The sequence below is a fragment of the Tachyglossus aculeatus genome, chromosome X2 (genome assembly GCF_015852505.1).
Source record: "Tachyglossus aculeatus isolate mTacAcu1 chromosome X2, mTacAcu1.pri, whole genome shotgun sequence".
Taxonomy (NCBI): Eukaryota; Metazoa; Chordata; class Mammalia; order Monotremata; family Tachyglossidae; genus Tachyglossus; species Tachyglossus aculeatus.
Window position 1 is genome coordinate 1,128,636 of NC_052100.1, and position 63,342 is coordinate 1,191,977.

A 63,342-nucleotide genomic window follows, 5' to 3' on the forward strand; every position below is an offset into this window, starting at 1 on the left:
ATCAGTAGTAGTCCCAGCCAGTCTGGCCCTCACTGGGATGTTGTGTGGTAGAATAATCATAATAATGCTAAAAGTGGTTTTTGTTAAGCACTTACTATGTGCCAAACACTGTATTAGTCACTGGGGTGGATACAAAATAATCAAGTATCTCTTGATTATTATCAAGTATTATCAAGTATTACAAATACTAATAGTGGTTTTTGTTAAGCACTTACTATGTGCCAAACACTGTACTAAGCACTGGGGTGGATACAAAATAATCAAGTATCTCTTGATACTTGATTATCACAGTCTAAGTAGGAGGAAGGAAAGGTACTGAAACCCCGTTTTTGTAGATGAGGGAACTGAGGCTCAGAGAAGTAACTTCTCCTCGTTAGTATAGTGGTAAGTATCCCCGCCTGTCACCCGGGAGACCGGGGTTCGATTCCCCGACGGGGAGCACCAATCATTTTCAAGCGCTTAGTACAGTGCTCTGCACACAGTAAGCGCTCAATAAATACGATTGAATGAAAGTAACTTGCCCAAGTTCCCAGAGCAGACAAGTGGCAGAGCTGGCATTAGAACCCAGGTCCGTGCTCTTTCCACTAGGCCACACTTGTCTTGTTTTATGCTGTTGCATCATCTCTGACCCATAGCGACACAATGGGCACATCTCTCCCGGAATGCCCCATCTCCATCTGCAATCATTCCGGTACTGTATGCATAGAGTTTTCTTGGTAAAAATATGGAAATGGTTTACCATTGCCTCCTTCTGTGCAGTAAACTTGAGTCTCCACTCTCGACTGTCTCTCATGCCGTGGCTGCCCAGCACAGGTGAGGCCACTTTGCTTCTCATGTGGCACCATTTCTAGAAAGTTAAAGCACAATTACTGATTCAGTCACTGCGGTCCTGTGCCCTTTGCCATGCTCTGCCCTCGCACGCCGGCCCACCAACTGCACACCAGGTCTCCAAGGGAGCACAGGGGACAGGGACAGGAAAGCATGAGTGTGACCAAGCCCACCACTGGCTCTAGAGTCAACTCCTGCGCACGGACTCCACGCCAAGAAACCTCAGAGTCCCGGGCAGGCGTCTCCATCGTGATAACCTTAGAGAGCGGTTTCCTAAGTGCAGGAGCTGGGGAAGGGGTGGGGTGGGAACTGTAGGCAGTGGTCTGTAAACAAAAGAAATCCCTTTCCAACCCTTGGGGTCCCGGCCAGGTCAAGGTGGAGGGAGGTTGTGAGGTGAGGTAGAGGAGCTAGGGAAAAGGGCAGGTGGGGGTCAGCGGGCGGGGGGGCAAGTGTGGCTTCAGGGTTAGGACCCCAGTGAGCAATATCTCCTCCTCCTTATCCTCCTCATCCCAATGTCCCCTGAGCCTCAAAGACTCCAGCCTCCCCTCTCTGCCCATTCAGCTGGACACTGGTCACCCTGGGTGACATCAGACAAGCCTCTGCCCTCTTATAACCCGGCCTTAAGTGGCTGAAACTGGATCTTGGGTCAGTGTGGCCTGGAACTAAAATCCAGGAGCCAGTGGTTTTGGCCCCTGGCGGACTGGTGACCTTGGGCAAGTCACATACCCTCTCTGGGCTTCCACTTCATTTCCTCATCTGTCCAATGTGGATGAGATTCTCTAGACTGTAAACTCCTCGTGGGCAGGGAAAGCTGATATAGTGTAATCAATCAGTGGTATTTACTGAGCACTTAATACGTGCAGAGCACTCACTAAGCACCTGGGAAAGTACAATATAACAGAATTAGCCGACATATTCCCTAAAAATTCCCTATAAATTACAGTATATAATTTAAAGATATGTACATAAGGGCTGTAGGGTTAATTGTAATCTCCTAAGTGCTTACTAGGTATTCTGCAAAGAGTAAACATGCAATAAAAACCACTGACTGATCACATATACCAACTTTATGGTAGGGTACCCTCCCAAGCACTTAACAGCATGGCCTAGTGGATAGAGCTTGGGCCTGGAAGTCAAAAGGACCTGGGTTCTAATCCTAGCTCTGCCACTTATCTGCTATGTGACCCTGGGCAAGTCACTTAACTTCTCTGGGCCTCAGTTCCCTCATCTGTAAAATGGGGATTAAGACTGTGAGTCGCAGGTGGGACAGGGACTGTGTCCAACCTGATTAGCTGGTATCTACCCTAACAGATCAGTGCTTAACGCATAGTAAGCATTTAACATATACCATCATTATTACTTAACACAATGCTCTGCACAAAGTAAGGGCTCAATATATAGCATTGATTGGCTCTCCGTCCCTCTCAGACTGGAAGCCTCATGTGGGCCCAGGGACATCACCCAGTGTTTGGCACACAGTAACTGCTGAGAAAACACAATCATGAGGTCTACTCCTCCTTCCCCAACCCCTCCAAGGGGGGCTTGGGTCCCACGCAGCCGTGGGCAGGGGGCTTCAGTGGGGAGACCCTGGGAACTGCCTCTCCGGAGCTGAGATCCCTGAAAGCTTGAAATAGGGACATCAGGTCAAGTACACCAAGAGTGCAACGGGAGGGCGTGGGGTGTGTGAGTGGGTGGGCACCCACAAGCACACAGAGACACATACAGAAAGACACACGTGCACACACGCCGTGACAGGTTTAATATGTCATTTCCTGCCCCACCGTATTCCTCACCAGCCAAGGCGCTGGTTGACTTTTTCTCTTCTCCCGGGCGGCTTCGCTTATCTGGTTTCCCGTTATCTAATTCAGACGGGAGGGGAGGCGAGGTTGAGGCTGGGGGGATTGGGGGAAGAGTGGAGGGGACTGGGAGAGGAGTGGAGGGGACTGGGGAGTTGGGAGAGACCCCTCCCAATTCATACGCATTTATTGAGCGCTGTGTGTAGAGCACTGTTAATAAGCGCTTGGAAAGTACAATTCAGCAACAGAGACAACCCTTGCCCACAACGGGCTCACAGTCTAGAAGGGGGGAAGTCAGGCATCAAAACAAGTAAACAGGCATCAATAGCATCAATATAAATAAATAGAATTAGAGATATACACGTCATTAATATAAGTAGAATCATAAATATGTACATATATACACAAGTGCTGGGGGGAGGGGGAGAGCAAAGAGAGCGAGTCGGGGTGATGGGGAGGGAAGGGGGAGCAGAGGACAAGGGGGGCTTAGTCTGGGAAGGCCTTCTGGAGGAGGCGAGCCTTCATTATCATCATCATCATCAATCGTATTTATTGAGCGCTTACTGTGTGCAGAGCACTGTACTAAGCGCTTGGGAAGTACAAATTGGCAACATATAGAGACAGTCCCTACCCAACAGTGGGCTCACAGTCCAAAATTAGGGCTTTGAAGTGTGATTGTGAATCTTTAGGTCTCTCAATCTCCGTTTTCTCTGTCTCTCTGCCCATCTCTGCATCCTCCATTTCTTCCTCACCTCCGGTTCTTGCTTTCTTATTACTATAATGCGCTGCCTCTCGGCTAATCCGCTCCCCTCTTTCCCTTCCCGCCGGAGCCTGCTTGGTTTTGTTCCAAACCGTACAATACCGCTCAGGCGAGTTTTGACCAGGCCTCTTTCGGGCTAGAAGCCCCCCGGGCAGGGGGTGGGGTGGTAGTGTGCTGTCTGCTACTCGTTGCTTGCCAGGGAACGGGACCCCACAAAGCCCCCCCAGCCCATATAAGCACCCCCCGCCCGCTTAAAACTACCACCGGGTTAGGAGTCTTTGTACAAGGCAGAAGGAGGGGGTGGGGTGGTGAGAGGGGTACTCTCAGGTGGCCGGGGTCTCTGGGTCCTCTGAAGCCAGAGATCACGTTCCGCCACTTGCCTGCTGTGTGACCTTGGACAAGCCACTTAAATTCTCTGTGCCTCAGTTACCTCATCTGTAAAATGGTGATTAAGACTGTGAGTCCCATATGGGACAACCTGATTACCTTGTATCTATCCCAGCGCTTAGAACAGTCTTTAGCACATAGTAAGCAAATTGTACTTTTCAAGAGCTTAGAGTACTGCTCTGCACACAGTAAGCAGTAAATAAATACAACTGAATGAATGAACAAATACTATTATTATTAATAAATCCAGGTGTTCCCCCCCTCCCCACGTATTAACCCCCATACCACGGTCGGCGCCTAAGACCTCCTGCTTCTGCGTGCTCGTCCTTTCTCTTCTCCTTCCTCTCCCTCATCATAGTTAATTTCCAACACCAGAGTCCAATTAACCCGCCAGGAACCCGTAGTTTTTACACGTTCACTCCCATCCTCAGCCAATCAATCAGTCAAACAATCAATAGTATTTGCTTAGCCCCTATTGCGTGCAGAGCTTTGCAATGATCATTCATTCAATTGTATTTGTTGAGCCACGTACTCTGTGCAAAGCACTGTACTACTAAGCGCTTGGGAGAGTACAATTACAATAACAAACAGATACATTTCCTGCCCAGAAGGAGCTCACAGTCTGGAGGGGGAGAACAATCACATTTGCCCCCTTGGCCATGAGTGGGGGGTGGGGGCAGGGCAGGAGGAGGGCAGGGGTCCCTCTGCAATACCAGCCCTCTGCTCCTGCATCCCCAAGTGGGACATTCCAGTTATTATTATTAATAGTAATAATAATAATGGTATTTGTTAAGCACTTACCATGTGCCAAGCACTGTTCTAAGCACAGGGGTAGATACAAGGTAATCAGGTTGTCCCACGTGGAGTTCACAGTCTTAATCCCCATTTTACAGATGAGGGAACTGAGGCAGAGAGATGTTAAGTGGCTTGCCCCAAATCACACAGCAAACAAGTGGTGGAATGGGATTAGAACCCATACTTCTCACTTCCAAGCCTGTGATCTTGCCACTAAACCATGTGCCGACCACTATACTATGCGGGGAAGCAGCATGGCTGAGTGGAAAGAGCCCGGGCTTAGGAGTCAGAGGTCAGGGGTTTGAATCCCGGCTCTGCCACTTCTCAGCTGCGTGACTTTGGGCAAGTCACTTCACTTCTCTGTGTTTCAGTTCCCTCATCTATAAAATGGGGATTTAGACTGTGAGCCCCACATGGAACAACCTGATCACCTTGTAACCTCCCCAGCGCTTAGAACAGTGCTTGCACATAGTAAGTGCTTAATAAATGCCATTATTATTATTATTACTAAGTGCTGGGATAGATACAAGATAATCAGGTCAGACAGGGTCCCCTCCTCCTGTCTTCCTTTCTCTATCTCTTTCTCTCTCCCCACACAATCCTGTCTCTGTTTCGGTGACTCTCTTCTCCTACCTCTCTCTTTCCCTCAGCCTCTCCCTCTCTCTCCCTCTGTCTGTCTCGGTTTCTCTCCCCTTTTTGTCTCTCTGTCTCCCATTCCCTCCCCCTCGCTCGCTTAGTACTTGGCCCCAAGTGACACGGTAATTATAAATGCTCGGAACTATCCCAGCGTCCCACAGTCACCTTGGAATTTCCTCGCGGCCTTGAGTGTTTCAGGAAGGTTAAAGACTTGCTTCAGTTCCAGAAACTTTCTCTCTGCTCCAAGTGCAGGAGCAGGGAGGTGGGGGTGGGAGGAGGTGGGGGTGGGAGGACGAGGGTCTCTTCGGCGGCCTGTCCAGCTGCAGAGAGCCGTACCGTCCAGCCCCCATGCCTGGAGGAGGGTTAGAGCCCATGAGGCCTGAAGGCTCAAGGCCAGCCTGCCCTTCTTCCCAGTCCGCTCTCTTCTCCCACCTGATCTCAGCTCGCACCCGGCCACTGGGGCGAGGATTGCCCTGACCAGAGGCCGCCTTTAGGTCCATCTGCAAAGGCTCTGGCTGAAATACAGTGTTTACAATGCGTGGGTATTCATGGCTCCTTCTGCCCTCTCAAATAGCCCAGGCCATAGTCAGGATTTGTGCCAAACGGGGGCCGGTAGACACGACCCTCTGGACTCTGGGGCCTGCTGGTGGTAGCCACAGTGGGGGGCTTCCAACGCCCCTCAAAAAACTAGGGTGGAAATGGTAGCCCGTCAGACGATGCAACAACCCAGGGACAAGAAACGTTCCAGGCAGTTCTGACACTGTCGTCCGTGAGCCTGGAGCAGAGGGTTATTTCTCTCTGCTCTATTCCTGCACAATCTCCTCCCTCTCTCTCCCCCTGCCTGATAACAATAATAATAATAATGTGGTATTTGTTCATCATATTTATTGAGCGCTTACTGTGCACAGAGAACTGCACTAAGCACTTGGGAGAGGACAACATAAAAGAGTTGATAGACACATGCCCCGTCCACAAAGAATCTAGAGAGGGAGACATTAATATAAATAAATAAATTACGGATAAGGACACAAGTGTTAAGGGCTGGGGAGCAAATCAGGGTGACACAGAAGGGAATTTGAGAAGAGGAAATGAGGGCTTAGTCAGGGAATGCCTCTCCTCGGAGAAGATGGGCCTTCAATAAGGCTTTGAAGATGGGGAGAGTGATTGTGTATTGGAGATGAATGAGGGTGTTCTAGGCGAGCGGTGGAACATGGGTGAAAGGTCAGTGGAGTTTGACGAGATCGAGGTTCAGTGTCTAGGTTGGCATTAGAGAAGCAGCGTGGCTCAGTGGAAAGAGCATGGGCTTTGGAGTCAGAGGTCATGGGTTCAAATCCCAACTCTACCAATTTTCGGCTGTGTGACTTTGGGCAATTCACTTCACTTCTCTATGCCTCAGTTCCTTTATCTGTAAAATGGGGATTAAAACTGTGAGCCCCACGTGGGACAACTTGATCACCTTGTAACTTCCCCAGCGCTTAGAACAGTGCTTTGCACATAGTAAGCGCTTAATATATACCATCATCATCATCATCATCATCATTACAGGAGCGAAGTGTGGGGGCTGAGTTGGAGTAGAGGAGCAGTGTGGTGAAATGAGCAGTGGGGCAAGGTGATTGAATGCTCTAAAGCCGATGTTGAGGAGTTTCTGTTTGATCCGGAGGTGGATGGGTAACCACGGGAGGTTCTTGAAGTGTGGGGAAATGTGGGCTGAATGTTTTTGTAGAAAAATGATCTGGGCAACAGAGTGATGTGTGAACTGGAAGTATGGCAAGGAGACTGATGCGATAATCAAGGCGGGATAGGATAAATGCTTGGATTAAACTGGTAGAAGTTTGGATGGAGAGGAAAGGAGATTTTAGCGACGTTGTGAAGGTTGAACGGACAGGATTTACTAAATGGCAAACACTGTAGTAAGCCCTGGAGTAGATGCAAGATAATGAGGACTTACAGTCTAACTAGGAGGGAGCACAAGTATCAAATCCCCATTTTGCAGTTGAGGGAAACTGAAGCACAGAGAAGTGAGGTGACTTGCCCAAGGTCACACAGCAAGTAAATTGCAGAGTCAGTATTAGAACCCAGATCCCCTGTCTCCCAGGCTCGTGCTCTTTCCACTAAGCCACGCTGCTCCTCAATCGATGAAGCAAGTAATCGGTGGTATTTACTCGGGCATTTACTATGTGCAGAGTACTGTACTTAGTGCTTGGGAAATACAGAAGGGTTGCCCCGAAGGCGGGGAGTCCGAATCTCACTTGCCTTGTGCTTTTCCAGGAGGCCTTCCCAGACTGAGCCCCCTCCTTCCTCTCCCCCTCCTCTCCCTCTCCATCCCCCCCCCCCCCGCCTTACCTCCTTCCCTTCCCCACAGCACCTGTATATATGTATATATGTTTGTACATATTTAGTACTCTATGTATTTATTTTACTTGTACATATCTATTCTATTTATTTTATTTTGTTAATATGTTTGGTTTTGTTCTCTGTCTCCCCCTTCTAGACTGTGAGCCCACTGTTGGGTAGGGACCGTCTCTATATGTTGCCAACTTGTACTTCCCAAGGGCTTAGTATAGTGCTCTGCACACAGTAAGCGCTCAATAAATACAATTGATTGATTGATTGATTTCCATGTTCTTAGCACAGTGCCTGGCATATAGTAAATACATTAGAGGACATAAGAAGATCTTCTTAATAACGATGATAATAATAGGAGCGGCGTCCCGGCTTTGTCGCCTCGTTTCTGGAAGGCGAGTCCGTCTGTTTTCCCTTTCCCGGGGCGGGGGGCGGTCAAACTCAAAATCCCTGTCCTCCCGAGAGGCGGGGGGGGGGGCGGGAGGGCAAGGGGGAAGGGAAGAGGGGCGAGTGGGGGTGACCTCACGCCGAGCACCATTGGAAGACTTGGATCTTATCTCGCTAATCCCTTTAGCAGCGATTATACTTCAGGGGGGAGGCTCCTGAATCTGGGGGGCGAGGTGGGTCGCCCCCTCCCTATCTCCCCCAGCGTAGGGGGGTTGGGACAGAGGGGAGGAGCCGGGACCGGTCAAGGCTGCGTGGACTGCCGAGGAAGATAATAATAATAACAATAATAATAATAATAATAATGGCATTTGTTAGACGCTTACTCTGTGCCAAGCACGCTGGGGTGGATGCAGGGAAATCAGGTTGTCCCACGTGGGCCTCACAGTCCTAACCTTCTAGACTGTGAACCCACTGTTGGGTAGGGGCCGTCTCTATCTGTTGCCAACTTGTACTTCCCAAGCGCTTAGTACAGTGCTCTGCACACAGTAAGCGCTCAATAAATACGATTGAATGAATGAATGAATCCCCATTTTACAGATGAGGTAACTGAGACACAGAGAACTCGAGTGGCTTGCCGAAGGTCACAGAGCTGGACTAGAACCCACGTCCTCTGACTCCCAAGCCCGGGCTCTTTTCATTAAGCCACGCTGCTTCTCGGAGATCGGAGTTCCCGGATGGGGTGAGGGTCCTCCGTTGGGGTGAGGGTCGCCACGCTCGCCATTCCTAAGGTCTGGTATCGATCCTTTAATTCCCGGGAGGCTGCAGCGGATACCGATCCTGTCGCTCTGAGCGCTGGGCAGAATTCACCCCTGGGGTCTGCAGGCTCCCTTCTGAAGCTCCATTCTTCTTCGACAGGTTTCCAAGCGCCCAGCACAGCGCTCTGCACACAGTAGGAGCCCACTACAATGGTCCGTTCACAGCAGGTGCCTAGCATAGCTCTCTGCACACAGCAGGCACAACAGTTTGCATACAGCAGGCGCCTAGTACAGCATTCTGGCACAGTGGATAGAGCACTGTCCTGGGAGTCATGAGTTCTAATTCCGGCTCCTCCGCTTGTCTGCTGTGTGACCTTGGGTAAATCACTTAACTTCTCTTTGTACAGATTTATTACTTTATTTTACTTGCACATATTACTACTCTATTTATTTTGTCAATGTTGTGCCTATAGCTGTAATTCTATTTATTCTGACAGTTTTGACACCTGTCTACATGTTTTGTTTTGTTGTCTGTCCCCCTTCTAGACTGTGAGCCCGTTGTTGGGTAGGTACGGTCTCCAGCTGTTGCCAACTTGTACTTCCCAAGCACTTAGTACAGTGCTCTGCACAAAGTAAGTGCTCAATAAATATGATTGAATGAATGAATGAATTGCTGGGATGATGATAATGATGATGGTATTTGTTAAACGCTATGTGCCAATAGGAATAATGATAGCAACAAATAACTCCATGGATTTGTAGAATGCTTTACCCATCACTCATTTCATTCCCCCCAACAGGAATAACTGTGGTATTTGTTAAACACTTACTCTGTGCCAGTCACTGTACTAAGCGCTGGGTTGGATACAAGCAAATTGGGTTGGACAGTCCCTGTCAATCAATCAATCAATCATATTTATTGAGCACTTACTGTGTGCAGAGCACTGTACTAAGCGCTTGGGAAGTACAAGTTGGCAACAAGTTGGGGCTGGCAGTCTTAATCTCGACTTTACAGATGAGGTAACTGAGGCACAGAGAAATTAGCTGACAGGTCCAAAGTCACACAGTAGACAAGTGGCAGAGCCAGGACTTAGTACCCATGTCCTTCTAACTCCCGTGCTCTGTCTACTTAACATACTGCACTTCGAGGGGGCCCCTTCTCCCCATTTTACAGATGAGGAAACTGAGGCCCAGAGAAGTTCTGCCCAGTCTGCGGTCACCCAACCGGTGGGTGGAAGAAGGAGAAGAGGGGCAGCGGCGGGAGTGGGAAGGGGCAGGAGGAGAAATGAGAATTGGCTAGAGCTTGGGCCTGGGGGTCAGAAGGACTTGGGTTCTAGTCCTGTCTCTGCCACATATCTGCTGTGTGAACCTGGGCACACTCTGGGCCTCAGTTCCCTCTTCTGTAAAATGGGGATTAAGAGTGTGAGCCCCATGTGTCCAACTCGATTACCTTGTATCTACCCCAGCGCCTAGAACAGTGCTCGGCAAATAGGGAGCACTTAACAAGTACCATAATTATTATTAAAGAAGCAGCGTGGCTCAGTGGAAAGAACCCGGGCTTTGGAGTCAGAGGTCATGGGTCCAAATCCAGGCTCCACCAATTGTTAGCTGTGTGACTGGGCAAGCACTTAACTTCTCTGTGCCTCAGTTACCTGGGGATTAAGACTGTGAGCCCCCTCGTGGGACAACCTGATCACCTTGTAACCTCCCCAGCGCTTAGAACAGTACTTTGCACATAGTAAGCGCTTAATAAATGTCATCATTATAATTCTTATTATTCGGGAATCGGAGGGGGCCTGCCGCTCCGAACCCAACTCCCACCTCCAGGCCGGGGGGAGCGGGAGGGAGGGTCGCCCGGGGGGAGCCCAGGGCGGGGAGAGTTGGGCGGACCCGGAGGGAAGGAGGGAGGGAGGGGAAAGGGGGCCGGGGCGCTGACCTAGTAGCGCCGGGGAGTCTGCGCTGGTCCGGGCAGCGCCGCGCCGGCGGCCCCCACCCCCCCGCCGGCTGGGGGCGGGACCCCCATCAGCGCCGCCTCATCAATAAAACCCCGACAGGCCGCCCCCCGCCCCCAACCCCCGGAGCCATCCGTCAAGGGGAGGGCGGGGTAAGGAGGGGATGGGACCCAGAGGCTGGGGGCGGGGTGGGGGGCGCCCCGGGAAGCCCCCCAGGGACCCCCGATGGGGTGCTCAGCAAGGCAGGACCCTCCTTCCAAACGGGTCCTCGGGGGCTCGGGCCCGGATCATCGTATTTATTGAGCGCTTACTGTGTGCAGAGCACTGTACTAAGCGCTTGGAAGGTAATACTAATAATAATGGTATTTGTTAAGCGCTTACGATGTGCAAAGCACTGTGTTTGCTAGGTGATCAGGTTGTCCTGCGGGGGGCTCACAGTTTTAATTCCCATTTTACAGGTGAGGTAACTGAGGCTGTTACTCAGTTACCTCTATTACTCTATTTATTTATCTATTTTACTTGTACCTATCTATTCTATTTATTTTATTTTGTTAGTATGTTTGGTTTTGTTCTCTGTCTCCCCCTCCTAGACTGTGAGCCCACTGTTGGGTAGGGACTGTCTCTATATGTTGCTAGCTGGTACTTCCCAAGCGCTTAGTACAGTGCTCTGCACACAGTAAGCGCTCAATAAATACGATTGATGGATTGATTGATTGAGGCACAGAGAAGTGACTTGCCCAAAGTCACACAGCTGACAGTTGGCGGAGCCTGGATTTGAACCCATGACCCCTGACTCCAAAGCCCGGGCTAAGGTATAATTCGGCAATATATCGCCGCCCCCATCGGCCATTCGAAAGAGCGCTGTGCTAGGCGCTGGGGAAGGCCCAGATGCACGTTGTCGGCCCTCGGGGAAGTCTGTCGCCCTGGGGGAGAGGGGTTAGATGATGGACAAGTGATGGACAGATCGGGAAAGTCGGAGCAAGGCCGAGGGCCGGGCAATAAGCAGTTAAAACGGGCGAAACCTCTGAGCCAATGAGTGAATAATCATAATGATGGCATTTGTTAAGCGCTTACTATGTGCAAAGCACTGTTCTAAGCGCTGGGGAGGATACAATAATAATAATAATAATAATAATAATAATAATAATAATGATAGCATTTATTAAGCGCTTACTATGTACCAAGCACTGTTCTAAGAGCTGGGGAGGATACAAGGTGATCAGGTTGTCCCACGTCGGGTTCACAGTCTTAATCCCCATTTTACAGATGAGGGAACTGAGGCTCAGAGAAGTTAAGTGACTTGCCCAAAGTCACACAATTGACAAGTGGCAGAGCCGGGATTGGAAGCCCCACATGGGACAACCTGATCACCTTGTATCCTCCCCAGTGCTTAGAACAGTCTTTTGCACATAGTAAGCGCTTAATAAATGCCATTATTATTATTATTATTGGAACCCATGACCTCTGGCTCCCAAGCCCGGGCTCTTTCCACTGAGCCACACTGCTTCTCTTGCAGAAACAGCTCATTACTATCATTATCACTATATTATAAGCATTATAAATGGCATATTATAAAGTATCATTATAATATAATGAAGAGTCTATTTTGCATTTGGTAGAATATATTTTATGATATTGACTACCATACCTATTGTACTTTAATTTTATAATTATTTTACTATTCTATGGTAATCATCATTGTTTTTTGTTCGGTGCTTATTTAGTACTGTACTGAGCTCTGGAGTGGATACAAGATTATCAGATCCTATATGTAAACTCCCTCTCTAGACCCTGAACTCCTGACAGGCAGAGGAAGCCTGGTAAGCAGGGAAGACTTCCTGGAGGAGGTGGTATTTTTAGAGGGGCTGTGAAGAGGAGATCTGTCATCTGGGGGTGGGGTCGTTTCTAGCTATGGAAACAGGGTGAGTCCGGATTTGTAGATGAGACGTTGGAGAGCAAGTATTGGGTATACTGTATTGGGTACTTACTGTATGCAGAGTGTTATACTAGTTACCTAATAATAATAATAATGATGGTATTTGCTAAGCGCTTACTATGTGCCAAGCACCGCTCTAAGCGCGGGGTGGGCTCTGTACTGGGCGCCTGCTGTGTACCGGGTGCTTGGGGGTGGAAAACTCGGTCTCTGCCCTTGAGGAACGACAGCACAAAGGAGAAGGAGTGTAGACACACACGTTTGAATGCACCCGAGTTAATTAAGGATGAGAATATCGATCCCAACGGTCAGCGGCGGAGGCTGTCCCACGTGGGGTTCACAGTCTTAATCCCCATTTTACAAGTGAGGTAACTGAGGCACAGAGAAGTAAAGTGACTTTCCCAAAGTCACACAGCGGACAAGTGGTGGATTGGGAATTCGAACCCATGACCTCTGACTCCCAAGCCCGTGCTCTTCCCACGAAGCCATGCTGCTCAGCAGAGCTGTATACTGGACATCTACTATATGCAGAGCTGTGTTCTAGGCTCCTACTGAGTGCAGAGCGCTGTCCTGGGTGCCTACTGTGTGTAGCGCATTGTGCTGGGTTTTCACTGTGTTCAGGGCTCTGTACTGGGCGCCTGCTGTGTACCGGGTGCTTGGGGGTGGAAAACTCGGTCTCTGCCCTTGAGGAACGACAGCACAAAGGAGAAGGAGTGTAGACACACACGTTTGAATGCACCCGAGTTTAATTAAGGGTGAGAATATCGATCCCAACGGTCAGCGGCGGAGCGGGCGTGGTTTGGTTAAACGGAGCGGTGCAGTTTGGTCAAACTGGGGGAAGGTGTTATAGGCGGGAGAAACGGGAACAACGGGCTTGGAGAGGGAGCGAGGGGCGTTGGGGGTTGCTGAAAACGGGCTTCGGGGGAACACTAGAGAAGCAGCGTGGCTCAGTGGAAAGAGCCCGGGCTTGGGAGTAAGAGGTGACGGGTTCTAATTCCGGTTCCGCTGTGTGATTTTGGGCAAGTCACTTCACTTCTCTGAGCCCCAGTTCCCTCATCTGTAAAATGGGGATTAAGACTGTGGGCTCCACGTGGGACAACCTGATCACCTTGTTTCCCCCCAGTGCTTAGAACAGTGCTTCGCACATAGTAAGCGCTTAACAAATGCCAACATCATCATCTGTAAAATGGGGATTAAGACCGTGAGCCCTATGCGGGACAGGCACTGTGTCCAACCTTAATTAGCTTGCCTCTACCCTAGAGTTTAGTACAGTGCCTGGCACACAGCTGAGGCTAAACAAATGCCATTACTATCATTGTTATCATTATTATTATTATAACAGTCCCTCTTCCAGAATTACTTGCCTGCTTATATTAAAGTCTATCCCCCTCTTCTAGACTGTAAACTTATTATGGGCAGGGAACGTGTCTGCTAGTTCTGCTGTACTCTCCCAAGCACTTAATACAATGCTCTGCACATAGTAAGTACTCAACAAATACCAATCAATCAATCCATCAATCGTATTTATTGAGTGCTTACTGTGTGCAGAGCACTGTACTAAGCGCTTGGGAAGTACAAGTTGGCAACAATACCACTGACTGACTGATTGATAGGTCCACGTTGGGCACGCGGTGCTAAGAAGCCTGATTTAGTGCAAGAGCCCTTGCTTGCGAGTCAGATCACACGAGTTCTATTCCCTGCTCTGCCACTGTCTGCTGTGTGACCTTGGGCAGTCACTTAACTTCTCTGTGCCTCAGTTACCTCATCTGTAAAGTGGTGATTAAAAGTGTGAGCCCCACATGAGACAACCTGATTACCCTGTATCTACCCCAGCGCTCAGAACAGTGCTTTTTACATAGTAACCGCTTAACAAATACTATAATTTCCTTCCAGACTGTGAGCCCGCTGTTGGGTGGGGATTGTCTGTGTTGCCGAATTGTAGTTTCCAAGCGCTTAGTACATCATCATCATCATCATCAATCGTATTTATTGAGCGCTTACTGTGTGCAGAGCACTGTACTGAGCGCTTGGGAAGTCCAAGTTGGCAACATATAGAGACAGTCCCTACCCAACAGTGGGCTCACAGTCTAAAAGGGGGAGACAGAGAACAAAACCAAACATACTAACAAAATAAAATAAATAGAACAGATGTGTACAAGTAAAATAAATGAATAAATAGAGTAACAAATATGTACAAACATATATACATATATACAGGTGCTGTGGGGAAGGGAAGGAGGTAAGATGGGGGTGTGGAGAGGGAGAGTACAGTGCTCAGCACACAGTAGGAGCTCAATAAATACGATTGAATGAATGAATGAGGACTCGTAATAGTCCCCCTGCATCCGACGCCGAAGCCAGAGTCTTATCTCTCCGACCGGACAGATCGGGCCGAGGCTGTCCGGCGCGGGAGAGACTAGACGCGGGACCCTCGCCTCGGTCAGGCGAGGAAGGGGGGCAGAGGCGAGCGGATCCCCCTCCCACGGCCACTACGTCCACGCAACTGGAGTTCAGGCAGGAGACATGGGGTATTCCCGCGTCTACACGGCCTCCTCCCGGAGTCCGGAAAGGGCAGTTCGGCCCGTGTAGATACACCGAGATCCCAGACAAGTACACACGTACACACGTAGAGAAGCAACGGGAGTCGCAGGGTCCAATCCCAGCTCCGCCAATTGTCAGCTGTGTGATTTTGGGCAAATCACTTAACTTCTCTGGGCCTCAATTACCTCATCTGTAAAATGGGGATTAAGACTGTGAGCCCCCCGTGGGACAACCTGATCACCTTGTAACCTCCCCAGCGCTTAGAACAGTGATTTGCACATAGTAAGCGCTTAATAAATGCCATCATTATGATTATTCTCTACTGTGTGACCTTGGGCAAGTCACTTAACTTCTCTGGGCCTTAGTGACCTCATCTGTAAAATGGGGATTGAGGGTGAGTCCTACGTGGGGCAACCTGATTACCTTCTATCTACCCCAGCGCTTAGAACCGTGCTTGGCACATAGTAAGATCTTAAAAAACAGATAATTCTTATTATTACATTCCCATACCGCAGCGGCACACAGAGACACGTCGCAAGAAAGCGTTCCAGGACCACGTTAAAAACTCTCCCTCGCCACCTTTCCTAAACCCGTGCCTCAACCGCGTTAATAAACCTCGCGCCGCGGGTCCGCCTAGCGCGAGGGCCGATTAATGGCATTTGCTGAGCGCCTCTTGTGTGGGCTGAGCACTTTAAAAAGAGTCATAATAATTAATAATTTTGGTATTTGTTAAGGCCTTACTATGTGCTGTTCTAAGCGCTGGGTAGATACAAGATAATCAGGTTGTCCCACATGGGGCTCAGCCTTAATCCCCATTTTCCAGATGAGGGAACTGAGGCACAGAAAAGTGAAGTGACTTGCCCAAAGTCACACAGCTGACAAGTGGAGGAGGCGGGACTAGAACTCATGACATCTGACTCCCAAACCAGTGCTCTTTCCACTGAGGAGGCATCTGCTCCCCTGATACGTCTACCCCGATTCCCTTAGAACAGTGCTCAGCGCTTAGAACAGTGCTTTGCACACAGTAAGCGCTTAATAAATGCCATTATTATTATTCCCGCATCCAGTCTGAGTGATTCCTCAGAATCACTCTGAGAAGTAGAGAAGCAGCGTGGCTCAGTGGAAAGAGCACGGGCTTTGGAGTCAGTGGTCGTGGGTTCATATCCCAGCTCCGCCAATTGTCAGCTGTGTGACCTTGGGCAAGTCACTTCACTTCTCTAGGCCTCAGTTACCTCATCTGTAAAATGGGGGTTGACTGTGAGCCCCCCGTGGGACAACCTGATCACTTTGTATCCCCCCAGCGCTTAGAACAGTGCTTTGCACATAGTAAGCGCTTAATAAATGCCATTATTATTATTATTATTCCTGAAAGGCCAATGTCACTCGTTCCAGTGCCCTGGGGCGCGGTGTAGTGGAGAACGCCCCCGGAATAACGCGAGGCACTCGGTGAGTTGGAAGGCGCTGGGGGTCTCCGGTTTGGAAACGGAGCAGCCGGGGGAGGGTGCGTGTCTGTTGCCGAGAGCGGCCACCCCACTCGGGCACAGATTTGCGCCCTTCCTGTCCAACTGAACGCGGTAGAGAAGCAGCGTGGCTCAGTGTCAAGAGCACGGCCTTGGGAGTCAGAGCACCTGGGTTTTCATCCCCGCTCCGCCACTTATCTGCTGTATGACCTTCGGCGAGTCACTTAACCTCTCTGTACCTCAGTTACCTCATTTGTAAAATGGGGATTTTAAAAATGAGGATTTAAAACAGTTTTTAAATGAGGATTTTAAAAATGTGTAAAATGAGCCCCACGCGGGACAACCTGATTAGCTTGTATCCACCCCAGCGCTTAGAACCGTGGTTGGCACTTAGTAACTCTTCACAAATACCACAATTATTATTATTAGAACCCGACCCTCCTTCCTCTCAGACGGGGAGTCCCGGGTGGGAAAGGGACCGTTTTGGATCTGACGGTGTTGTATTTATCATAGCGCTTTGGCGCATAGTAAGCGTTTAATGACTATCACAATTATCCCGGCTCCCGGTCACTGCTGACCCCTGCCAGAAGAACCCGAGCGGTGGGACGGAGTCGGGGGCACGGGTTGGGGTGGGGAAGATGCAGGATTCAGGGCCCGAAAGGACCCATCAACACATCGTGAGAATTACACACTGAACGCTCCCGGCTCTGGGGCAGTAGATCAGAAGGGAAGAGCTTTGCAGACCGCAAAACTATGTAGCAAAATGCAACGTAACACTGAATCACAACAGGACATAACTCAGCACTTGTGGACATATATACATATCTATAATTCTATTTATTTATATTAGTGCCTGTTTTACTTGTTCTGATGCGTATATATATCTCTAATTCTATTGGTGCTGCTGATGCCTGTTTACTTGTTTTGATGTCTGTCTCCCCCCCCTTCTAGACTGTGAGCCCGTTGTGGGCAGGGATTGTCTCTCTTTGCTGCTGAATTGTACTTTCCAAACGCTTAGTACAGTGCTCTGCACACAGTAAGCGCTCAATAAATACGACCGAATGAATGGATGAACGCTGTGTAGTAGAATAGATCACACACAGAGTTGTATAATATAACGGAATAAAATCCGACCCAATAGAACTCAATGACCTAGAACGCATCACCGTACAGTAGAATTCGACATAAGCTGATAATAATAATGGTGGTATTTGTTAAGCGCTTACTTTATGCCAGGCACTGTGCTAAGCGCTGAAGCTGATTATTTTGTATCTACTCCAGTACAATACCGGGAACATAGTAAGTGCTTAACAAATGCCATAAAAATCAGTATCACAATAGACTATTACTCTGAATAATGTAATAGATAGAACCCAGTTCAGTATAAGATAAAAGGAACAAGATCCAGAAGTAGAACGTAAAAGATCAGCACTCCATTCAACCACCCAAACCAATCTGGCTGAGTAGAACCCACAGTAAACCCGAGCGCCGCACTTCCAAAGCGTTTAGTACAGTGCTCTGCACACAGTAAGCGCTCAATAAATACAATTGAATGAATGAATGACTTTAACGGGACCCCCACCCCCCACCCGCTCCGGTAGAACACGATCCGGGACAAAGCGGTACAACAGAACCGGACTAAAGAGGCTTGGAAAAACGAGAAACGGGGCGGACTAGAAGAGGCTGGGAAAGTCGCCCTGGATGTAGCCGCGTTTTGGATTCGGTGGCATCGTCGTTCCACGCGGGATTCAGGTTTCCCCCGCAGAGGGAGCGCGGGAATAAGCGTGGCGTGGGGGAGACGACCCTGGGTGCGGGGTCCACCTGGATAAACTGCCCCCGCCCCATCCTTTCCTCTCCCGCATACCCCCAAATCCCTCACGAAGGGCCGGCGTCTCCCTATTCTCGGCATGACCCCCCTTCCCCCTCCCCACCTTCTCCAGGGTTGGGAAGCCACCGCCTCGGGATCCCGTCTACACGGCCCTGGGGTCCTTAGTGCAACCTCTTCCCGCGGTGGAGGTTGAAAGTGGGTTGGGATCATCCGATTCCTATGGAAACGTAGGCACCGTCGGAGTCCGGCTCCCACCGGACGAACCGTGGAGTTTGCTCTCTGGGGGAAATGGGGTGTCTCTCCAGATAGCCAGAGAGGCGGTTAGTACAGTGCTCTACACACAGTAAATACGATTGAATGACTGAATGAATCCCCTCATCCGTTCCCTTTGCTAGTCTAGCCTGCTTTCCGCACTGACCACCGCTCCCCTCCCCAAACCAGAGAGTGACAAAGGAGGGGCCGAATGGAAAGGGAAGGGCAGGGCCCGGCTCGGTCCGAACCGGGGGATGCGGCCCCCGGGCCCTCGGAATAGGCCCCTGTGGACCTTCGGATCTGTCGGTTTCTCGGTCTGTCCGAGAAACTCCGCCCCGCGGCGCTCCCTTCCTCCCACGGGCTCGCAAAACCCACGGCCGGACTTCTGCGGGGGCAGAGGAGAGGGGAAGGAATGAGATCGGAGTCCCTTTCGCGGGGGGAATCCCCCACGCTGAGCCCCGAGGGGTCCGACCTCCTCCCCCTCAGGCCGGGTCCACCCGTGGAGTGGGCGAGGAGGGCTGGGAGGGGGAGGTACAGAGGATTGAATAATGATAATAATAATAATGGTATCTGTTAATCAATCAATCAATCGTATTTATTGAGCGCTTACTGTGTGCAGAGCACGGTTCTGAGCGCTGGGGTAGATACAAGTTCAGCGGATTGTCCCAAGTGGGGCTCACTCTCTTAATCTCCATTTTACAGGTATGAGGAAACGGAGGCACAGAGAAGTTAAGTGACTTACCCAAGGTCACACAGCAGACAAGTGGCGGAGGCGGGATTAGAACCCACGTCCTCTGACTCCCAAGCCCGTGGTCTTTCCACTAAGCCACGCTGCTTCTCTATTGAAGGAGTGAGGCGCGGCAGCGGGCTGGGGGAGGATAATTAAGGAGCGAATGTCCTCAGTCTTCCCCTTCTCGTGTCCCCCGAGAATCCTCCCACGGGCTGGGTTCAAGGTCTCCTCTCTTCGATACGCTCCCCCCAAGTTTCCCGGAACGCCACCGCGAAATTCTTCACTCTGTCCTCTCCCTTCCTCCTCAAAACTCTTGAGAGGGAAAACGGCGGCGGGGGATAGGAGAGCAATCCTAATAAGAACAACTCTAATGGTAATGATGTCCATGATAATAATAATAATAATGGTGGTATTTGTTAAGCGCTTACTTTATGCCAGACACTGTACTAAGCATTGAGGTGGATACAAGCAAATCGAGGTGGACACAGTTCCTGTCCCATGTGGGGCTCACAGTCTCAATCTCCATTTTACAGATAATAATCATAATTATGGTATTTGTTAAACGCTTACTAAGTGCCAACTACCGTTCTAGAGCCAAGGTAATTAGGTTGGACACAGTCCCCGTCCCACATGAGGCTCACACTCTTAATCCCCATTTTACAGAGGAGGTAACTGAGACCCAGAGAAGTGATGTGACTTGCCCACGGTCACACGACAGACAAGTGGCAGAGCCGGGATTAGAACCCACGACCTTCCGGCTCCCAGACCCGGGCTCCCACGATGACGGGGGTAATAAAGAACGCAAAACTGAGCCTCCAGAATCAAAGCTCAGAACGGCCCGAAGTGAGTTGGCGGCCGTCCCCCCGCCCTTCGCCCCCTATTCATTCATTCATTCAATCGTATTTATTGAGCGCTTACTGTGTGCAGAGCACTGTACTAAGCGCTTGGGGAGTCCAAGTTGGCAACATATTCATTCATTTCATTCATTCCTTCAATCGTATTTATTGAGCGCTGTGTGCAGAGCACTGTACTAAGCGCTTGGGAAGTCCAAGTTGGCAACATCTAGAGACGGTCCCTACCCAACAACGGGCTCACAGTCTAGAAGGGGGAGACAGACAACAAAATAAAACATATTAACAAAATAAAATAAATAGAACAGTAAATCTGTACAAGTAAAATAGAATAATACATCTGTACAAACATATGTACAGGTGCTGTGGTGAGCCAGGTCAGAGCTACTTGTACAGATCTATCCTATTTATTTTATTTTGTTAGTATGTTTGGTTTTGTTCTCTGTCTCCCCCTTCTAGACTGTGAGCCCGCTGTTGGGTAGGGACTGTCTCTATGTGTTGCCGACTTGTACTTCCCAAGCGCTTAGTACAGTGCTCTGCACACAGTAAGCGCTCAGTAAATACGATTGATTGATTGATTGCCCTGTTCTGAGCCATTCCTGACAGAATAGAGACGGTCCCTACCCAACAAGCGGGCTCACAGTCTAGAAGAAAAATAATCTCCTAACGACGAGGATGGGACTTGAACCCACGCCTTCAGAGCACAGTGGATTGGCAGTCCAGCGCCTTAACCACTCGGCCACCTCGTCACCACCCCGGTTCTCTGCGCCTTCATCATCATCATCATCATCATCATCATCATCATCATCATCATCATCATCATCATCATCATCATCAATCGTATTTATTGAGCGCTTACTATGTGCAGAGCACTGTACTAAGCGCTTGGGAGGTACAAATTGGAAACATATAGAGACAGTCCCTACCCAACAGTGGGCTCACAGTCTGAAAGGGGGAAGATAGAGAAGAAAACCAAACATACTAACAAAATAAAATAAATAGAATAGATATGTACAAGCAAAATAAATAAATAAATAGAGTAATAAATATGTACAAACATATATACATATATACAGGTGCTGTGGGGAAGGGAAGGAGGCCTTCACCCCCGTTCCCCCATGGGATCGGCCCCTCCGGGCCTGTACTTCCCAAGCGTTTAGTACAGTGTTCTGCACACAGTAAGCGCTCAATAAATACGATTGATTGATTGATTGATTTGGGGAAGGCCCGAGACCCGGGTGGCCCCCAGCCCCCAAACCCAAGCCCCCTCCCCCTTCCCGCCACGTGACACGCCCGGGCCAGTGGCCGGTTGGGGGAGAAGGGAAAGGGAAAGAGGGAAGGGGGGACGGGATCGGAGACAGACGGCCAGGAGGGCAGCAGGGATCCGGCCTCCAGGTGCCCAGCGTCCGCGGGCACGGCGCGGGCAAGGTGCGGGACGCAGAACTTCCAGTGCGGGTGGGCATCCCCGCCGAGGGACCGTGGGAACCGGACAGGTCGGTAGTTCTGTCAGCGACCCCCTGCCCCCCTCGCCCCGGATGGGCCCTGGTCCCCGCACCGGACGCGGGCCGAACCAGCTCTCCCTTCAGAGCGTTGTCGGGGCTCCTAAACGGCAAAGATGGGCCGGGGCGCGGAGGGAAGGGGAAGGGGCTGGAAATGCCAGTCCCCGGGGGGCCAAGCCCCTTCTAATAATAATGATGGTATTTGTAAGCACTTAGTACAGTGCTCTGCACACAGTAAGCGCTCAATAAATACGATTGATTGATTAAGCGCTTACTATGTGCCAAGCACTGTCCTGAGCGCTGGAGGAGATGCAAGGTAACCAGGTTGCCCCACGTGGGGCCGAGTCTTGAGTAGGGACTGTCTCTATATGTTGCAAATCTGTACTTCCCAAGCGCTTAGTACAGTGCTCTGCACATAGTAAGCGCTCAATAAATACGATTGATGATGATGATGATGATGAGTCTTAACCCCCATTTTACAGATGAGGTGACTGAGGCACAGAGAAGTCAAGTGATTTGCCCAAAGTCACACAGCTGCCAAGTGGCAGAGCCGGGATTAGAATCCGCGACCTAATAATAATGATGGTATTTGTTAAGCGCTTATTATGTGCCAAGCACTGTCCTGAGCGCTGGAGGAGATGCGAGGCAACCAGGTTGCCCCACGTGGGGCTCAGAGGCTTAACCCCCATTTTACAGATGAGGTCACTGAGGCACAGAGAAGTCAAGTGATTTGCCCAAAGTCACACAGCTGCCAAGTGGCAGAGCTGGGATTAGAACCCACCACCTAATAATAGTGATGGTATTTGTTAAGTGACGGATCACTGTGTACATATTTATTACTCTATGTTATTTGTACATATTTATTCTATTTAATTTAATTTTTTTTTAGACTGTGAGCCCACTGTTGGGTAGGGACTGTCTCTATATGTTGCCAACTTGTACTTCCCAAGCGCTTAGTACAGTGCTCTGCACACAGTAAGCGCTCAATAAATACGATTGATTGATTGATTGATTAAGCGCTTACCATGTGCCAAGTACTGTCCTAAGCGCTGGAGGAGATGCAAGGTAACCAGGTTGCCCCACGTGGGGCTCAGAGTCTTAACCCCCATTTTACAGATGAGGTCACTGAGGCACAGAGAAGTCAAGTGATTTGCCCAAAGTCACACAGCTGCCAAGTGGCAGAGCCGGGATTAGAACCCACGACCTAATAATAGTGATGGTATTTGTTAAGCGCTTACTATGTGCCGAGCACTGTTCTAAGCGCAGGAGGAGAGACAAGGTAACCAGGTTGTCCCACGTGGGGCTCACAGTCTTAATCCATATTTTACAGATGAGGTAACTGAGGCAAGGAGAAGTTAAGTGACTTGCCCAAGGTCACACAGCAGACAAGTGGTGAAGCCGGGTTCTCGGACCCTCCCCCCACTTCCCAACTCCTGGGTCAGAAACCTCCTTACACACAGTCACGCAACCACAAACAGACTCTCATCCACATAAAATCACACAAACACACACAGGCCCGTACGGGAAACCCCTTCCCTCAGACACCCGAAGACACCCGCACAAGCAAACACAGATACGGAGATATCTGAAACTCATACACCAACCCAGGGGGACACATACACACACAAAAACAAACAGGCACAAAGACACACAGACACACGGAGATCCTCGCGAATGCAAACACAGATATGGAGACAGAGCAAAATCACAGGGACACGCACCGAGACGCAAAAAAATAAGGACGTGGGTGTACTCCCACAAAAACACACGGCTACACACGGAGACACCCCCACAGGCGAACAAACACGGAGAAACTCCCAAACACAAACACGGAGACACTCTAAAACATATGGAGACGCGGCACAGCCACACATATGGAGACACACAAATAAACTAACACCCACAGAGACATTGCATTGCACCCTCACGCCCCCAAACTCCTCTTATTCATTCATTCATTCGTATTTATTGAGCACTTACTGTGTGCAGAGGACTGTACTAAACGCTTGGAAAGTACAATTCAGCAATAAAGAGGACAATCCCTACCCAACGACGGGCTCACATTCGTTCAATCGTATTTATTAGGCGCTTACTGTGTGCAGAACACTGTACTAAGTGCTCACAGTCTAGACGGGGGAGAGACAGACATCAAAGCAAGTAAACAGGAATCAACAGCGTCAATATAAATAGAATTAGAGATACATACACATCAAGATTAAAATAAATAGGATAAATATATACATATATACACAAATGCGAGTATTGAGGCGGCTGTGGGAGGGCTTGGGGGAAATCTTCCAATCCCCCTGCCTCTCCCCGACTCCCCTCTCGGTTATTTTTGTTTATCGGGAGGGTCTCTCCCGGCTTGGATTGATTTGGAGGATTTCACTGTGGGGCGGGGGGCGACACTCTGATTGTGGCACTGGGGAGCCGGCACTCGTCCTGTTCCCAGGGAGCCCCCTCCCCACCTTTCCATCAGGCCTCTCCTTTACGGATGTCGAATTTGCCTCCCTGAGATCTCCCCATCTCTGTAGCGCGGGCCTTGTGCGGGCCGTTGTAACAGCGAGGGGACCCAGGCGGAGTATACGCGTGTACGCACGTCTGGGCAAGTGTGTGCAAGGGTGTGTACAGGCCAGATCCGGTCCGACCGACTGTAAGGGGTGTGCGGGAGAGAAAGGGGTCCCCTCCCTGAATCGGGGGCTGCCCGTGAGGCCCGGTAAGGGACAAGGGCCGGTGGCTAACAGATGGAAGGAAAGACGGTTGGTCAGACCAGGGGGAAAAGCGCGAAAGCGAAAGCGCCAAGATGGCTCTTTGCCCCTCACCAGGCCCCTTTATCTCGGGGGAGGGGGGGATCAGGGCCGAACTTGGGGACCCCGAAGAACCCCCGCGTCCCCAAACACACCCCTCACCTGCTCCTGGCCCGGGTGACCTACATCCCAGCTCCACCAGTTGTCAGCTGTGTGGCTTTGAGCAAGTCACTTAACTTCTCTGTGCCTGTTACCTCATCTGTAAAATGGGGATTAAGACTGTGAGCCCCTCGTGGGACAACCTGATCACCTTGTAACCTCCCCAGCGCTTAGAACAGTGCTTTGCACATAGTAAGCGCTTAATAAATGCCATTATTATTATCATTATTTAGAGAAGCAGTGTGGCTCCGTGGAAGAGCTCGGGCTTGGGAATCAGAGGTCAAGGGTTCTAATCCCGGCTCTGTGACTTTGGGCAAGTCACTTCACTTCTCTGTGCCTCAGTTACCTCATCTGTAAAATGGAGATTAAGATTGTGAGCCCCACGTGGGACAACCTGATCACCTTGTGTCCCCCCAGCGCTTAGAACAGTGCTTTGCACGTAGTAAGCACTTAACAAATACCATTATTATTATTATTATTTAGCAGAAATTTCCCCCCACTTTGGGCCGGCCCGAGCCACTCTCAGGGTCTCCTGGATTCGTCCTATCACTGAAGGGAGAGAATGAGTCGGTGGAGGTTAAGTACAGTACTCTGTACACAGTAAGCGCTCAATAAATACGACTGAATGAATGAATGGAAGTGTACGCTTGTGAGTGTGTGTGTTTGTACGTCTTTCTGTGGACTCACACAATGGGTGTGAATTAGGGTCGGGCTCTAATTCTGAAACTGGTATTTTGTCCCGTCCCACCGTCCAGCGTTCTGCACACAATAGGTGCTTAATTAATACTTCTCAATGAACAATGCTTGTGGACATAATGCCGTTTATCTGTGTACATAATAACGAACAACGCCGTGGGCAAATAGTATTGTCCACCTATGGGCCTCTGGGGACCTTTAATACAGAACATGTGTTCCTATAATATCCGAGGTAGGCTTAAATTACTCCACAATTTATACATATATAATCCTGCAATTATTTGTGTCTGTGGAGACATATGCTTTTTGCATAATATTGTATGTGTGTATGTTTGCATAGGTATGTAGTGCTCAGGGCGTTTGAAGTAATACTGAGTGAATTACACTCTAATATGTGCAAAAATAATACTGTGTGTTTGTGCCTGGCCATATGTAATACTGTGTTTAAATGATATGTGCACAAAACACGGTGAGGGACATGTCTGTATATGTTCTTATTAATAGAAACGCTTTCTCTGCAAAAGAGAAAACAGCACCAGGAACTACAAACATCTAAGTACATCAACACAACAAAGGTCAGCTTTTTTGTGTGCCCAATGTGGTCGGGACTGTGGATCTCTCCTTGGGCTTTTCAGCCACACAAGCACTGTAAGGTGAACTACACACCGTCAATGGTGTCTTCTCTGAATAGGAAGGACGACTATATGTAAATTATACTGCAATTATAGTTCATTACCTAATACTGTGTATTTGTGTGTCGATGTTCATAATCCTGTCTGTATATTTGTGTTTAAATAATATTGTATTGTTTATATGTAAAAGTATCCATCTTTCCTGAGGGGTCTGTGTGCGTATATATCTCTATCTCTCTCTCTATCTATATAGATATATATCTATATAGATATGTATCTATATCTATATAGATATGTACACTTCATCAGTGGTGCCTGCTCCAAGGAAAAATGATAATTTAAAATGTATATTATATATGCATGCATGATATCATACCTAGGTGTGTCTGTGTGTACATATTTTTGCATTTGTGTGCACATTCCATGTGTGTCTGTATAATGCTGGACTGTCTCTATATGTTGCCAACTTGTACTTCCCAAGTGCTTAGTACAGTGCTCTGCACACAGTAAGCTCTCAATAAATACGATTGATTGATTGATGCACGTTCATAATTCTAAACGTGTACATAAATTATAGCCTAATGTGTCTACCTAATATTCATTCATTCAATCATATTTATTGAGGACTTACTGTGAGCAGAGCACTGTACTAAGCGCTTGGGAAGTACAAATCGGCAACTTATAGAGACGGTCTCTACACAACAACGGGCTCACAGTCTAGAAGGGGGAGACAGACAACAAAACGAGTATGCGTGTGTATGTCTGTGTGTCTATATTTACTGTATTCTGTGGGAGTCTATAAAACCATGTGTGTACCAATATGTATCCGTGCAAATCGGCAACATATAGAGACGGTCTCTACACAACAACGGGCTCACAGTCTAGAAGGGGGAGACAGACAACAAAACGAGTATGCGTGTGTATGTCTGTGTGTCTGTATTTATTGTATTCTGTGGGAGTCTATAAAACCATGTGTGTACCAATATGTATCCGTGCAAATCGGCAACATATAGAGACGGTCTCTACACACAACGGGCTCACAGTCTAGAAGGGGGAGACAGACAACAAAACGAATATGCGTGTGTATGTCTGTGTCTATATTTATTGTATTATGTGGGAGTCTACAAAACCATGTGTGTACCAATATGTATCCGTGCTTATGTGTTCGTAGTATAGGGAATATGATGCCGTGTAAGTGAAGGTACATTATAATTACTATAATCATCATCATCAATCGTATTTATTGAGCGCTTACTGTGTGCAGAGCACTGTACTATGCGCTTGGGAAGTACAAGTTGGCAACATATAGAGACAGTCCCTACCCAACAGTGGGCTCACAGTCTAAAAATAAATAACTACTATAATAAATGAGAGTGTGTGTGTGTGGAGGGAGATGAGTAGAGATCGATCTTGGTGATCGATTCCCCGAGGCCTGAGAAAGGGGGATCGCTGGGGGACAGACCCGATCCCCCCGGGTTCCGGCGGGTACCTTCTACCCGCCCCTTTCCCAGGACGCGGGAGAGAAAGAGGGCGCGAACTCAAGGAATCCGGTGGCTAACGAATCCGGGATCACCGTTTTTCCCAGACCCTTTTTCCCCGAGGGGGAGCGGCGGGAAGGCCGGCTCCTGGCCGTGGGGACACGAGACCCCGCTCCGCGCTCGGCGGCCGAGGAGGCGATCGAAACGCGGAGAGTGCGGGGTCGCAGGGTTGTGTGACCTTGGGCAAGTCACCTCGCTTCTCTGGGCCACAGTTACCTCAACCGAAAAACGGGGATTGAGACTGTGAGCCTCATGGGGGACAGGGGCTGCGTCCAACCTGATTAATTTGTATCTACCCCCAACTGTTAGAACGGAACTTTCCTTATAATAATAATAATGATGGCATTTGTTAAGCGCTTACTATGTGCAGAGCACTGTTCTAAGCGCTGGGGGGGATACAAGGTGATCAGGTTGTCCCAAGTGGGGCTCACAGTCTTAATCCATAATAATAATAATAATAATATTCATTCAATCGCATTTATTCAGTGCTGACTGTGCAGAGCAATGTATCCCCCCTTGTAGACTGTGAGACCACTGTTGGGTAGGGACTGTCTCTATATGTTGCCAACTTGTACTTCCCATGCGCTTAGTACAGTACTCTGCACATAGTAAGTGCTCAATAAATACGATTGATCATGATGATGATGATGTATTCGTTAAGCACTTACTATGTGACAAGCAACCGCTTAACAAGTACCATTATTATTATTATTGGGGTGGGGGAGAGTTAGCTTCCCCCATTCCCAATCCCCACTCCCGGGCCCATCTACCCCACTCTGTCTCTCCCCCATCCCAAGACGCGACGAGCTAAAGAAAACCCGAACGGAAAGGCGAAATATAACGTCGAAACGAGTGTCGGCTCAACGGGCCGACAATCCTGGCCAGGAATTTAAACCCTTCCCCCCGCAGCCCCCCTCATCCCACAACAGGGGTGGGATTCGCCCCCCACCGGGAGTTCCGACGGGTCTGGAGCGGGCGAAACTCCCTGCGCCGTTCCGGCTGGTCGAAGCCCGACTCATTCATTTCATTCCATCGTATTTATTGAGCGCTCACTGTATGCAGTGTACTGTACTAAGCAGCTTGGAAAGTACACTACAGCAACAAAGAGAGACAATCCCTGCCCACAACGGGCTTACAGTCCGGGGGAGGGGGTCCAGACATCAAAACAATTTCCATTCAATTCAGCCGTATTTATTGAGCGCTTACTGTGTACAGAGCAGTCATTCACTCGTATTTATTGAGCCCTTTACTGTGTGCAGAGCACTGTACTAAGCGCTTGGAAAGTACAATTCGGCAACAGATAGAGACAATCCCTGTCACAGGCCAGAAGTGGGGGAGACAGACAACAAAACAAAGCAAGTAGACAGGCAACAACAGCATTGCACGAAGCGCTAGGAAAGTACAAATCGGCAACAGATAGAGACGGTCCCTACCCAACAACTGGCTCGCAGTCTAGAAGGGGGGAGACAGACGACGAAACAAGTAGACAGGCGTCAATATAAATAAATGGAATTATCAATCAATCGCATTTATTGAGCGCTTACTGTGTGCAGAGCGCTTGGGAAGTCCAAGTTGGCAACATATAGAGACAGTCCCTACCCAACAGTGGGCTCACAGTCTAAAAGGGGGAGACAGAGAACAAAACCAAACAGACTAACAAAATAAACTAACAAATTATATATATGAATGCCGTAGGGCGGGGGAGGGGAGAGCAAAGGGAGCAAGTCGAGGTGACGCGGAAGGGAGTGGGGGGCAGTTGGTGTAGACGGGCTGGCCTCCCCCGCTTCCCTTCCGGTCGGATATTAGGCCCGAGGCCGTGGACCTGACCCCACCCCGCCCTTCGACCCCGGGAAGAGAGAGAGAGAGAGAGAGAGAGAGAGAGAGAGAGAGAGAAAGAGAAAGAGAGAGAGAGAGAGAGAGAGAGAGAGAGAGAGAGAGAGAGAGTCGGGGAAAGGTCTCACCCCCTCCCCTAATTCCAGTTCCCCTGCCCCACCCTGCCCCTCCCTTCCCCCAGACTCGTCCATTAGCAATTCAAAGGCCAACCGACTGTCTCTGGCCGGTCGGGGGTCGCGGGGGCGGGGGGCTCTGGAGATCGGATGGGTTGGTCCAGGGGGAGGGGAAAAACTTATTCATTCATCCACTCAATCGTATTTATTGAGCGCCTACTGTGTGCGGAGCACTGGAGCAAGCGCCTGGGCAGTAGAAATCGGCCACCCCTCCCCAACAACGACCCCCAATTTATATTCAGGGAGGAGGGGTCGGCCGCTGGGGACCTCGGGGTGACCCCTGCCCCCCGTTTCTTCCCCGCCGGTGACTAGGTGGAGAAGGGGAGGAGACTCGAGGCGGTTAAATCTCCCGGGGCGGAGGGCAGTGCCCAGCCCCGCATCCAGCGCCTCGGGCCCAGCGGCAGCAGCAGCAGCGGCAGCAGCGGCGGTGGGACCGACGGGCCCCCCGACGCCGCGGGCACCGGACCAGGCCGCCCCTCCTCCGGACCCGGGACCGGCGACGGCGCCCCCCGACGGCTGACGGGCCCCCCCGGACCGGCCCCTGCCCGGCCCCGACGCCGGGGGCCACCCCCGGCTATGTACCCGAGCCTGTCGGCGGGCTCCTCGGGACACGGCCCCCCGCCGGGCTCCTACGACCCGGACAGCCCCGGGGCCTTTCTGCCGGGCGCCGGGGCGGGCGGGGGTCCCGGGCCCGCCGCCCCCTCCCCGCCCGTGTTCGTGCCCACGCCGCGGATGCCCACCTCGGTGCTGGACCTCCCCTACCTGGCGGGCTCCGGGGCCGGGGGCCCGGCCGGGGCGCCGCAGGGCAGCCTGCCGGGCTGGGGGCAGCCGGGCCCCGACGGCGCCGCCTACACCCCTCCGCCGGGGTCCCCGAGGGTCTCCTTTCCGACGGCCCCGGGACCCCTGGCCGCCGCCGCCGCCGCAGCAGCCGCCGCCGCCCGGGAGGCCGCCGCCGCCGCCGCCGTCTACGGGGCCGGGCCGGGCGGGGCCGTCGGGGCGGCCGGGCTGGGCGGCCGGGAGCCCTACGGCCGGGCCTCCTTCCCCGGGACCTCCTTCGGAGGCCCCTACGGCTACATGGCCGCCGCCTCCGACGTGGGCGCCTCCTGGGGTCCCGCCGCCCCCTTCGACGGCCCCGTCCTCCACAGCCTCCCCGCCAGGGCCGCCCCCAACCCCGCCGCCCGACACCCCAGCCTCGGTAAGACTCGCGCCGCGACCCCCCTCCCTCCCTCGTCCAACCTATAATAACCAGCATCATCATCATCAGAATGTCGCTTACTACATGCCAATCGCTGTTCTAAGCGGTGGGGGGGATCAACTACTCATAACAGTACTTTACACACAGTAAGCGCTTAATTAACGCCATCATCATTATTATTATTCATTCAATCGTATTTCTTGAGCGCTCACTGTGTGCAGAGCACTGTAGTAAGCGCTTGGGAAATACAAGTTGGCAACATAGAGAGACGGGCCCTACCCAACAACGGGCTCACAGTCTAGAAGACTGACAGTCAAGGTTGTCCCACGTGGGGCTCACAGTCTTCATCCCCATTTTCCAGATGAGGGAACTGAAGCCCAGAGAAGTGAAGTGACTGGCCCAAAATCACACAGCTGACAAGTGGCGGAGCTGGGATTAGAACCCATTAATTCATTCAATCGTATTTATTGAGCGCTTACTGTGTGCAGAGCACTGGACTAAGCACTTGGGAAGTACAATTTGGCAACATATAGAGATGGTCCTTACCCAACAGTGGGCTCAGAGTCTAGAACCCATGACCTCTGACCCTCAAGCCCGGGCTCTTTCCACTGAGCACGCTGCTTCTCTAATCATGCCATCAAGCGCTTAGTAAAGTCCTCTGCACACAGTAAGCGCTCAAGAAATGTGATTGAAAGAATGAACGTTAATAGTAATAATAATGATGATGGTATTTGTTAAGCACTTACTATGTGCACAGCACTGTTCTAAGCGCTGGGGTAGATACAAGGTCATCAGGTTGTCCCACGTGGGGCTCACCATCTTCATTCCCGCCTTACAGATGAGGCCACTGAGGCACAGAGAAGTGAAACGGCTTGCCCAAAGTCACACAACTGACAAGTGGCGGAGTCGGGATTAGAACCCATGACCTCTGACTCTCAAGCCCGAGCCCTTTCTACTACACCATACTGCTTCCCTTAAGCGCTTACTATGTTCCAAGCACTACATTCATTCAATCGTATTTATTGAGTTCTTCCTGTGTACAGAATACTGTAGTAAGCGCTTGGAAAGTATAATTCAGCAACAGAGACAATCCCTACCCAACAACGGGCTTACAGTCTAGAAGCGGGGGAGACAGATAACAAAACAAAACAACGAGTAAACAGGCATCAATACCATCAATATAAATAAATGGAATTATAGATGTATATTAGTAAAATCAATGAAATAATATGTACATATATACACAAGTTCTGTGGAGTGGGGAGTGGGGTACAGCAGAGGTAGAGAGTCGGGGCGATGGGGAGGAGAGGAGGAGGAATGGAAAGGGGGGCTTAGTCTGGGAAGGCCTCCTGGAGGAGGTGAGGTTTCAGTAGGGAAATCGCCGTCCCGACCTGGGGAGACTCCGTCATGTTATTGATGCCTGCTTACTTGTTTTGGTGTCTTGTCTCCCCTCTTCTAGACTGTGAGCCCGTTGTGGGCAGAGATTGCCTCTGTTGCTGAACTGTAGTTCCCAAGCGTTTAGTACAGTATTCTCACGGTAAGCGCTCAATAAATACGATTGAATGGATGAATGAATGAATGAATGAATGAACGCTTACTGCGGGAGGAACACTGTACTAAGCGCTCGGGAGAGGACCATCCAACGGACTCATTCCCTGCCCGCCACTGTAGAATTTACAATCTAGGGGACTTTAAAGGGGTCGTGTCCTTTTTCGGCCGAAAGGGTCCCCTTTCGGACCCTGACGGACCCCTTCTAGGCTGTAAGCCCGGTGTGGGCAGAGATTGTCTCCCTTTATTGCTGAATTGTACTTTCCAAGCGCTTAGGACAGTGCTTGGATACAGAAAGTGGTCAATAAATACGATTTGAAGTATGCCCGTGGTCGAAGGTGTGCGTGTGTGTGTGTGTGTGTGTGTGTGTGTGAGAGAGAGAGAGAGAGAGAGAGAGAGACAGAGAGAGAGAAAGAGAGAGAAGGGGTCGGGGGTTGGACTCGGGGGACAAGGATTTTGTCCGTATCTGTGTCCGGATCTGTTCGTAGATCAATCAATCAATCAATCAATCGTATTTATGGAGCGCTTACTGTGTGCAGAGCACTGTACTAAGCGCTTGGGAAGTACAAGTTGGCAACATATGGAGACAGTCCCTACCCAACAGTGGGCTCACAGTCTAAAAGGGGGAGACAGAGAACAAAACCAAACATACTAACAAAATAAAATAAATAGAATAGATATGTACAAGTAAAATAAATAAATAAATAAGACCCGTCAGTCACGGAAATCGGTGGCGCGGGGGAGCAAAGCGCTATGCTTAGCGTCTGGGGAGAGGGACGGCGCGGCCGAAAGGACAGCCCCAAGCGTGGGAGCGGGAGGAAAACGGGGAAAAGTTTGGATATACAGATGTGAGGAGTCGAGAGGCACTTTCGGGGGGCAGAGGTGTGGAGGACAGGGGCGCCTCTCCAAACTGGCCTGGGGCCCACGCCAATCCGATAATAATAACGATGGTATTTGTTAAGCGCTTACTATGTGTCAAGCACTGTCCTAAGCGCTGGGGTAGATACAGGGTAATCAGGTTATCCCACATGGGGTTTACAGCCTTAATCCCCACTTTCCGGGCGTGGGGCCGGGGGTCTCTTCCCCATCTTGGCCCCCATCCCCTTTTAGACTGTGAGCCCACTGTTGGGTAGGGACTGTCTCTATATGTTGCCAATTTGTACTTCCCAAGCGCTTAGTACAGTGCTCTGCACATAGTAAGCGCTCAATAAATACGATTGATGATGATGATCTTGGCCCCATCGAGAGAAGGCCCCGGGAGGTATTTATGTATATATCTGTAACTCTATTTATATTGATGCCAGTTTACTTGTTTTGATGCCTGCCTCCTCCTCTCTAGACTGCAGGCCCGTGGTGGGCAGGGATTGTCTCTAGTGCTGTATTGGACTCTCCAAGCGCTTAGTACAATGGTCTCCACACAGTGAGCGCTCAATAAATAGGACTGACTGAATGAATGGGAGACCGGTGCCCCCTGAGCCTCCAGGGGAGCCAGGAAAGGGTGCGGACGAGGGGCGAAGCGCACAACCTCTCACATCCAAGGGTGTGGACGCGGCCCCGCTAATGCAATCACGGCTCCGGATAAATTCCTTTAATCAGACCCTCCCCCTCCTCTTCCTCCCGCCCCTCCTCCCGGACAATCCCCGAGGTCGGGGGGCGGGGGGCTTCGCTTCCCCCCGAAACTGGCCTGGCTGGAAGCGGAGACCGGGAATCCCGCGTGGGCCGAAGGGAGTCGCGGCCTACCGGGCAGGAGGGGAACGCGTTTCGGTTTTGGGGGTGTCCCTCCCTGCCCCCAAACTCAGAGACCCCTGGAATTACAGGGGTGGGGGGGAACCAGGCCCCAAACCGACGCCTCCCGCCATCCGGGGCTGGGGGAGCCGCCCTCAATCCACATCGACGTCTAAAAGGATTAGAAAGGGGAGGGGAGCCCGCGTCGGTCTCCTCCTCCTTCCGGACCTCTCACCCTGCGGGGGGGTGGGGAGGGGTCGTGGACATCCTAGGGGTGGGGAAAGGGAGGGGGCACTACTAAAAAAAAACCCTTCCCCAGAACGCCCCCCCTCCAATTCACTTTTGGGGTCCCCCTGTATTACTGGAGGGGAGCCTGGGACCCCGTGTGTGTGGGGAGGGTGTCATGCTGGTCATTGGTGTGTAGTAATAATAACACTGATGGTACTTGTTAAGCACTTACTATATGTGAAGCACTGTTCTAAGCGCTGGGATAGACGCAAGGTAATCAAGTTGTCCCACGTGGGGCTCACAGTCTTAATCCCCATTTTACAGATGAGGTAACTGAGGCACAGAAAAGTGGAGTGACTTGCCCAAGGTAACACAGCTGATAAGCGGGGGTCGGGATTAGAACCCACGACCTCTGACTCCTGAGCCCGGGCTCTTTCCACTGGAGGGTCACTGACCGAGTAGTGTAATCAATTAGCCATATTGCTTGATTACACAGAACAACGTACTAAGCTATTGTATTTGTTGACCTCTTAACTGTGTGCAGAGCACTGAACTAAGTGCTTGGGAGTTGGCAGGCACTTGGTTACAATATAGCAGATTTTGTGTAGTGAAGCAGAAGAGGTGGGGCAGAATATGTTGCTGATAGTTGCCCCCAAAGTCAAAGATCCCGTTGGAATAACAATAATAATGATGGCATTTATTAAGCGCTTACTATGTGCAAGGCACTGTTCTAAGCGCTGGGGAGGCTACAGAGTGATCAGTTTGTCCCATGGGGGGCTCACAATCTTAATCCCCATTTTACAGATGAGGTAACTGAGGCACAGAGAAGTTAAGTGACCTGCCCCAAGTCACACAGCTGATAATTGGTGGAGCCGAGATTTGAACCCATGACCACTGACTGTGCCATGCTGCTTAGTTGGAAGCTAACTGGGGCCGGGACCTGGGGAATTCCGCCATGTTTCGCCTCAGCCACTCGGGTCCTGCGGTTGGCACAGCAAAATATCTAGGTGTTGCGTGATTTGTTCCACTGCTTTGTCCAGATGTATCTGGGCAACTTCCTATTTAATCCTGCTTGAGAAGCAGTGTGCCTAGTGGATAGAGCACTGGCCTGCAAGTCAGAAGGACCTGGGTTCTAATTCCAGCTCTGCCACACGCCTGCTGTGTGTCCTTGGGTAAGTCACTTTATGTCTTTGCACCTCAGTTTCCTCATCTGCAAAATGGCTGTTCAATACCTGTTCTCCCTCCTACTCAGACTCTGGGCCCTTTGTGTGGGAGCTGATTACCCCAGTGCTTAGTATACAGGGCTTGGCACAATAGTAGATGCTCAACAAACACCACAATTCTCTTTCTTATTATCAGAAGCATATTAGACTATGAGCCCCCCTAAAGATAGGGACCATGTCTAATTCCCATCTGGGTATTCCCTCCCAGTGCTTAGTCCAGCGAATGCACAGTACTACACAGTACACAGTAAGTGCTTAATAAATAAATACTTAATAATTGGAGAAGCACTGTGGCTTAGTGGAAAGAGCACGGATTTGGGAGTCAGAGGTCGTGGGTTCTAATCCCAGCTCCACTACTTGTCTACTGTGTGACCTTGGGCAAGCCACTTAAGTTCTCTGTGCCTCTGTTACCTCATCTGTAAAATGAGGATAGAGACTGTGAGCCCCATGTGAGACAATCTGATTACCTTGTATCTATCCCAGTGCTTAGAATAGTGCTTGGCACATAGTAAGCGATTAACAGATACCATCATCATCAAATACTACTACTACTACTACTACTACTACTACTACTGCTACTACTACTACTACTACTACACGTAATAGTAGTAATAGATGCGGTAGAAATATTTATTGGGCACCCCTGTACCAAGCACTTCATTCAATCGTATTTCAATCATATTTATTGAGGGTTTAAGTGCAAAACACAAGGAGCTTCCACTAGGGGAGAAAGACATCCGAAAAGAGTAATCAAACTAATTGAAAGTGCAGTTGATTAGCATCTGAATAAAGTGATCAGAGTGGGTAAATAAGTACCAGGAATTAACCAGGGAAGGCTTGTTGGAGGAAGTTTTGTAGATGAGAGGGAGGGACATGGGAAGCCAGAGGAGGGTTTTCAAGGAGGCTGGAGACCAGTTTGATCTCTATCTCAAAGGGATGAGGTGAGGAAGAATCGAGGACTCAGTACTTGGGAAATACAAAACAGAGATGGTTCCTGCCCTCAAGGAGTTTACAGTCTAATGGAGGACACCTAATTGTTTACAAATAATGAAAGCTGGAGGAAGACGGACACAACAGGAAATAGTTCAAATGGATCAGAAAGCTCTACTGTACTTTTCCAATCTCTACTATACTCCCTCAAGTGCTCAGAACAGTGCTCTGCATAGAGTAGATTATGAACTGCTTGAGAACAGGGCTAATGCCTGCTAATTCTAATCTATGGGTGGGAGAGTGACACATGACCAAGAAGTGATGAACCAAAGATAGGCAGTAATTCTTTAATACATACTACTCACCCCTCTTCTGTCAATGTTCCTTTAGAGGTCTGCCCCCCTCCTCCATTATAATGCCCATGATTGATTGATTAATAATGGTGACACTTGTTAAGCACTTCCTATGAGCCAAGCACTGTGGTAAACACTAGGATAGATACAAGATAATCAGGTTGGATCCAGGCCCTGTCCCACACTGGGCTCACAGTTTAAGGGGGAGGGAGAACAGGTATTTAATTCCCATTTTACAGATGAGAGAACAGGCACAGAGAAGGTAAGTGATTGTCCAAGGTCACCCAGCAGATGAGAGTCAGAGCCAGGATTCTATTCATTCGCTCATTCAATCTTATTTATTGAGCACTTACTGTGTGCAAAGCACTGTACTAAGCACTTGGGAGACTACAACAATAAACTGACACATTCCCTGCAGGGGGAGGCAATTTTATCCCAGGTCCTTTTGACTCCCAAGGCCCAGGCTCTTTCTGCTAGGCAATGATGCTTCAAATCTTTCCTCAGTCTAAGGGGTAAGAAGACCAGGTGGTGTGGGGTCTAGTAAGGGAGACCTCCCCCACGCTGTGGCTCTGGGACCAAAGTTAGAGTCTCCCAATTTCTTTCCCCTCGCCTCCCAGAGCCCGCAGGCAGGGGGACTTCAAAAATTCAGAGCCATATCATTCTTTTCTAGGCTCCTGAGCTTTCTCTAGGCTGGGCCCTCTCTGACAGAGGGTAGTTCTTAAATCCCTCACCTCAAGATCCTTTCTCTGCAGATGCTGGGAAAGTCTATATTTCCATGAACTCAAATCCGTGAACTCAAATCACGGTGTCAACTGATTCCCAGTGATATTTGTGAAGTGCTTATTTGTGCCAAGCGCTGCATTATGTGCTGGTATAGATGCAAGAAGATATATATATATATGTTTTGAATGGGGTCTACCAACTCTACTGTATTCTCCCAAGCAGTCAGTACAGTGCTCTGCACACAGTAAACCCTCAGTAAAAAGAAACAGTGCGGCCTTGTGGAAAGAGCTCACGTCTGGGTGTCAGAGGACCTGGATTCTAGTTCTGGCTTCATCACCTGTCTGCTGTGTGACTTTGGGCAAGTCACTTCACTTCTCTGTCCTTCAGTGACCTCAACTGTAAAATGGGGTTTAAGAATTTGAGCCCCACATGGGATATGGATTGTGTCCAGACTGATAAGCTCATATAATAATAATAATAACAATGACGGTATTTATTAGGTGCTTACTATGTGCAGAGCACTGTTCTAAGCGCCGGGGAGGTTACAAGGTGATCAGGTTGTCCCACAGGGCGCTCACAGTCTTAATCCCCATTTTACAGATGAGGTAACTGAGGCACAGAGAAGTTAAGTGACTTGTCCAAGGTCACACAGCTGACAATTGGCAGAGCTGGGATTTGAACCCATGACCTCTGACTCCAAAGCCCATGCTCTTTCCACTGAGCCACGCTGCTTCTCTATTAAGTAATTAATTTTGTTAATTATTATTAACAAACGTCATAAAAATAAAGAATCCAATTGATTGATGGATTGATTGATTAATGGGAGAATAGCGGTCAGCCATCATCATCATCAATCGTATTTATTGAGCGCTTACTATGTGCAGAGCACTGTATTAAGCGCTTGGGAAGTACAAATTGGCAACAATTTGTTGCAGATATGATGTTGCAGCCAGATGTTGCAGCCAGATATGAAGAGGGAGGGAGTTCTACTTAGGAATGGGGATGAGAAATGAGTGCAGGGCATGTTGTCAGCTGATGTGAAGTGGGAGAGGAGTGAGGATAAGTAATGGGGAAAAAGCTGACTGATAACGTTAAAGCCGATGGTCCGCAGTTAGTGCTTGATGTGGAAAGGGATGGGTAACTACTGGAATTCATTCATTCATTCATTTAATCGCATTTATTGAGCGCTTACTGTGTGCAGAGCATTGTACTAAGCGCTTGGGAAGTACAAGTTGGCAACATATAGAGACGGTCCCTACCCAACAGTGGGCTCACAGTGTAGAATGAAGTATGGACTGGAGAGGAGTGAGGCTGGAGGCAGGGAGGTTAGCAAGGAGGCTGAGGATGTAGACGAAGTGGAATACTAAAAGTGCTTGGCCCAGCATGGCGGAGAGGAAGGGGCAGATTTTGAAGACGTCGTTCCATGACCTCTGCCATCCTGTGCTCCCTTTCGTAAGGCGCAGGCACTTGTATTGGTCGCCACAAGGGATGCTGGGATTTGTGCTCTCTGAGAATCCCAGGAGGCATACAGTCTTTGTGGTGTCTCTAACCCATCTCTGTCTTCCAGCCCCCGACTTGCTCTTTTCCCCCTTTGAAACAATAATAACTGTAATAATAACCGGCATTTTTTAAGCACCTACTTTGTGCCAAGCACTGCGGTAATAATAATAATAGTGGAATTTAAGTGCCTTTTGTATGCCAAGCATTGGGGCAGAAACAGGATAATCAGGCTGGACACAGTCTCTATCCCACAGGGAACTCACAGCCTAAGGGAAAGAGCGAGTGTTGAATCCCCACAGAGGAGGAAACTGAGGCCCATGGCATTAAGTGACTTGCTTAAGGTCTCACAGAAAATAAGTAGCAGAGCCAGGATTATAACCCAGGTGACTTGACTTCCAGGCTCATCCCTCTAGGCCAGGCTCAGCCTGACTTCCCACAGCACAAGGCTCCCTTTCCCTGCTCTCTTTCCCTCTTAGACTGGGAGTTCCAAGCGGGAGAAGGACCATATCCAATCTGGTAGCTTGGCATCTACTCACTGCTGAGCACAGTGCTTGGCAAAGAATGAGCACAGAATAAACATGGTAACCAACTGGCAGGAAGGAAAGTAGTTTCATGACCAGGAAATTTTGAGGGGAGAGTGGTCTCTTTTTCCTCGCCTCATATATTTCCCACTTGCCTCGCCCCTTGTCTGTCTCCATTCATTCATTCATTCATTCATTCACTCAGTCATATTTACTGAGCGCTTACTGTGTGCAGAGTGCTGTACTAAGTGCTTGGGAAGTACAAGTCGGTAACATATAGAGACGGTCCCTACCCAACAATGGGCTCACCGTCTAGAAGGGGGAGACAGACAACAAAACAAAACATGTAGACAGGTGGGCCCACCTGGGCCCTCCAGTTTCTGTAACTGCTGGATTCTCGTAGAGAGGGGTGTCCGTGCCTTCTATGAACGAGCCACTCGTGGGGATGCAGCGAGCATCCCGACGTCTCACGGTGCAGGGAAACCTGTCACCCCCTTTTCCTCCTCCTCCCGATCCCCGCAAACATGGGCACCGTGTCTGAGCTGTGGGCCTCGGTGCTGGAAACCCAAGAAACAGACATGAAGGCGTCGGGCATGGCGGCGTCCAAGCCGGACGGCGGCCTGTCCCCATGCTATCAGGCCGGACGCCCGGGCGCCCTCCGGGGAGCCGGGTTTCTGTTTGCCGTTCGGACGGGAACCGACATGGCGATAAGGCGGCTCGTCTGGAGCCGCCCGGGGATGGAGCCCAGACCAGGAGGCCAAGATCTGCCCCGGGAAAAGCTGAACCCGGAAGCACGAGTCAGGGGAGATTTTCCCAGGCGTGTGGAGAAACTCGCTGCCCCCTGTGTGGACTGGGGGTGGGGGGGCCGGAAGGGGGAGGGGTCCTGGGGCGGGCCACCGGGCAGTTGGGGCTGGGGGAGGGGTGGGAGGCCCAGCTCGGCCACTCCTGGGCCTGAGCGGATCCCCAGAGCAGCGAGGCTGGAGTCCAGCCCAGTCAGCTGGGGACACCCGCCCTATCGATCCCACAGCCAGGACCCAGGGGGCCAACGACCCCATCATCCCCACAGCCAGAACCTGGGAGAACGAGCCCCATTGCCCCCCAAAGCCAGAACCCAGAGACGTCGGCCCCACTGCTCACATCACTTCCCAGAATCCCGGGGAAGACGGAGACCATCCTGAGTTGGGCCACTGCTGGGCTGTGGGGTGGTGACCTTGCGGTCCTGTCACAGATGCTCTACTGGATGAGTCAATCCAGCTCGCGTTCCTACGACCCTTGCACTGCTACTATGACAACTGCTATGTTTACCCCCATCACTGCTACTGCTGCTACTACTACTTCCCTTGTTACTGCTACTTCCACTACCACCACTGGTACTGCTATTACACACTACTGCTACATTTACTATCACCCCTGTTGCTACTACTACTGTTACTACTATCTCTACTCTGACCTCTGCTGCAACTACTTCTAATATTGCTACACTTCCATCACTATTACTACTCTCCCAAGCGCTTAGGACAGTGCTTTGCACACAGTAAGTGCTCAATAAATACAATTGAATGAATGAGTACTTCCACTGCCACTATTGATTCTACAACTACCACTACTACTTACCAGTGCCAGTTCTACTTCTACTTAGAGAAGCAGTGTGGCTCAGTGGAAAGAGCATGGGCTTTGGAGTCAGAGGTCTTGGGTTCAGATCCTGACTCTGCAATTGCCAGCTGTGTGACTTTGGGCAAGTCACTTTACTTCTCTGGGCCTCAGTTACCTCATCTGTAAAATGGGGATGAAGACTGTGAGCCCCCCGTGGGACAACCTGATCACCTTGTAACCTCCCCAGCACGTAGAACAGTGCTTTGCACACAGTAAGCGCTTAATAAATGCTATCATTATTATTATTATTCCCCTGCTACTTCTGCTACCATTACTACTAACACTAGTAGCGATGTAGTAATAATAATGATGGTATTATTCTAAGACGGTATTAGAGCAGTAGCTATTCACTGTTCTAAGTACTGGGGTAGATACAAGGTAATCAGGTTGTCCCACGTGGGGCTCACAGTCTTAATCCCCATTTTAGAAACAAGGTAACTGAGGCACAGAGAAGTGAAGTGACTTGCCCAAAGTCACACAGCTGACAAGTGGCGGAGGCAGGATTACAACTCACAACCTCTGACTCCCAACCCCGGGCTCTTATCACTAAGCCACCCTGCTTCTCTAGCAGTAGTGATGGTAGTCAATGTGTCAGTATTTACCAACCGCTCACTGTGTGCTCAGTTCTGGGGCTTTCAGGCATAGGGGGAAAGCCAGGAAGCATCTCCTTAGTTTACAGGGGAGGACCTGAGGCCCAGAGAGGTTGAGTGGCTTGCCTGTGGTCACCCAGCAGAGTCCGGGGCAGAGCCAGGACTTGAACTTGATTCTCCTGATTCCCAGTCCCATTTTTGTTCCATAGCATCTCCCTTAGGGTTGTGGTCTGCCAACCCCAAAGACCCCCATTTCCTCCGGCCCGGTCTCCGAGCCGTCCCCCTGCCCCCTGCTTCCCCACAGTAAAACTTTGTCACTCTTCCCCGGGCACCGATCGATAGCTGCAGGCGAGCAGGTTAATTATAATCACAGAATAAACGTCGGAGTCTCAAAGTTCACCCCCTCCTTTTGCAACGTTTCAAAATCCGGTCGGGCCCGAGTTCTCCTCCGGCCGCCCCTGCCCTGACCCCGTGGCCACCGCCGCTGCAGGTGTGGGGGTTGGAACCGTGGCCCCCCGCCCCGATCCCCGCGTGCCCCTTCCCCGTTCTTATCTGCGCCTTCTCCTATCGCGTAGTGGCTGTCATTCCTGATAGCCAGGTGGATCGATCGATCGGCTGGCGGGGGAATCCGTCGGTCTCGTCCTGCAGGCGGGCCTGGGTCTCGGGGGCTTTATCGGACTGGACCTGGGTTGAATGTGTTTTGTCAAGGTCTCAGTTGGCTTTTCCAGACATTTTATCAGGTATTGTGGGGGGAGGAGGGAAGAAGAAATATATACATATATACATATGCATATATATATATATATCTTCCCTCTCTCCCTCCCATCCTCCCATGCCCTCCCTGGAGTTGATGGATCTGGGCCGTGTTCCATAAATCAAGCCGATAAAGACAGTTAATGATATGGGCTGCCTGGGCAGGGCAGAAGGGTGGGGGAGGGGGGCTCAAGACAAGCAAAAATGGGTTCAGCTCCCCTCCCCCGACCCCCGAATGGCAGTTCTACCCTCACACCCACCCGCCTCCTCATCCCTTCAACCAACCCGGTTGTCCTCACCGCCAAAATCTCACTCCAACCTTATCTCCTTCAGGCTCCTTCCCTCTCCCATCCCTTATCCCTTCCATCCCCCATTCATTCACTCATTCAGTCGTATTTATTGAGCGCTTACTGTGTGCAGAGCACTGTACTAAGTGCTTGGGAGTGATCCCTCGAGCCCCACCCCAAGATTCTGGGGAATCTGAGTCTCCCGGAAGCCAGGCTCTCTTTATTTGAGATTGAGTCGATCCATCAGTTGATTGATCATCTATATTATTGATTGCTGTTTCTATGGGAAGCAGTGTTGCCTAGTAGAAAGAGCACGGTCCTGGATGTCAGGACTTGGGTTGTAATCCTGACTCTGCCACTTACCTGCTGTGCAACTTCTCCGTGCCTCAGTTCCCTCATCTGTAAAATGGAGATTCAAAGCCATTCTCCCTCCTACTTAGACTGTGAGCCCCTCATGGCATCTGTTTATCTTGTCTCTACCCCAGTGCTTAGTACAGTGCTTGGCACTTGGTAAGCACTTTAAAAATACCACAGTTTATTAAGCATCTCCTGGGTGTCATGCACTATGCTGAGCACTCAGGATGCAGTTGCAGGGACAGGGAAGCTGAGTGTCTGGTGGATTTGAAGGGAGAGGGCATTCCTTGCCAGGGGAAGGACTAGCGATGAGGTGGAAGGGAAAAGAACGGCGAGCAGGGAGAAGATGAGCTTGGGAGGAGAAAAGAGTATGAGCTGGGGTGGACTGGGAGAAGGAGCCTGATTAGGAAGGATGGTATCCAGAGTTTGAAACATACTTCTACCAGAGTCAAGCTGTTCGGCCATTTGAGCTAAGATTCTGGGCTTCATGTTCTCCAGGGAATGTTGAATTTGCAAATCTTTCTGGAGAGATCTAGAAAGAAGAGAAGAGTGTCAGGGAGTGGGGTAATGAACCTGAATTGTCTTCATTTTATGAATCAGTCAGTCAGTCTTATTTATTGTGCGCTGACTGTGTGTGGATCATAGTACTACGTGTTAGGGAGAGTAAAACAGCTCAGTCCAGTGGCTCCTGGGAAGACAGGTTTGGAAATGAATGATGGGCTTGGTGTAGTTGGTCAGAGATGAGCAGTGGGCTTGGTATAGATGGATTTGGTGTAGATGGCTAGAAGTAAGAGGTGGACTTGGTAAAGATGGATTTGGTGTGGATGGCCAGAAGCAAGTGGTGAGCTTGGTTCATACGGCTTTGGTGTAGATGGCTCCAAGTGAGTGGTGGGTTTGGTGTAGGTGACCAGAAATGAGTGATGGGCTTATTAATCATCATCATAATAATAATGGCACTTATTAAGTGCTTACTATGTGCAAAGCACTGTTCTAAGTGCTGAGGAGGTTACAAGGTGATCAGGTTGTCCCTCGGGGGGCTCACAGTCTTCATCCCCATTTTACAGATGAGGTCACTGAGGCACTGAGAAGTGAAGTCACTTGCCCAAAGTCACACAGCTGACAATTGGCGGAGCCGGGGTTTGAACCCATGACCTTTGACTCCAAAGCCCGGGCTCTTTCCACTGAGCCACGCTGCTTCTTTGTAGACAAACTTGTTATAGACAGCCAGAAATGAGTGATAAGCTTGGTGTAGATTGACGGAAGTGAGCAGATGGACCTTTTTTTTGGGGGGGGCGGTGGTGTAGATCAGTCAATCGTATTTATTGATCACTTACTATGTGCAGAGCATTGTACTCACACGTGGGAGAGTACAATACAGTAGAGTTGGTAGTTGGCCAGAAATGAGCAACGGGCTTGGTGTAGTCAGTCAGAGAGCCTGGGGGCTTCAGGATAGTAACAAGGTTGTAGGTCATGCATGATGCGTGACTCTTGGCTGGGGAAGTGGGACCTTCCACAAACAGCCAATCATCAGTCTAGGTTAGGGGATGGTGGCTGGGGATTATACAGGAGTCCCAATGCTAGGGGTTTCCCCCTCTAGACTATAAGCTCCTTACACTAAGCTCCTTAGGAGCAGCATGGCTTAGTGTCAAGAGCCCGGGTTTGGGAGTCAGAGGTCGTGGGTTCTAATCCCAGCTCCTCCACTGTGTGACTTTGGGCAAGTCACTTCACTTCTCTGGGCCTCAGTTACCTCACCTGGAAAATGGGGTTAAAGACTGTGAGCCCCACATGGGACAACCTGATTACCTTGTGTCTACCCCAGCATTTAGAATAGTGCTCGGCACATAGTAAGCGCTTAACAAATACCATCATCATCATCATCATCAATACAAGCAGGGAACAAGTCTGCTAATTCTTCTGTGCTGTACTCTCCAAGCACTTAGTACTTGTGCTGTACACATAGTAAGCGCTCAATAAATACCATCGATTGTTAGCAGTGATGTCACCGCTGGGTCTCAGCTCTGTTCTCTCCATCAGCTGTGTGTGTGTGTGTGTGTGTGTGTTTGTGTGTGTGTGTGTAGGTCACTTGGGGTTCAGTGGCACGTGAGTGGAGTGATGTTTTCCAGGGGAACTGCCCAGGCAGGGACTCCCCTTTCCTTGGCTCTCTCCCCCTGCAGCTCCTCTGAAGTCCCATCCTTACCCTCTGCCCTGACCTTGCTCCCCAGGGCCGACCTTGAGTGGTCCTTGCGGTGTTCTTCCCGACAAGGACTCCACGCCAACTGCATTTATTGCAGGATTTCCGGCGTTCAGCCTTCCACAGCTTGAGAGTCAGGGAGGCTCAGACCCTCCTGCCCGCACTGGACACACTTCTGGATTCTGTGGATTTCTGTGTAACATGGTGGGATGTCACCTGACAGGTGCGCTGTTTGTGAAGCCATTTGTGCCTGTCACTTCTAAGGCGGCCAGTATGTTTGCGGTTTCCGGCCACATAGTAATCACTTAACAAACACAATAATGATTATTATTGTTGTTTTTCTCTGGGCCTCATTTTCCTCATGAAAAATGGGGTTTCAATATTGGGTTTTCCTCTTCCTTTAGACTATGAGCCCCACGTGGGACAATAACTGTGTCCAAACTGGTTATCTTTGATCTATTCCAGTGCTTATCACTGTGTTCGGCATGCAGGACGTGCTTTATGAAAGTCACCATTATTGTTATTGATTATTGTCATGATTATTATTGTAGTTGTACTGGTAGTAGAATATATAATTGAGTTCCTGCTTTGTGCCAAACTAGGAACTAGGAAAAAAATACATGGATAAGCATGGACAGTGACAGAAGTGTACAAATAATAATTTTTAGCACAAAACTATGCCAAACACTGTACTAAGCACTGGGAAAGATGCAGAATAATCAGATCAAGCCCTGGGCCTATCCCACTCTGCACTCCCTGTCCCACATGAGACTCACTGTCTAAGAGGGCGGGAGAACCTTAGAGGAAGGATGCTGAAGCCCAGAGAGGTTAAATGATATGACCGAGGTCACACAGCAGGCTAAGGCCAGAACTCCTGACTCCCAGCCCTCTATTAGGCCGCTCTACCTTTCGAGCATCATCATCATCATCAATCGTATTTATTGAGCGCTTACTATGTGCAGAGCACTGTACTAAGCGCTTGGGAAGTACAAATTGGCAACATATAGAGACAGTCCCTACCCAACAGTGGGCTCACAGTCTAAAAGGGGGAGACAGAGAACAAAACCAAACATACTAACAAAATAAAATAAATAGAATAGATATGTACAAATAAATTAAATAAATAAAGAAATAGAGTAAAAAAATATGTACAAACATATATACATATATACAGGTGCTGTGGGGAAGGGAGGGAGGTAAGATGGGGGGATGGAGAGGGGGAAGAGGGGTGCTATGCCCCGGCTAGTGACAGCTCAAAATTGCTGCCCCTTCCCCTCACCCAAGGCCTCCTGTCTGTTGTCCCTTGGGGGGACTCCTGGGGCAAGGCTGAAGTGCTCTGGGGTTCTTCTCCCTTCCCAGATTGAGGCTTGGTGTTCCCTTCTCATGCCCCATGACTCCTGCCCCACTACAGCCTACCTGGGACAGCCCGCGTGGGAGACAGGAGCTGGGGACTCCTGCCGGCGGGGAGTCTGGCTCTCTGGGTTGCCAGTCAGGAGCGGCAGAGTCTCTGATCTAGGCAGAAGGGGCCTGCAGGGCGGGGGGCTCCAGGCCATTGTGGTGGTGGGGGACTCTTGCTGCAGTAGGAGCACCTTTCCTGAGCACCCTCTGGGTGCAACACTCTACACTAAGCCCTTAGGGAAGCACGACTCAAGAATGAGACACATTCCCCACTCGCAAGGAGTTCCACTCTGAAGGGGGAGACCAGGAGACATAGAAAAATTTATAGACAGAGGGATCAGAATATACAGCGGACCAGCCTATGCTTAGTACAGTGCTCTGCACAGTAAGCACTAAATAAATACCATTGATGGATGACTGATGACATATCCAGGCACAAGTACCGAGAATGGGTGCAGGTAATCAATCAATCTATCTATCAGTAATAATGAGTGTCTGCTAACTGTTCTGTACCTCCCAATCACAGAGCACAGCCCTCTGCAGCCAGTCAGTGCCTGGTCCATACTTCCGACTGATGGCTAGAGCGAGTCGCGGGCGTGATCCCTGTTCCCCAACTCTGGTCCGAGCCGCCACAGAGGTAGGGCGGACACCAAAGATGGTGGTTTCAAGGGCGCCCTGGGCCATATCTGGGCTGGACCGTCACTGCGGCAATGAACCGAACCTGTATCCACTTTGCAAAGCACCTGTCCCCTCCCTTCTTCCGGACCCCCAGGCCAAATCCCCAGCCACAACCCCGGCACCTTCGATCCTCACAGGCAGGAGGAGAGCCAGCCTCATGCCAGCGCTCTCTCCTAATCTCCTGTTTGCTTAAATAATCTCCCCGAAAAACGCTCCCTGGCCCGGAAATCCTTCTGCTCCTGCCGCCTCCCTCGCCTGCCCTTTCTCTCCAAGCGTGTAAATCTCACAAATCCCCCCAACTGTTCCTCGCTATAAAGTGGTCACAGCCCTTCCCCATAAATCTCCAAAGTGGTCACAGCCCGTCCCCATAAATCTCCGCTGTGGCTGCTGTCGTGTGCTGTGTCTGCCGGGAGGCCGCTGGGCTGTGGGGACCCTTCCCCCTGGACTCTCCCCCGCCATTGTCCTCATCCGGAGGGGGCTGCGCAGGCAGCCTGCTGCCTAAATAAATGTTTCCGCCGGCCTGTGGCCATCTCGCTGCTGGCCCCGGCTGGGCCGAAGGAGGTGGGCCCTTGGGGGGCTGGAGCAGGAGGCCTGTCAAAGAGTGGCTGGATTTAAAGCCTTGTCCGGTAGTCGTAGCAACTCCCTCCAAGGCACGTGGGGGGCTGGAGTTCCCAGGGTCCCACTTGCGGAACTGGCCTGGGGAATAAAGCATGTGTTGGGGGTGATGGGGTACAGATGGGCTGGGGGTGATGGAAATAAGATCCGACGGAGCCAGGCAAGAGGGCACTGTGAAGCGGGGAGAGCATTGTAAGTGTCTGCTGTGTGCAGAGCCCTGCGCTGGGTGCCTGCTGTGTGCAGAGTGCTGTACTGGGTACTTGCTTTGTGCAGAGCACTGTACTGGGCACCTGTTTTGTGTACAGTGTTGTATTGGGTGCTGGATATGCGCAGAATGCTGGAATGGGAGACTGCTGCTTGCAGAGTGCTGGAATGGGCATCTGCTGTATGTAGAGCGATGGTCTGAGTGCCTACTGTGTGTACAGTGCTGGACTGGGCTTTGGTTGTGGGCAGTAGATTGTACTAGGCACTTGGGGCCACCCAACAGAATAAGAATCCAGAGTCCTACCCCAAGGCCCTGCATTTCTGAAGGGTGGCCATGACCACACCCACTGTGGTTAGTGACTGCCCGGGATCCCGGGCCCCCTCTCAGAAAAGAACATTGGGACACGGCTGAGGCAACATTGAAGGCACATCGTTCTGTTCACGTCTCCTTACTCCTCAAAAGCTTTGGGTGGTTGCTTATCCACCTTGGCATCGAACAGAAACTCCTCACCATTGGCTTTAAAGCACTCAATCACTTCTCCCACACCATCTTACCTCCCTAATTTCTACTACAGATCGGCACCTTCGCTTTGCTCTTCCTACGCCTTGATCTTGTCTACCTGGCCGCCGGCTCCTTGGCCGTGTCCTCCCTGGGTCTTCAGCGGGGAGCACAGTCAGTGCAGCACTGTACCAAGTGCTTGGGAGAGGAAAATATAACAATAAACAGACACATTCCCTACCTACCAGGAGCTTCTAGAGGGGGAGTTAAGCCCTGCTTCCTGTTGGGAGCCCCTACTGACCTGGGGGCCCGGGCAGTGACCTCGTGTCCAGGGGAAGGAGGCCTGGAGTTGGGCTAAATTTGGAAGTCGGGGTGGGTGGGGACAGAGGCACTGGCTGAGGTCAGGGCGGAGGGCTGCTCTGTGGTCACTCTAAGGGCTGTCCACAGCTCTGACCAGTGGGGTGGGGGGTGGAGGCGAGGTAGGAGAAGGGTCTGGACTGGCCCAAGGATTGGACTGTGAGAAGTCAGGGGGGATGGGGGAGGGTTTTCTAGAGGGGGTGGGTTCCCAAAAGGCGCTCACCTTGGGCATTCCCCCCCAACAGGCCCAAGTTTTTCGCCAATGCTGAGCCTGGATTCAATCATAGCTGGGCTTCCCAGAACCAGTGGGCTACCTGGGTGGATCAGAGTAGGAGTGAACCCCCTCCCCCCACATGCTGCTGCCACCCTCTACCCGACTTGGAGGCTGGGAGGGGGAAGCTATATCTCCTGCTCACTGCCGTCCTGAATAGGGAATGTAGTAGTAGTAATATGTACGTATTAAAAGCTCTTACTCTGTGCCTACCATTGTACTAAGCGCTGGGAAAGAGTATACAAGTGAGAGTTACATACGGACCCTGTCCTTAGAGGGGGGTCACAATTTAGGAAATGGAGAATGGGAAAAAGGTTGGAAGTGGGGCTGGGAGGGTGGTAGAAGGGGTCTGGTGGGGGGCAGTGGCCCACTGGGAGGAAGGCAGAAGATGAAGACTGAGCCAGGCCTTCCCCCTCCCCCCCAACGCCACCCGCCACCTCCAGCCTGCCAGACTTCCTTATCTGGTGAGAAATGCACAGCTCAGCTTTGGGCTCCTTGCTACGGGGGCTATTATTAGTGTCCAGGTCTGGGGTCCTCCCCTGCCTGTGGACAGAGTGAGGAGTCTAGGGCAAAGGGAGAGATGGGGAGAGGGAGCAATACGGGGACAGGAAGATTGAGGGAGAGGGCAGACATGGAGGAGGAAGCAGGGGTAGGGAGCAGAGGGGCACATCCATGGTCCTGACCCAGCAGGATCTAGTAATCGTTCTACTTGTTAAGCGCTTACTTTATGCTGAGCACTGTTATAATAATAATGATGGTATTTGTTAAGCGCTTACTATGTGCCAAGCACTGTTCTAAGCGCTGGGGTAGATACAAGGTAATCAGATTGTCCCACGTGGGGCTCATAGTCTTAATCCAGCACTTAGAACAGTGCTTGGAACATAGTAAGTGCTTAATAAATGCCATCATCATTATTATTATTATATTAATCCCCATTTTACAGATGAGGTAACTGAGGCACAGAGACGTGAACTGACTTTTCCAAAGTCACACAGCCAAGTGGCGGAGCCAGGATTACAACCCATGACCTCTGACTCCCGAGCCCAGGTTCTTTCCACTAAGCCACGCTGCTTCTCTGAGAGGTAGATACACGGTAATCAGTCCTTGTCCCATATGGGGCTCACAGTCCTAATACCCATTTTATAGATGAGGTAACTGAGGCCCAGAGAAGTGAAGCGACTTGCCCAAGGTCACACAGCAGACAAGTAGCCAAGGCAGGTTTAGAACCCATGTCCTGACTTCCGGGCCCGTGCTCTATCCACTAAGCCATGCTGCTTCTTCAAGGTATAAAATGGCCCCTACCCCAGGCTGAGGTTGGGAGCCAGAAGTGGGGTTCTGGATCTTTCACAGAGAAGCAGCGTGGCTCAGTGGAAGGAGCCCAGGCTTTGGAGTCAGAGGTCATGGGTTCAAATCCCGGCTTTGCCAATTGTCAGCTGTGTGACTTTGGGCAAGTCACTTAACTTCTCTGTGCCTCAGTTACCTCATCTGTAAAATGGGGATTATGATTGTGAACCCCACATGGGACAACCTGATCACCTTGTACCTCCCCAGCGCTTAGAACAGTGCTCTGCACATAGTAAGCGCTTAATAAATGCCATTATTATTATCTTTGAAGGAGCCCTCCTGGGCATCTTCACAAGCTCCCCGGGTGGAACCTGATCCTGGGGGGGTTCTGGGGCCTCAACTAGGGGAAGCAGCGTGGCACAGAGGATAGAGCACGGGCCTGGGAGTTACAGGGACATGGGTTCTAATCCTGGTTTTGCCACTGACCTGCTGTGTGGCCGTGGGCAAGTCACTCCACTTCTGGGCCTCAGTTACCTCATCTATAAAATGAGGATTAAGACTGTGAGCCTTCTAGGGTCAGGGACTGGGTCCAATCCGATTTGCTTGTATCCACTCCAGCATTTAGTATAGTGCCCAGCACGTAGTAAGCGCTTAACAAAAACCATTATTATGATTGGTAATCCTAGTTGGCTTTGCCTCCAGCACTGGGTGGAAGACTTGATAGGGGGAGGGCCTGTCACACCTTGGGGGAGGGACTATGGGATGTGTCGGGGGCACACAGCAGGATTACCCTCCCCCCTACACACACACACACAACCACCCCAGCAGACTTTGTGGCTGTGAGTTTTGAACGAAGACCTGGAATAGAAACTCCCAGTAAGAGCAGACCTCACCCCAGCCCCCATCCCCATCCCAGCCCTTTGGTTAACAAACACACTCTAATTTGGGCATCTGGGGCTGGGCTGGGCTAGCCTCTTATCTGTTTGGTGGTGGGGGGGGGGGGGGTTTAGTTCCCACCATCTGATCGAACACCAGGATAAGAAAGAGAGAGACGGTTTCCTGCCTCCTCTCCTTGCCCCTCCGCCCCCCTCTCACACCCCTTTTGAGTCTGTCTCACACTCTTCCAGCCCAATTGACAAATTTCTGTTGGAAGCCCCTTGTGGGCAGGGAACTGCCATTGGACTCCTAAATGCTTAGTACAGAATATTCCTAGATTGTGAGCCCCTCCAGGGACAGGGTCTGGGTCTAATTCCCACCTATGTACTCTTCCCCAGTGCTAATACAGTGCTTTGCACACAGTAGGCATTTAATACCCTTTCTACTAATATTGCACGACATTTCTCACTCCCTATTCCACCCCAACCTTCGGATTACAGCACACCCTTTCCTATCCACAAACTCTTCAGCAAGGCCTAATGGAAAGAGGGAGGACCCACCGTTCCCTTCTAATCCCACCTCCTCCCCTTGTCTGCTGTATGACCTCGGGGGAAAGTCGCTTAACTTCAATTCCATAGTTACCTCATCTGTAAAATAGGGATTTAACCCTCCTCCCTAGATTGTGAGCCCTGGAGGTGGGCGAACAGGGACTGTATCCATCTTGATCATCTTGCATCCACCCAGTGCTTAGTACAGTGCCTGGCACACAGTAAGACCTTAACAAGTACCATAAAAAGAAAAGAAAGACTTCTCTCTTCCCACGGGAACCGCCCATCTGGGAAGGGCCTGAACTGAAGTTAGAAACTCCTTGAGGGCAAGGGACATGTTTCTTACTGCTCATTGTACTCTTTTCTTCAAGCACTTAGCACAGTGCTCCACACACAGTTGTCACCCAGTAAATGGTATTGACTGAGGTTGATTGAGACCAGAGTTTCAGTAGCTTGGTGGGGGCACAGAGCAGCGGGTGGGGACAGTTTGAGGGGAGATTGTATGGGGAGTCAACTGGGGTGTTGGAGAGTGGATAATCCAGTTTGGGGGTGCTCCACACCCCCCCTCCTCATTGTGAGGTCCTAGAAGTCCCTCAGGGGAACCTGAGCCTCCTTCCCAACAGAGTCCTGTCTTCCTTACCACCTCCCACTTCCTTCCCGCTCCGTCCATCCTCCTGACATCCTGTCTGTCGGAGAGTGTCCACCCTGGCTTTAAGCAAGGCGTGGGTGAGGGATATTGGGGTGGACTCTCCATGGGGGGGCTGAGTAAATGCACAGGCCTGGGACTCAGAGGACTTGGGTTATAATCCTGCCTCTGCCACTTGCCCGCTGTGTGATGTTGGACAAGTCACTTCACTTCTCTGTGCCTCAGTTACCTCATCTGGAAAATGGGGGTTCATTCTCTGTTCTCCTTAGATTCTGAGCCCCATGGGGATCAGGGACTGTCTGACTTGATATAGGGAAGCAGCACAGCGTCGTGGATAGAATGAGGGCCTGAGAGTCAAGAAGGTCATGGGTTCTAATTCTGGCTCCGAAGCTTGTCTGCTGTGTGACCTTAGGCAAGTCACTTCACTTCTCTGTGCCTCAGTTACAGAATAAGACTGTGAGCCCTATGCGGGACAAGGGACTGTGTCCAAACCAATTTGCTTGTATCCACCCCAGCGCTTAGATCAGTGCTTAGATAGTATTTCATTCATTCAATTGTATTTATTGAGTGCTTACTGTGTGCAGAGCACTGTACTGAGCGCTTGGGAAGTACAAGTTGGCAACATATAGAGACGGTCCCTACCCAACAACGGGCTCACAGTCTAGATGGGGAAGACAGACAACAACAAAAAAAATCAGAGCCTACATGGGGCTCACATAGTAAGCACTTAACAAATACCATAGTTATTGTTTGTTCATTCAGTCGTATTTTTTGAGCACTTACTGTGTGCAGGGCACTGTACTAAGCGCTTTTTGTTATCTTGTTATCTTGTATCTACCTCAGTGCTTAGAACATATTAGGGGAGGGGACTTGGGTCCCTTAGGCTGGAGTGACTGTGAGCCCACTGTTGGGTAGGGACTGTCTCTATGTGATGCCAATTTGTACTTCCCAGGCGCTTAGTACAGTGCTCTGCACATAGTAAGCGCTCAATAAATACGATTGATTGATTGATTGATTGAGTGAGGGGAAATGATGCTGGGCTGAGGGGGGGGGAAGATTTTGCTCCTTGGGAAACTGTGGGGTGGTGGGGCCCTCTAGTGGAAGCAGTTTTCCCAGCTCAGGGATTCCTCCCATCCTCTTAAGAATAATAATAATAATAATAATAACAACAACAACAATAATAATAATAATAATAATAATAATAAATCAATCAATCATATTTATTGAGCGCTTACTATGTGCAGAGCACTGTACTAAGCTCTTGGGAAGTACAAATTGGCAACATATAGAGACAGTCCCTACCCAACATTGGGCTTACAGTCTAAAAGGGGGAGACAGAGGACAAAACCAAACATACTAACAAAATAAAATAAATAGAATAGATAGGTACAAGTAAAATAAATAAATAGAGTAATAAATATGTACAAACATATATACATATATACAGGTGCTGTGGGGAAGGGAAGGAGGTAAGATGGGGGGGATGGAGAGGGGGGCGAGGGGGAGAGGAAGGAAGGGGCTCAGTCTGGGAAGGCCTCCTGGAGGAGGTGAGCTCTCAGCAGGGCCTTGAAGGGAGGAAGAGAGCTAGCTTGGAGGATGGGCAGAGGGAGGGCATTCCAGGCCCGGGGGATGACGTGGGCCGGGGGTCGATGGCGGGACAGGCGAGAACAAGGTACGGTGAGGAGATTAGTAATAATAATAATAATAATAATAATAATAATAATAATGGCATTTGTTAAGTGCTTACTATGTGCAAAGCACTGTTCTAAGCGCTGGAGCACTGTTCAGTCTACGGCTCCCATTCTTACCTGCCCTGCCCCTCTGCGGGTCCGTACCTCCCCTGGGCTTATGTGGTGGACTGGAGGGCAACTGGTCATCCCCCGCCATTTCCTGGCTAGGGCTGGGATGGAGCTGGGAGACAGAGGCAGACGTTTGATGGGTTAATTCAGTTTCCCTGCAGGCAGGTGGCTTGGTATTGGACAACTGGTATTGGACAATTCCCAGTGCCTGGCAGGGGAACCAACATCCCATCCCCTAAACAGGATTCTCTTGTTCTCTCTCTCTTTCTCTCTCTCTCTCTCTCTCTCTCTCTCTCTCTCTCTCTCTCTCACACACACACACACACACACACACACACACACACACACACAAGTGTGGCACCCCTCTGCTTATCCCAATGTTAATAATAATAATAATAGTGGCATTTGTTAAGTGCTTACTATGGGCAGAGCACTGTTCTAAGCGCTGGGGGGATACAAGGTGATCAAGTTGTCCCACGTGGGGCTCAGTCTTAATCCCCATTTTACAGATGAGGGAACTGAGGCTCAGAGAAGTTAAGTGACTTGCTCAAGGTCACACAGTGGACATGTGGCGGAGTCGGGACTCGAACCCATGACCTCTGACTCCAAAGCCCGTGCTCTTTCCAATGAGCCACACTGCTACTCTGTTACTCTGTTAAGCACTGGACCACACTCCATCTATGTGTGCTTTGCACACACTGCTCAATAACTCTGATTGAATGAATTGAATGAATCTGTCCATCCATCCATCCATCCACTCATCATACATAAGTAATAATAATTATGGCATTTGTTAAGCGCTTACTATATGCCAGGCGCTATACTAAGTGCTGGGTATACTAAGCACCAGCTGGTGCCTGTCACTGTAATAGTAGTAATAATAATAATAATAATAATAATAATAATAAATGTAGCAAGAGCAATGGGGGGAATGCAGCAGAGATAGAAGCCCTGATCTCAGTAATAATAATAATGATAATAATAATGGTATTTGTTAAGTGCTTACTACGTGCCAAGCACTGGAGTAGATACAGGGTAATTAAGTTGTCCCATGTGGGGCTCACAGATTTAATCCCCATTTTATGGATGAGGTAACTGAGGCAAAGAGAAGTTGCTTGCCCAAAGTCACACAGCAGACAAGTGGAAGAGCGGGGATTAGAACCCAGGTCCTCTGACTTCCAAGCCCGTGCTCTTTCCACTAAGCCACGCTGCTTCTATAACTTTCTTCTGTAATAAAATAGAAAGTTGCCATTTGATCCAAGAAAGTGAATTCTCTTCAAAAGTCAGTTTTCAGGCTGTGTGAAAAGGAATACCACTGGACTCAACATGAGTTACAAGAACAAGACCATGAGATTTGAGAATGAATGGAGCATGTCTGTGGTCCAGCCTTGAAAGAGAGGGAGCAGAGGTCCATGACGGATGCCCGGGGAATCTGTTCCAGATCAATAAACAGATTAGATATATGAATGCCGGCAGGATGGGGCCCCCCGTTGTGGGAAGCCCTCCTAGATTTGAGTGTATCTCAATGGTTCTTTCATCATCATCATCATCATCATCATCATCATCATCATCAGTCGTATTTATTGAGCCCTTTCCAGCCCTTTCCAGGTTCTTTCCAGCCCTTTGCCTTACCTCTGGGGCCTGTCTCTTGGATGGGGTCTAGTGATGGGTGGGGAGCCTGTCCTAGTATTTACCTTTTTGTGGGGGTTAGGTGCCCAGAGCCTGCGCTGGGATTTGGGGGGCAGGGGTGTGAGTGTCCTGTCTCCCTCTCACCCCCGTCCTCCTGCCCCCCTGCAGAAATGTTCGACGACTTCTCGGAAGGCCGCGAATGTGTCAACTGCGGAGCAATGTCCACCCCGCTGTGGCGGCGGGACGGCACCGGCCATTACCTGTGCAACGCTTGTGGCCTCTACCACAAGATGAATGGCATCAACCGGCCCCTCATCAAACCGCAGCGCCGCCTGGTGAGCCCGTGACCCGCACCCTCCTCCTCTGAGGCCGTGCCCCCAGCCCCTCAGGCTGGTGAGCCCAGCCATGCCCCCTCCTCCTCCTCCTTTGGTCACCCCCCCAGCCCCCCACCCAGCCCCGCCTGGTGAACCCGACCCCACCTCCTTCTCCACAGCCCCTCCCCTTGACGCCCCCCTCCCGCCCTCCCGTGTGCCCGCAGTCCGCCTCCCGCCGTGTGGGGCTCTCCTGTGCCAACTGCCAGACAACCACGACCACGCTGTGGCGCCGGAATGCCGAGGGGGAGCCCGTGTGCAACGCCTGTGGCCTCTACATGAAGCTCCACGGGGTGAGCGGCTGTGGAGACCCCCGGGACCCCCCTCCCCCAATTCCCGCACACTCTCTCGGCCTGACAGACAGTGGGAGCGGGAGGGTGAGTGGTCTCTGACAGGCGGTAGAGTCAGGTGCCACTGGGAAGGACCTCCCACCCCTCACAGCGCAAAGGCTGCTGCCAGCCTAGATGGTGGCATGAGCAGCCCAGCTCCGCCTGCCGCCCATATGGGGAGCCTGGCCCCGCAGTAGCTGCTCAGATGTGCTCAGAGACCTGTGCCCAAATGCCAAAACACTCCTATGCACATGGGAAGGCTTCCCTGCATGCCATGCCCTGCTGGGCACACAGAGAGGTGTACCTATACACAACAACCCTCCTGGGCCCACAGAGTTGTTCCTACAGCCCTCTTGTGCACAAAGAGAGTTGTACCCACATGCCACAGCCCACCTGGGTACACAGAAAGGTGTTGCCTACACACTACAACCTTGCTGTGCGTGCAGAGAACTGTGCTTGGAAACCACAGCCCTTGTAACCACGTTGAAAACCATGTCCCATGAGGGACCGGGACTGTATCCTATGTCGACCCCAACATTAAGCATAGTGCATTACACAGCGTGAGCTCAGAGTGCGTGACACCATGCTGTCCCCAGGAAAGTTGGTGAGGGACACCCCCCAGAGGGGCTGGATGGATACCTCCTGATATGTCCAGTGTCGGCTGGGAGGGTGGGCTGGGGCAGAAAGGGGCTGGAGAGTGGGAAGAGCATGGGGGGGGCCAGGGAGGGGTGTCGCCCATCTGGTCCAGGTACTCATCTTTCCAGCCGTCGGGTTCTGCAGGTGCCCCGGCCTCTGGCCATGAGGAAGGAGGGAATCCAGACAAGGAAACGGAAACCCAAGAATGTGAACAAAGCCAAGACATCAACAGGTAGGTTCCTCCCTGCTCCCTCCAGCCGGTGGGGTTCGCGGACCTCCCCCTGGAGCTTGGGGGGGAGGGGAACGGGGGGGCACTTCCTGCCCATTGCACAGATCAGGAAGGTGAGGCCCAGAGAGGCCACACAGCAAGGAAGCCGGCTCTGGGCTAGCCAGTTGGCCTCTGGTGAGCACTGCATCACAGAGGTGGGGACAGTGCCAGGAGGAGGAAGGGGTCTGGATTCAGGGGCTGGCCGGAGCCCGTGGTGACCACGTGTCTGTATGTATATGTGTATGTGTGTCTCCCAGGGCCACCCAGCAGCGAGACCCTCCCACCCCCTGGCAGCGACGCTGGAGGGTCCAGCGTCCCCACGGCCAGGTCTGAGGAGATGCGTCCGGTCAAGACGGAGCCAGGGGTCTCCCCTCACTACGGACCTGCTGGACCTATGTCCCAGGTACACCCTATCCAGGGTGCGAGACTCGGGGAGCTGGAACAGGGAGGAGGCAGCATCCCACGGCCTCCGAGGGTGACGGGACCAGGCTCCGGGATTCTTTCTCTATCCCCACTGGCTGCTGGGATACTTGGGGGGGGTCTGACCAGGAAAGAACGAGCCAGTGAGAGAGGGGGTCAGGCAGCCTAGTGACAGAGAAGCAGCATGGCCAAATGGATACAGCACGGGCCTCAGAGTCAGAAGGTCATGGGTTCTACTCCTGACTCTGCCATTTGTCTGCTGTGTGACCTTGGGCAAGTCACTTCACTTCTCTGGGCCTCGGTTCCCTCGTCTGTAAAATGGGGATTAAGACTGTGAGCCCTATGTGGGACAGGGACTGTGTCCAACCCAATTATCTTGTATCTACCCCAGCGCTTAGAACAGTGCTTGGCACACAGTGAGCACTTAATACTATTATCGTTATTATTTTTACTCTGTGAGAGTGTTGTGCCGGGCACCTTTATTTTGCAGAGCACTGTACTGGGCACTTACTGTGTGCACAGCATTGTCCTGGACACCTACCTTCTTCAGAGTGCCCCTACTGTGTGCACAACACTGTACTAGACTCCTGCAGGGCTCTTTGCTGGGTGATTGGGGCAGGGGGAGGGGGTCAGTCAGATAAGGCCGTCCTTCTCTCAAGCATCACAATTCCTCACAGCTGGGACCCAGGGGCACCTCCCCCACAACTGGAAGCTCTGGCCCAAGTTTCCCCTGTCGAGACAGGCCAAGGACTGGGGGGGGCCTCCTGCTTCCATCCCCGGGGGCTCCCCCAACCGTGGATCCCCAGGTTTCCAGGGACAGACTCGGGGATGGGGGAGTTTTGGCTCTCAGACAGCACCCTCTCCCCGCTCACCAGTCTGCCCCTTCTGCTTCCAGGCATTCTCGGTCAGCACGATGGCCGGCCACGGGGCCACAGTCCACCCGGTGCTCTCAGCCCTGAAACTCTCCCAGCAAGTCTACCCACCCTCCGCCAGCCAGCCCTCGCCAGCCGGCAGCAAGCAGGACTCATGGAGTGGCCTGGCTTTCTCAGAAAGTCACGGGGACATCACTGCATAATAGTAGCACGCCAGCTGCCTTCCTACCCCTCTTTCTGAGGTGCTGGGGCCCCTGGACACCCCACCAAGGCCCCACCTGACTCCAGAGACTCCAGCGATGTTGGCTGAGTTGTCTCCCTGCCAGCCAACGGAGAAATCTGCCACCCATGACAATGATTTCTGCCACAGAGAGGCCTGGAGGCTTGACCTTTGGCTGAGGGCCCCTTTTCAGCTCTAATGTCCACCAGAACCATTTCTGTGACTGCCATGACCGCCCCCCCCCACCCGTTAGCCCTCTCCCTTCTGGCTGCTGTCGCTCTCCCCAACCCCCATGGACGACTCTCCCTTGCCACCCTGGCCTCTTGTCCCTCGATCTCTGGCTCAGGGTGACCTGGCCAGATCCCTGCAGGCGGGTTCACCTGCATGATAGAACCTGCTTCCCTTCTTCCCCTGGGGGAAAAGCGTTCCCTTGGCAACTGCAACTTCGGTCCTCACCCCACCTCCGGTCAACGGGCACACACAGGCGGACAGGCTAAGAGACCACCCTGCTGTCCTGTTCCCCAAATTCTACCCCCACCCCCAGAAGAGATTGTGTGATCCACATACCCCAACAATCAATCCAATATTTATTGAGTGCTTACAGTGTACAGAGCACTGTCCTAAGCGCTTGGAAGAACAGAACAGAAGATGGAGCATTGGAAGGTGGTCCCATGTACCCCTCCCATTTCCCAGATGCAGGCAGTGGGAGTCTCCTGAACCCAACCACAGAGCTGGTGGGGGCAGGGGCGTCCACCCCGTTTTACTCCAGATCTTCCTCTGGGCTCAAACCTCCAGGGGGGTGGAGGGTGGGACTCCGGGAGAGGAAAGGTTTTGGTGGTGGCCCCCCCCAGCCTGTCCCAAGTCACCCCTGGGAGCCCTCCCTCTGTCACCCAGGTGGCTGACACAGATGCTAGCTAAGGAAACAGCAGGGACCGGTGGCAATTTTCCTCTTCTGAACCACTTGACTCCGCCAGTAATAATTATTATAATATAATAGTCTGGATCTATCTATAAATATTTGTGTGCATATGTGTGTATATATATACACATATATACATTTTATTTTCACATTTCAGCCATCTCATGTTGTCCTAGCTCCCTTCTGTGAAGGAGGAAGAGCAGGTAGCATGACCCCATTTTACAGATGAGGAAGCTGAGTTCCAGAAAGTTGCAGGGATGTTTGCCCGAGGTCACACAGCAGGGCGCGGGAGCCAAGCTGGGAATATCCCGCCTCCCTTCTCTAGGCTCTTTCCCCTAAATCACTAGGCCCTTTTTTTTTGTTTGTTTCGGACTATGTTAATTTCCTTTTCTTTTTTTGTTAAAGTATCCAAAAAAGCTATTAAATGCGCCTGGAAGGGAGGCAGACCCATTAAAGGGCGACTGGCGAAGGATGATGATGATGATTTGAGGAGAAGCAGCATGGCTCACCGGAAAGAGCCCGGGCTTTGGTGTCGGAGGTCATGGGTTCGAATCCCAACTCCGCCACCTGTCTGCTGTGTGACCTTGGGCAAGTCACTTAACTTCTCTGAGCCTCAGTTACCTCATCTGTAAAATGGGGATTAAGACTGTGAGCCCCGCGTGGGACAACCTGATCACCTTGTATCCCCCCCCCCCCCAGAGCTTAGGACAGTGCTTTGCACATAGTAAGCGCTTAATAAATGCCATCATTATTATTGGGGGGGGGGACGGGGGTGGAGTGGCGGATAATCCGAAGGGGCTTCGCAGTTCCGTGTCACCAGGGGCGGCGGCCCAGATGCCCACCGTGGGCGCAGGCCCTTGGCATCCATCGGGTGCTGTGCCACCGTGGCCTGCGGATGGACCTTGTGGGTCGCTGCCCCCTCTCCCCATCACCAGTCTCCACTTTCCCCCGCCTCGGTGGGAAGGGACTCTGGTGTCCTCCCCTCTGGGGCGGCTCGGAAAGGGGATACGGTCAGCTCCGGGGACTCCCTTCCTTCCCCCCAGATGGACCCCACTGTCTTAAAGCCTCTAACTGACAACCAAGAGGGGCTGAATATCAGGCCGTGTGCTGGCCTACCCCTTTGCCTTTAGAACTCCCGGAACAATAAAAAACAAATCTCGTTGCAAAATTTCTTTGATTGCCTGCCCCAATCAATCGTATTTATTGAGCGTTTACTGTGTGCAGAGCACTGTACTAAGCGTTTGGGAAGTACAAGTTGGCAACACAAGTTGGCCAAGATGGTGGGGGTGGGGGTGGGGGAGGGGAGTATCCCTGGCTGGAGATTGGGTGGTGGCCATAAAAATGAAATACAACAATGCTTGTAAGTATTTGCTTATTATGTATCAAACACTCTGCTAAGCACTGGGGTAATGCAATCCGATTAAACTTAATGCATAGGGCTCACAGACTAAGGGGGAGGGGAAAGCAGGTAGCCCGTTGTTGGGTATGGACCATCTCTATATGTTGCCAATTTGTACTTCCCAAGCGCTTAGTACAGTGCTCTGCACACAGTAAGCACTCAATAAATATGATTGAATGAATGGATGAATTTGATCCCCATTTTACAGGTGAGGAAGCTGAGGTTCGGGCTTCCCTTGCCCCATTCCCCTTTCCGGGGCTCAGCACAGCTGACCAATCCATCAGTTATATTTACTGGGCACCCAGCGCTTAGAACAGTGCTTTGCACATAGTAAGCACTTAATAAATGCCATCATTATTACTATGCTCAGGTACTATGCACCTACCTTCTAGACTGTGAGCCCATTGTTGGGTAGGAACCGTCCCCATATTTTGCCGACTTGTACTTCCCAAGCGCTTAGTATAGTGCTCTGCACACAGTAAGAGCTCAGTAAATATGACTGAATGAATGAATGTACTGAGCATTGTTCTGGGAACTTGAGGGAATGCCATAGAATTGGAAAATACAATCCCTGTCCTCAAGGAATTTATACTTTTGATAGGACACAGTTACAAAACCCATATTGGAAGGGAAGGAGAATGGCAAGACATAGATAAGTAATAAGTGCTTAAATAGTACAGCATGCATAATAAGTGCATAAATAGAAGCAGCATGGCTCAGCGGAAAGAGCATGGGCTTTGGAGTCAGAGGTCATGGGTTCAAATACCGGCTCTGCCAATTGTCAGCTGAGTGACTTTGGGCAAGTGACTTCACTTCTCTGGGCCTCAGTTCCCACATCTGTAAAATGGGGATTAAGATTGTGAGCACCCCCGTGGGACAACCTGATCACCTGTAACCTCCCCAGTGTTTAGAACAGCGCTTTGCACATAGTAAGCGCTTAACAAATGCCATTATTATTATAAGTACTGAAGAGATAGGTAGTTGGGAAAGATGAGATATGGAGTGATATGAAATTAACCCGGGGAAAGGTACCTGGAGGAGACTTTGCATTAATACTGTTTATTGAGTGCTCACTGCCATAGGCACTTCGGAAGTTCAGAATAAAGAAATGACCTGTTCCTTTACCACAATCAATCATTAGTAGACTGGGCATCTACTATGTGCACAGCACAGTATTAAATGTGAAGGACAGCACAATATTTAACAGACCTAATTCTTGACCGACAATCCTGTTGGGGAAACAAACACTAAAATATATTACAGGTAGGGGTTAATATCACAGAGTTTAAAGATACTTCTGGAGGCCAGAGAATGTGCCTACCAACTCACTGTATTGTACTTTCCCAAATGCTTAGTACAGTGTCTGGCACACAGTAAGCACTCAATAAATACTGATTTATTAAATACCACTGATTGACTGGGCATAAATGCTGGGGTAGAGCCGGGAGATGTCGGTAAGTAAAACTGGCAGGATTTGGAAGTCCAGTGGATGTGAGAGTTGAAAGGGGAGGGAATCTGGGGGGATGAGGGGGAATGCTTTAAGCAAGGGCTTGGAGGGAGGGTGAAAAATCAGCATGGGGTAGTGGATAGAGTCAGAAGGTCATGGGTTCTAATCCCAGCTCTGCCATTTGTCTGCGGGGGGCGGGGGGGGGGGGGGTTCTTCCTTAGAAGTCACAGGTGTGGGGTGACCTGAAGCCAGTCAGTAGTATTTACTGAACACTTTCATTCAATCGTATTTATTGACCGCTTACTGTGTGCAGAGCACTGTACTAAGCGCTTGGGAAGTACAAGTTGGCAACATATAGAGACGGTCCCTACC

General features: G+C 50.7%; 1 protein-coding gene and 2 non-coding genes across 3 annotated transcripts; 2 read left to right on the top strand and 1 right to left on the bottom strand.

The window, feature by feature from the left end:
* Positions 1 to 367: 367 nt before the first annotated feature.
* TRNAD-GUC lies at positions 368 to 439 on the top strand. The gene has a single exon. It is a non-coding gene; the product is annotated as a tRNA-Asp (tRNA).
* Positions 440 to 20,901: 20,462 nt separating this feature from the next.
* On the bottom strand, positions 20,902 to 20,983 carry TRNAG-GCC. The gene has a single exon. It is a non-coding gene; the product is annotated as a tRNA-Gly (tRNA).
* A 631-nt stretch (positions 20,984 to 21,614) lies between these two features.
* Positions 21,615 to 60,655, top strand: GATA4 (GATA binding protein 4). The gene is made up of 7 exons (XM_038771004.1): positions 21,615 to 21,727; positions 29,824 to 30,706; positions 56,258 to 56,424; positions 56,628 to 56,753; positions 57,570 to 57,657; positions 57,951 to 58,096; positions 59,009 to 60,655. Exons 2-7 carry the CDS (start codon positions 30,088 to 30,090, stop codon positions 59,186 to 59,188), a joined length of 1,326 nt encoding a protein of 441 aa, XP_038626932.1. The 5' UTR covers positions 21,615 to 21,727; positions 29,824 to 30,087; the 3' UTR covers positions 59,189 to 60,655.
* The last annotated feature ends 2,687 nt before the right edge of the window (positions 60,656 to 63,342 follow it).

Excerpts from the sequence above, each read along its gene's own strand:
- GATA4 (XM_038771004.1), top strand. The coding sequence starts at position 30,088 with ATGTACCCGAGCCTGTCGGCGGGCTCCTCGGGACACGGCCCCCCGCCG. Across the intron at positions 56,754-57,569 it reads TCTACATGAAGCTCCACGGG|GTGCCCCGGCCTCTGGCCAT; the intron begins GTGAGCGGCTGT and ends CGGGTTCTGCAG. Across the intron at positions 58,097-59,008 it reads CTGCTGGACCTATGTCCCAG|GCATTCTCGGTCAGCACGAT; the intron begins GTACACCCTATC and ends TTCTGCTTCCAG.